Here is a 72,089-nt window from a genome sequence, read left to right on the forward strand (position 1 = left end):
CCAGATGCAGCAATGAATCACAGTGTGCATTATGTGATGACTGGCTGTGAGCTATGTTGCGCTTTGGTATGGTGCATAGCTGAGATCCCTGACTTCCCACTGGAAGTCACATCAGAGAGGTCCCCTATGCTGCTGGAGGTCCTATGCTCTTTTAGGGTGGGTAGATTTGACAGGCCCATGTCAGAGCTTGCAGAGAAGCTGAGGTAGAACTCTGTCTGGCGAAATCCTGTCCCAAAAAGAAGGGTCATTTTGAGCAGATAAAGTGGCTTCTGTAGGGCAAAAAAATATGGCTAGAGACTACTTGTGAATGAACAGAAGTTTGTTTCAGCCACAGCAGCTAGATTGCAATAACAAAAAGGTCCTTAACACTAACTAGTTTGTCAACCAGTGGACAAAATAATTTCTTGCAGAATTCAGAGCAATATGCTAGCTAACTACATATGTAAGGAAAGGGTTTAAAATTGCACAATGTGCTGAGGAATGACACTTTTTGTCTCACAGCTATTGGTAATTAGAAGAAACAAATAGATAACTGAATTTTCTCTGTCCTTTATTCCGTGGAGCATAGAGAGGCCCAACCACAGCAGATACTGCAGGCCAAAAGTATTCAGTTGCATGGTATGTGTCCATGGCAAGGAGAGTCTATGCATAGAGCAGTTCAAAGAACAGTGATTTTCTGCATGTGCTATGGCATTGTGGAAAGCATATTGTAGTAAAGGTGTCACTTGGAGAGTATTTTTTTGGGTTAATTGGATATTAGGAAAAATTCTTCACTGGTGGTCAAGCACTGGAACAAGCTTCCTGGAGAAGTGATCACAGCACCAAATGTCTTGGTAGTCAAGAAGCATTTGGACAATGCTCTTAGACATATGGTTTAACTTTTAGGTTGCTATGTGTGCAGTCAGAAGTTAGAATTGGTGATCCTCATGGGCCCCTTCCAGCTCAGGATATTCTATGATTCTAATTACTCTGAATTCAGTGACTACTTAGGTATTGGTTATTTACTTCCAAACTTTTATAAATTTATGTCATATCTCACATGGGATATGCTGTAAGCTTTGATTCCAACCACTCCTCTTACAAATACTAAGAAAACAGTGTTACTCTGAAAGCTAAAATAACACATAGGTATATTTTCTGTGCCTTTCATAAAGAAAAGCAATGAGCTAATCTAAGAGACAAAGGTATGCCAGGCTTCCTGTATTTAAAAGGTTGAGCTCTTTTGATATAAATGTACTTATCTTAAATTGCTCAAAACAGGAACTTCATTTCTGTGATGTAAACTTTTTTCTTAACAATTTGCTTAGTGAATATAGCAATTACAGAGCTACTCTTAAAAGTGAATATCCACAAGACTTGGAGATCTAGAGCAGCTGGGTTGTGTTATTCACAGTCCACTTATTCAGACTGGTTGGAATGGAGTATAGGTGTTCTTGTGTCCAATTGCTGGTTTAGGATTTTCTAAGACAGAAGTGCTCAGGAGACTTTGGGGAAACTCATTCTTGTTTAGATCTGTAACTGTGAAATGTATCCAGAAAGATCTATGTTCGTCCTCTACAGAAGAACAATTCGGATTCAAGGCTATGTGAAGGAAATACCTATATTGCAACAGAAGAGCAGATTGCTAGTGTAGATGTGGCTCATAATAATAGCTTTTGTTAGTGTAGAAACAAATGGGACAGGACACTCCTTTTTCTTTGAGCTTCCTCCAGCTGATGAGAGACTCATTCTATTCTCCAAAGTGTAGAAGGTGGCTTTTCATTTTGTCATTGGATGTTTCCTTCACCTCAAATTTCTTCTGGATTTTTTGGGTAGCAGTGGTTATACAATCTATATGTCAGGAAAAAACTGGCATGTCCCCCTCTCCTCCTGCTTTCCATGCCCCATAAAAAATAACTTATTGTGTCTCACTCCCCTCTTCCCAGATGTTACATCCATCTGGAGCATAAATAATTGAATAACTTAGTACTTATATACAATGTCATAACTTTGATTTTAGAGCATCAAAATTAGGTTCTGATATAGAGAGTGTCAATATCAAAACTGAAGGGAAATGCTCTGCTCCCATGAATTCAAAGTGAAGTGAGCACTTTGATGTGAATCTCAAGAGAACACAGAGGGAGTGGTCCCCTCTAAAGTAGTTCAGTTGGCACCTGTAACCTCTTAAATGGCAGTCGTATCTCTCATGTGAATCAATATTTGAACCAATATTTACTTAGGACTCAGGCATGACTTACATGGGAGTCTTGGTATTGCAACAACTGCTGTGTTACTCAGATTCCTAGATGACTGGTTAATACATAACAAGCCAGATTTGTATTAATAAATTCAGTTGGCAAAAGTTATCAGAATGGAAAGAAGAAATTGATTATATCATATTATATTTAATTAATAAATCTATAAAATACCCGTAATTGAGTATGTTGTTCTGGTTAAAGAAGCAATGGGTTTAATTCTGTTTTCAGAGAATTTCTAATTTGGATTAACTGCTTGGTGACCATTTTCTAGTTGTCACGAGTGATTGTTATTTCTCTGTGGCAAAGTGGAAACAAAGTAGGATTAAATTAGTTCATTACAAAATGCCAAAGTAAAAAATTCTATTGTGTGCAACACTATTCCAGTAACAATTAACAGTGAGTTTAATTCTGGGGTCAAAAACCAGTGTGCAGCTTTGAAGTTTAGGAATATCACAAAATCACTTTGGCTGTATACAAAGTCACCCTCACCTCCTGGGCATTATCAGTGATGGCTTCTGAACGTGGGCCATTTGTGTGGATGATGTGAAGTGTTTCACAGAAAAGTCCACTCCATCAATTTTATGCCAATATGGCAATAAAAATATTATTGAAAGTCTAAAGACCTGTACAATAACCAGATATTGTTAGCAAAGATACTAGGGCAAAGGACTGACTTTGCAAATGCTATTTGATCTTTTGGAAGAGTTTGTTTTTTGGTTTTTTTTTGTTTTTTTTTTTTTTTAATAAAATAAGTCAGTAAAGGAAATTCAGAGTGATGTGTTTCTTCCTAGAAATGGAAATGCTGAGTTAAAACTTTTCAGACAGGCTGTGTAAAACAGAGTGTCTGTGTAAAACAGAGAAGACCAATTGTTTTCTAGGCTTCAGGCTAGAACACTTGAAAATCATTCTCTGTGTGTGTGTATGTGTATTGTCAGGAAAAAGAACACAGCTTTCTGAAATGCTTTAACTTCTTTGCTCTGATGATCCTCCTGTATTAACCCTGTCTGCCCTTCAGCACGTGCATACTTCAAGTCCAGTGACCACTTCTTTGGCAGGCATTTTCCCATGAATAATCATACTGCTGCATGTTTGGAAACATTTTCTAACTTAATGACCTTTCTTTAACCTCAGGCTGCTAGTTGTTATCACTGGGAAGGAACAAATGCGTCTGAATGAGGTGGATAGCTGAAGCTATTGCTTAGAACATGTGCAGCAGACTCCCATCACTGCCATTTGCTGCAGGCTTGGCTCCCCAAAGATTCAAAGCCTCTCTCTGCCACCTCCTTACTCTGATTGTACCCACAATAGACGTTTAACAGCCCATGAAGAAACAACCAGCTATAAACCATTCTTTGGCTTAAATTATAAACTCTGCCAGGGTGCCATAAAAACCATGCCAGTTACTTAAGTACAATCAGTGCCCACATCAAAACTACAGTGTCTGGAATACATATCCGGAATCCACCCTTTTTCATCCTACCATAGGAAGAAACTGCAGCATGCTCGAATAACCAGCAGTACTGGAGTTGCAAGTTCCATCACAAATCAACTGTTTCAGCTTGGTATTAGTCCATTGCTATGCATACTTAGCATAGCAAATTGTTGCAAAATGAGCAAAAGTGGGGGGAATAAAAAGATATTTTAGAAGTCTAAGTCATTTAAAGATTAGTCTGTGGTCATTATTCAGGTCAATAATATATTTTGAAATATTTTAGAAATGTATGCATGTTTTTTATTTTACTGCTGGTTGTTGTTCAAACAACGTATTGATGTGGGTGTGGTCTTGGATATTTTTATTGTGTTGTATTATTTACTATCATGTTAGTGGCAGCTACAGGAACATAAGAAGGAGTTATTCTAATTGGCTTTGCTCCTGCTCCTTGCAAGCATCCAGTGAATGCTCTTGTGTTCTTCACAGCATACAAGCTCTGAGTATTTAACACAAGCAGTGACAGCGCTTGATGCCTTGTTATAGTGCATTGCCAGCTTTGTCCTACATGACTCTCTGCAGCCTGTTATTAGTGACCATTATTACATCCATGGTAATTAATCCTGTGGCTTTTTTTCCCCCTCCCTAATCACCATGTCATACCCACCTCATGCTAGTCCACTTGCTGTTAGGGGAACATGACCCAGCCTGTGCAGGCGATTGGCCTGTGTTGCACACTTGAAATAGCCAGAGGTGGCTCTGACATTATTTCTTGGAGTAGGTTTCCTTGGCTCCCAGCTATGTACTTCCACAGTGGAATTCATAATGTAGAAAACTATTAGTCCAAGGCCTGGCCACCACAGACATATTGGAAAACAAGCATTTAGCATGTTTAGAACTTTTTGAGTGTTTTCAGTGCTTATTGTGGTTGCTTTTAACCCCTGGAAGAGTTGCAAAAACATGCTATCACAAAAAACAAAAAACAAAAACACAAAACTGGATCCAGTTTCTTTTTCCACTAGCAGGCTGAAATCTATCCCAGTGAGATTGTGAGACTGTAGAGAATGTGCAAGTGAACCTACGGACCAGTGGCATGTCTGCTCTTGGATAAGATAGCAGCAGGGATCTGCCACAAGCTGGGGGCAAGAATGGGAAGCAAACAGCCTGTTCCTCTGTGGCTCTGTCACAAAAAGACAGAAGTGCCAAACGTCACACAGGACATCCTCCAGCAGGTGAAGTGAGCAAGCAAGGACCAGCTGATGGGTGAGGACCCCCCAGTGCCTCCCCACACACTCCTCCAGAACGGAGCACAGCCTGGACCTGACGAGCTGCTTCTCATCCAGAACTAATAAAACCAGAAAATATTAAGGAAGAGAGAGACAAGTCAGTGCAGGTAGAGAACTGGTTACTATAGCAACTGTTTTCTTCTTTGAGCATAGCTTGTGAGTACTACCTTGTGAGGGGATTTCCACATAGTCCCCAGGTTGGGAGGGGAGGTTGCTTCAAGAATCTTGGTTGACAAAGGCTGCGTGGCTGCACTCTTGAACTCTGCTGGGGATCAGGGAGAGCTGGTTTGTAGAAGAGTTTGATGCTCATCCAAAAGTAAAACAGATGTCAATGTGCCTGAACTCAAGGGAGAAATTACTAAACTAGGACTATATTAAAAGTGATACCTCATGGTGTATTTTTCTATGGGTTGCAACTACATCTGAAGGTGTTACTGTACCACAGTACCCCACACAGGAAGGAGTTTGAAAGCTGGAGTTTTTTAAAGAAATAAGAGGATATTTAGATAATTCCTACTGGACTTTTAAATCTCTCTGAGATTCTGAGAAAGCTCCCCAGATGGGTTTCTTCAATGAGATGAAATTGGTACAGAGTAAGAAATTAAGTAACTCGTAATATAATAAAGGTTTGGTCAGTCTGCCTCCAGGAAAAGTCTTTCTCTGGGACTTGAGCCAGGTAATGTTATCTCAACATACTGCTTGGAGTACCTGGCACCGTAGAAACTCTAGGTCTTTGTGGTTATCTTAGACCAACACAGAAAATGAATGAGCACATTATCCTTTCGGTAGGACTGCTTTCTGGTGCAACACTTGCCTTGCATTCAGTCAATACTTATAAATACTAAGTCAGTGCCTAGGGTAAACCCCTCATCTTTAGCCCTTGTTAACCCTGTGTGCTCCGTCTGGTATACCTCCAGGGCCAGTAGTTTTGCTGGAGATATGGATCTAGCAGAATGTTGTCTGCCACAATCCCACTGTCCTTCCTATCACTGAAGAAGAGGTGACAGCTGTGGAGCCTCTCTCTTGCAGTTCTATCTTGCCTAGGTGGCTAACACAACTTCGAACCTTCATAATCCCTGGCTTTCAGAGTAGCATTTCTTTTGGCTGTTGCTGCAGCAAATAAGCAGCAACCTTAATATTATATCTGTTTAACATTAATCAAGAGTCTTATCAGATGTAGAACTGAGGAGTCAAAAAATGAAAACAAGCTCCCTGCTCCAAGTGCAACTTGAACGCAGAACTAGGCTGAGTATTTTGCTATGGCAAAATGCTTCCCTGTGAGCAGCTGAGCCAAGAGGCTGAGGGACTCAAGGACAGCCCTGAACTCTCACCCACACTTGCAATGACTGCATAGTTCCTGTGTGAAAGTCTCCAGCCTCAGCCTAGTTTCAGAAATGAGATTCACAAGCTCAACAGCAACCTGCTACTGGTCCATAAAGAATGTTTATTGGCAACGGCTATTAAGAAGCCTGCAAGCTTTTCAGATGAAAGAAGTATCTGCATCCTTCTACAAAAGTGTCATTCTCTCTGTGCCTGCAGCAGATGTGGCCTTAGCTGGCATTTGCTCTTGCCAGTAAAATCTGCTGCTGCTTGGTATAATAGTGAGAAAGACATGTGGAAGAAAATTAAGCACTTTATGAGTCAGAATTCTAGAGCTAGCTCTTTTTTGAGCAACAAGCAATTTCTACTGCATCAATGCATCTGGGGTGAATAAAATCATGTATCAATTCAACTGCAACTCCTTTTGCTGCAGATATACAAGTACTACAGAAAATTGGGGAAAAATATTCTAATAAGCTTTAATAAATCACACAAATTAATAAATTAACAAATGATTCATGCTATACTGTATCCAGGGGATAAAGGCAGCTAAAGAATTATTCTCTTAATGATTTTCATTTATTCAATGCTACAGTATTATTATATAGTATTAACCTATTAGATAAAATCAGAAATTGAACAGAGATACTGAATTCATTACTGCTATCTATAAAAAAATAAAAAACAACAACCAACTCTGCTAATGCCGCTTGGTTGCTATGGTGTAAAATCTAACATCAGGAATATGAAGACACATTTGCCTTTTTCCATTTCTTAGGATGACAGCTGTTTGATTGACTAAGCCATTGGTTAGGATACTGCATTGTTAACTAACAAGGTGCTTCTAGTGCACAAGAAATGGAAACAGGGGTCAGTTGCTGATCAGAACATAATCAGGTTCCTCAAGTCTGATTCCAGTATTTTAACCATTCAGTCTTGGAGCATTTGAGCCAATAATTCAGTACTTACTTCTATTCTTCGAGTTTTTTTTCTGGTGCCTTTTAGGTTTCAATATATTCTGATGTTAGTAGAAGCCTTAGGTTTGTTGAATTGGACTATATGCAGTTACACAAGTGTAATAATTTCCCCTTTGGAGCAGGAAAAAAAATCACATTTACAACTAGAAAAAAATAGTTTTCTTTTTTTTTCCTGATTGTTTTATTTGAATGTAGACTTAAAACTTATGAAAAGTACCATCTTAGTAGCTCTAGAATGAGAACCTCTCTGTTTATCCATTTAAAATATACTGCACAAAGAAGAGCAGTATAAATTTCTCATGCATTGCTCCTCCTGCATGCTTTGAGCCAAGCCAAGGAAGTTATTGGGTAAGAAAATGATTTATTTTCATGTTTAGTGAAACCAATACTTGTCTTTCCACATAGTCTACTGGGTTTTGCATAATTCACCTTTGGCATTACTGCCTAGGCTTTCAATAAGACCAAGTTCATGCCATTGCTGCCACATGGCTTCCTGCCCATTCAAATCAACCACATTTGAAATTCACAATTGATGATATGGTTGAAAGAACTGTAACACACAATTTAAAGGTGAAAGTCATCCTAACCAATAATGAATTTCGTAACTAACATTTACTTTCTGGGAATAACGAAAGAAAAATAATTTTGGCAAGTAACATATCAGTATGCCTTCATATCAACTAAACCTGCAAGCCTTTACGATTACTCACCTTTATTTCTATTATGAGTTCATTTACTGCTTTGTTCTCACCTTTATTGCACTGTACATGCTTATGGCTCCACAGAAGAAACCATGTTTGTTGTAAAACACTCCAAACAGTTTTCAAGTGAGTTACACACTTTTTCTAAACTCAACAATAAATTACAAGTTTCTAATTACTAATAGGGTGTTAAAACAATAAATGGTGTAATAAGCAGAACAGATGTCTAAAGGATATGTGTATGGGCTTCATATGGATCCAGGATACTTACAAAAATGGAAGTCATGACAGAACTGAAACCCAAACTAGACTGACACCACAAAAGGGTGTATTGTAATCAAAATTATATAAAACAGAGCCATAATTTTCTTATCTCCTCCTAAATTCTCTGAGGCTTTGAAAAATACTATCTGAGGTTTTGAAGCAAAGCTTATGACTTAGTACAAACAAATGTCAGTGAAATGGCCAGTATCAACAAGCTAGTTTTCTTGTCTAGTAAACGTGGATAGAATTCTCTCTACCCAGGAGAAACAAATATTTTATTTCTCTAATTTTTCTGCTTTCTCTTTCCACACTAATAGCAGTCTAGGAAAAAAGTCAACTCCAATTAGAAAAAAAAAGGTCCTGTTACTCATGGTATGACAACGTAGTGTGAAGCTCGAGCACTTGGAAACAGAAGGGCCAGTTTGAAGGGCAATTTTTTCTAGTATTTGCACTACTTCTCCCCACATGTAGAGACATCATCAGCATTTGTTGTAGAACGCACTTTCCATCTGTAGAACTGTTTTTTGGCATTTAGCTATTCAACATCAGTGACGTTGCCAGGTACTTCTGCAGAGACCTGCAAAAGAAAGGGCTTATCCACAGACCTGCATTTCTATCTTCAGCAGCCACTTCATGTCCCTTCTCCAGCACCCTCATCTGTGCTCAGATTATGGGATTTTGTACATGAAGAGCTGAGGCACATAGGAGAGAAAAGAGAATCTGTGTTTCTTCTGTTCCAGTTTGGCATACCTAACCCATACATCACTCTTTCTCTAAACTAGGGTTTGGTATGCCTCAGCAATGATAGTTTCCATTGTGCTGAAGCTGCTTTGCCAGCACAAAGCAGTTCTGAAGCCAGTTTTGGAGCTTTCCAGCCACTTTGCAGAAAATCCCTGGGCTATTTGGGAGCTTTCCAGCACTCGAGTGCCAAAGCGAAGTGCGCACACAAAATGAGAGAGCAGCCCATGTAGTGAAATAGTGTGGGGAGGGATGAGGGAAGCAGCATATCAGGAAGTCCCTTGCAACCCAGCAATACGCAGCTTTAACAATGATTGCCACTATGGCAACTATTATTAAAAGAGCCCACAAGCTTTCATTATATACAGTAAAACACCATGAAGGGAGAACAGACAAAGAAGGAAAAAAAAATCAGGGAAGTGCAAACGTAGTCCAAGGTTTAAAGGTGATTTATTCCTTTACTGCTCATTTATGGCAAGGTGATACAACATATTAGGCTGCGGAGGTGGGGGGGGCAAGAAAGCCGCAGCACCTTTCAGCTGACTGTAACATCACCACTCTGACACTCCTTGTGTGCTATGAAGGACTGGAAGGCAGGTGCTGGTATTTATTGTAACAGAACATCTTTGCACTATCAACACTAACAAAGAAACTGAACTGTAAAGCATTGCATGTAGATTTTTTTTCTTGTAGTTCACCTTTCTGTTCAGGTATGATTTTCTCCTGAGCCAAAAGAGCACAGTTTACCATATAGGCATGAATCAGCCTTCACACATGACTCAGTAACTTTCCCTAAGGAGCAGAGTTTAAATAAGCATATTGTTGATTGGTATAACCCACTTTGTACCGCTCAGAGATTTCACACATGTTTCTGAGGCAAGTCACAGGCGTGACTGACACCGGCACGTTACTAAGCCCTGGCATAGCCAGGCCTGAGGGAGCACCACCGCAACTAACACGGTCCAACCAAAGAAGGGACAAAGGCAGCTCCACCGCACAGCACTGTGTGGTGACCGGCTCTCTGCCCCGGCCTGGTCCCTCCCGCTGTCCTCAGCGCTCACCTTTGACTCAATCCCCCACCCCGATCGAGCTCCCGCTGTGGCCCGAACCTCCCCCGCTAAATCCTCCTCAGATCTGAGCGGCGGCCGCCGGGCCGAAGAGGAGCGCCAGGCACAGAGGGGCGCCCGGAGGCGGCGGGGACAGGGCTGAGCACAGCAGGAAGGGGAAGCGGGGCCCAAAGGTATCTAACGGGCCGGGCCGGGCCGGGAACACGACCCCGGGTCCGGCGGCCGCGGCACCACCGCTGTGGAACCAGCGGGGAGCGATCACCTTGCGCTGCGCCCCCCACCCCGAGCTGCGCGCGACGGTCACCGGGACAACCGGGGAACGGCCAATCGGTGTGCTCCCGCCTCTCGCGCATAGGGGCGGTCGCGACGGCGAATGCTAGCGCCTCGTACTCCCTCGCGCACCAATCACCAGGCGCTCAGGCAGCTTGGGGGAAAGGAGAGCGCGCGCTCCTCCCGCTCGCTCGGAACTTCTCCCCCTCCCCACCCCCGCTCCAGGCTGGAGCCGAAAGCCGGGAGCCAATCAGGACAGAGGGAAAAAGCGTGAGGCAAGCGGGCGCGCGTGCCGAGCTGCCTATAAAAGGGGGGCCGGGAGAGGACGCGCAGTTTCCTCGTCGCGGGTGCTCGAGAGGGAGCGGCGTACGCGAGGTGAGCGAGCTCTTGCCCCCACCCGCTCATTGCCCTAACGGCCTTTTTCCCCTAGCCCGCCCGCCTCGCACTATGAAGACCAAGTTCTGTAACGGCGAGACCGACCCTTCCCCGCTTGGGCTGCTCCTCGGCTGCACCTCTGGCGGGGGCGGTGTCGTCCTTCCCGCCGCCGGGCAGCCACCCTCGCCGCTGGCTCACACTGATCCCGAGGGGAAAGACCCCGTCGTGGCGGGCCTAGGCGGGGACGCCATGACCCTGCCTTCCGCGCTGCTGCTGCCACCGCCTGAGGAGGAGCCGCCGCTCGACCCCCGAACGCGACACAAGGCGTATCTGTGGTGTAAGGAGTTCCTGCCTGGGGCCTGGCGGGAGCTGCGGGAGGAACAGCTGCGCATCAACCCCATCAGGTCCGTGCTAAGGGGGGGCGTGGTGGCTAGCGCCTGCGGAGAGGGGGGCGGGGCCCGTTGGTCGCCGGGAGTCCGAGCCGCTTCCTCAGGAGCGGGAGATCAGGGTTTCCCTGTCTTTTCTTTTCTTTTTTTTTTTTAATTAAAAAAAAATAAAAAGCGCTTCTTAAACTTGAGGGTTTTTTGGTTGGAGGGGAGCAGACTCGCTGCTGCATGGGAAGCGACTGCGCATCCGCCTCCCGTATTCGCTCTTGGGCGACGCGGGTAGCCCCTACTCCGCACACCGGTGTGGGAGATTTGCGGCTGCAACCACCGCCTCGGCTCGGAGAGTCTCACCCGGAGAGCGATGGAGGGCCCTGGGTTCGTTGCGTCAACCACGCCCCCCGCCTAGGAGAGGGTGGCGGCGCGAGGTGGTTGGCGCTGCAAAGCGACGGTAGTGCCTCGACCCTGAGACAGGGGAGGGGCCCCCAACTTTGACGGCAAAAGTCACAGATCTGGTAGAAACGGCTGTACCGGCTACGGAGCTCCCTCCTGGGGCGGGGGGGGGTGGTGGTGGTGAAGTGCCTTTTTCTGGCATGGCCCTGGCCGTTCTGAAATTCAGAAGTTAGTAGGTAAATGCGATATATTGATGCTGTGAATAATCTTTTAGCATATATAGTAACATGGACTTGTGACTCAGCATGTTGGCAGCAGAAATATGTAAGTTGGATATTCTAGTAGCCATGTATAGTGTGTTTAAAATCTTTGCCTTTTTTGCGGAATTAGCCTCTTTTTTGTATCAGTCTCATATGCTAGTTAAACTGTTGTCAATTCAGAGTTTCATTTTTACAGACTGCTTGACCATTCTCTCTGATAAAATGTAGAATCACATACAGTTTTAAAGGTTATGTTTGTTAGCTTCTCCCCTGGAGCCCTGAGTTTGCTTTCCTGGTGTTTCTACTTTTGCTGATATACGAACCATAAACAGTTGACAAAGCTCTGGCATATAAAAGTATAACCCAAATTCATCATGCTAATTTCTAAATGTATTTTAAAAGCTTTATTAAAAATGAGCAACTAATTGAAAGATAGTACTTGTGGTTTTAGATCACTTCTGCTCACTTGATCAGAATAAGTTTATGAAGGGAGAGAATGTTTAGAAGACTGATACTGTTCCTAGACTAGTCTGATAATATGTCTGTAATCTGACTTGCTTAATTCTGTTTTCATCCTTATTAACGTGCACTGCTGAAATAGGTACTTATTTTCTAAAACCTTAGGTTTTAGCACAGTTATTCTTGCATTTGTTGAAAACTTTGCCTCTGAGACACCACTTCAAAATGGCTTAATGATTTCTGGTTTGGGAGGAAGAGGGAATAGGCTGAAACTTAAGAATGTGTAAAACCATGCTAATTGGCCGTTGCATTTATTTTGGCAAAAGTCTTTTCACCATTCCTGTCTATAGAGAAAGCAGCATCATATTGGTGTGCTGATTCAAGTTTTGCAAAAGTCAAGTGCTCTGTGTATGTTCTCCAGTGTCCCTGCCAGTGCTGCCATTTTGATGGCTTTAGTGCACATTGTGTTTGTGAACAGCATGTTAGGTACTTGATGTCATAATATGAAGAGGTCCAGTTCTTATTAAGAGCAAAGAAATAGATTTGCATCTAATCAGAATGCAAGTATATAGGCACATCTAACTGCTCTGGCTGTGATTTGGGGAAAGCAATGGGAAGCTTTGAAAATAGGTGACCATTTTGGAAGGGCTTACCTTTAAGTAATTTGCAGCAGTAGACTAAATGGTAGCTTTGTATAAGGGTGACATATGCCCTTTTGACCCTTAAACAAGCTGCTGAGTCTACTGACCTTCAGGAGAACAATACCTTTTATTAGACTCCTGTATGGATTTACTTGATTAGTGGTAACTTATGAAGTCTTAAGTGCGTAAGACTATAATGAAACTTATGTTTAATGTACTTCAGCCTCAGTAGGACACTCGTATTTTACTGGAGAGATATAAAAAAAGAGTTTCCAGGCTTTCATGCACTGTATGCAGACTGAGCATGTGCTCAAGTAACATAACTGTTCGTACAGGATTTTGAGCTCTAGTATGGTATCTTTTGTAAAGTGGGTTTCAATATGTTTGGTTCTTCTGTTTAAGTGTTGACATTTTCAATGAAGTCAGAGGCTTAGAAAAGGTGGCAAATTATTTTTTAAAAAAACTGTCTAGCATAGTTTAAGTGAAGCCAGATGTATTGCATCTGAATAGTCTGGGTTTGCTCTTTGATATCCTTTCCATCTGTCTGTTTCTACCTGTTCACCTTCATGATTTAAAGTTACTTCATATCTCTTGTCTCTGAGCATCCTTTTTTTCATGCCTGCCAAGCCACCTGGTTCTTTTCTGCCTTCTTACTTGAGTGTATTGTGCAGCTGCTTTTTTACCCTATTTTCTGGAGATTTTTTTTCCTCTCTGTTGACTTTGGATGTGTAGGCCAGCCCTTCTTCTCTGTACACAGGTACTCTGCTTCTTGGCAGCCTTTTTCTCCAGAAAGTCTCTACTTCCCCACTGCATTGTAAGAGAACCTAAAAAAATATTTGAAAAAACGTGGAGAGGAGTGTTAGGTTAGGACTGAGAACTGCATTTTAGCTACTGCATTTTGGTTTTGCCATAGACTCCTAGAATCAAAGCTCACTGCAAAGTTATATTAAATACTCATGTTTTGGGTGTTATGAAAAACTGCATTGCTTTGGGAAGGAAATCACAACATGACAAAGTTTCTACTATTGGAATTCTAGAGTTACTGCAGTATGTTGTGTAGCATGCTATAAGTAAAACTGCTTATTTTTTAAACCTGTGCTACCTCATCCCTTTATTGCTAGCTATTATATTTGGATTGTCTGTTTTTGAAAGTTTTTTCTTTAATGATGAGACAAAAGTTTTTTCAGTAGAGCTGATTTGCATTTCTGTTTTGCAAGCAAACCAACAGTTTCAGTACTATTTTGTCTTGTAGTAAAGGAAGAAGTAATAGGGAAAATCTATTGCAGAAGAGAAATCTAAAAACTTACTAATGAACATATTGACAATGAAGAGGATGCAGAAAGACAATGTAGTAAAGGATATACGGGTTGAGTAGACCAGTGTTCTTAGTGGGCTACTAGGAATTGAGAAACTTAACTCCTCTAGTAATATCTAACTCAATAAACCTGTGGAAAACAAATGCTGTCACTTTTCCTTGTAAGAACACTAGCGTAAAACAGTAACTATATGAAAAAACAGCATGCTTGTATAACCTCCGAAAGACTGAAGCACAGGACTCCCTAATTTGTGTTTTACCTGGTAAGATTTTCAGTGTGACTTTAGTTTTGACAAATACATGAACAATTTATTTGAAGGACTGCTTTAATTGTAAATTTCAAAATTGAAAATTACTGCCTAAGAATGACAGCATAAGTAAGATTTTCACCTGCAATGCTGTAGCTCAGGTATTCAAGTTAAATCTTTGTAGCTGCCAACCCAGTTATACCAGCTCTTAATTCAAACTTAGGTTTTTATACTCACTGCATGGTTTTAAGCTTATTCTACTGTCTTCGTGCTTATTTATGCAACCAAGTACATCTGACAAGGCTTCAGCATCACTTTCTAGAAGTCTTGAAAATAATTAAGTTAACGGAAGTCTACATTGCATTTTAGTTGCCTGTTGCAGTTTGTTCATAGCTTGACCTGTAATTTGGATCAGTATATCTTGGTAGCTTCATGCTTAATGTATTATCACCATCAATTTTTTTAATTGAAGCCTTATATGCTGTGAGTTATTGGTACTGTTGGAAGATTTTTTTCACATTAGAGTAGATCAGTTAATTATACTAAAACTATGATGAGTGTGCATCTCATTTTTAGCAAATTGAATGTATATGCTTATCCAACTTAGCTGATAAATGTACCTTTGTCTTAATAGAGGTGGCCTCAGCAACATGCTGTTTCAGTGCTCACTACCTGATACCATTGAGACAGTTGCAGATGAACCACGGAAAGTTCTCCTGCGCTTATATGGTGCAATCCTGCAGATGGTGAGTATGTAGAGTGCTTTGGGAGTGGGTGGGTTTCTGTAGTTTAATTGTGATATGTTTGGAGATTTTAACTTGTGATATGCTGCAAGTGTGTGCTGCTTTATCATTTTGAGAATGTATTTTAGTGGTAGTAGGGTAGATTGCTAGCTTAAAGCAGTTTTCTTTATAATTTGTTACTGCCTAGAATTTACACTCCTTTCTATAGAGATCCTGACTGGCATGTATCGGCTGAAGGCTCATTTGCTCTGTTTGATCAGTAATGCTTTGTTTATGGTGTTAAGTTTGGGCTGTGGTGTTTTAGAAAAGTTAAAGTTTGCTTCTGTATAATATGTAGGACTTTGGCATAACTAGCAAGATTGCAAGAGACTAAACTGCTTAATTTTATCTTGGAAACACTCAATCTGAGAGATTAAAGTTGAAGGTTTTGTCAAACTAGTACAATGCTCAAGCATTTTATTAAATCTCATGGGTGTTGCTGGAAAGTTTGATCTATAGTGTTGGAATAAAAATAAGGCACAAACATCAATACTGTACAGCCATCTCATTCCAAAACATGCTTTCCTAAATGTGTGATATGCCCCCTAGCTGGCATAGAAACTTAATCAAATGTTTGTCAAACTCTTCAAATATTACTTTTCTTTGGTTAGTAAAATGTAAATAGCCTTGAAATTTGTCAAGCCTTAAGAGAAGCCGTTGGCAAATTTGCTTCAAATTGTAAGGTTTAACATCAAGAGTATTTTGTAAAGGTAATCTCTTGTGAAGCTTACAGGCTGTTGCTGTGGGACTGTAGAGCAGATCTTCTCTTACCCATCTCTGCTAGACAGTTGATATTGTAAATAAAAAATCATAACAAATGTTTAACCTTATAAAAAATGCAGCTTCATAAAATTATATTTGGATGTTGGCAATTGTTTGTTTGACTTAGAGGGCTTGGTTTTATTATCCATTAATTTGATATTTTCCAGTACTCAATCACTTACTTTGACTAACTGATGCAATGTCTGCAGGAGATGACTGTTCCTGAAATTTCAGCCCATACTTCCTGTTTCTGCTGCCTTGACCAAACTTACTATTAAAAATCTTATTGGATACTGTCATTTAACTGGCTTCAACTGGCTTGAAAGTGTTCTTTTGTTATATTATGTGAGGTATTAACTTTCCTGTGGTAGCAAACTTCACCAGAAATATGTAAAATATTTAAGTGGTTTGAAATAGCATGAAATGCTTGGCTACACCACTGTATGTATGTTGGGAAAGTTAAACTGTTAAACAACAAATGTGTAGAAGTTCATCAATTGAAGCTTAAATAATCTCTAAAAAACCTAAAAGCAAAGTGAATAAAATGGTGGTGAGAAACTTTGTTTTCAAAATTATTCCTGGGGTTGATGCTGAGATTTTTTTTTTTTTTCAGAATTATTAATGACTTTAAGGTAATGCTGACTTATTATGTAGAAGGCTTGATTAGGAACGTGGGCTGTAAAACTGCTGTAGTGGTAGAACTTCTGTTGCCTAAGACCTCTGAAGACATGTGGCCTTTTCCTTTATATTTCAAAGGAAAAGTAAAGAAGACTCTAGCATTTGGTCATCCTCCTTTTCCCTCAGGGTTTTTTTTTAACTTGCCTTTTCTGTGCCTCTATCCACTGACAAAATCAAAATAAGATTTTGGGTTCCAAAATCAGAACTAATTTGGTTTGGAAATTGAAAGTGTGGTCATAACTTTCTAACCTTTCTACTCTTAGCATTGAAGGATCTTTTGAGATGTCTAACTTCCTTTATTTCCATAGTGGCAGTGAAAAGACTGCTCTTGTTGGTGCAGTTCACTAAAGGTTAAGTAAGCAGAGAAAGTCCCAAGGTAAAACTTTCAGATTGCATTGAGGTTCACAATTTTTTGTCAACAAACATTTGTCTCTTCCAGCCCCTCTACATTAAATGTAAGTTAAAATATAAGCAAACTGTTTTATTGGGGTATTTTGAAAACCTCACTTAGGATTGTTATAAATTTCTGGGTGACATAAGCAGAATTCTATGACAAGCCTGTTATAGAGGGAGTAATTTGATATTTTTAGTAATGTTGCCCTATAGAAATTAAAGGATACTGTATAAGTAAGTTGACTTTTGAGACCTTATGCTAAAATCACAATTGTCAATGACTTAATTGTAATTGCCACTGGGTATTAGTAATTACTACTTGTTTGTTTGAGCCTTTTTAGCATGTTTTAACTCTTGTCCATTTTATTTTCTGTTGAAATTGGAGAACAAAACAATAATTATATCAGCTGTTATTATTCTACTGTGAATACTGTATATCTATAGCAATATGCACCAAATTGTTCTATGGACAGAAGATAAGTTTATGTTAAAATTTTGAATAGCAGTGAAAAATAGGTACCTGATACTAAAGAATGAATTATAATGGCACCATAGTTCTTTGAGCCACCTTTTTTGCAGTTTGAAAATAGCCCCAGTTTGCTTATTATGAATCTTGGAAGACACAAATGTCAGTACATGAAACTCATCCAATATAAACCATGCCAATTGACTAAAGCTGCCACACAGGGAAGGTTTTGTGCCTTCCTCTGTCATAGCTGATATGTTTAAGCCAATTTTTGTGTGCATGACTGTTTTTGGGGGGAGCTGGGGGGAGTTGAACTGAGCTGGCTCAACCATTGTTATGAATAGTTACACTGGCATGGATGTTTAAAAATCAAGGACTTCTCTTGAGTATATTCTTGAGCAGAACTTTTTTTTTAAGACAAGTATTTGTGCTTGTGACAGGGTAAAGTACTAACCACATTAAAACTCAAATGTTTGAGGCACAATGCAGATATGTTCCACATTGAAAAAAGGGAAATGTCTTTCTTTGCTTCCCTTATTCTTGCTCCAGCTTAGTTGCTAAATTTAAAGGAGAGCATTGAAAGTAAAATTTGCTCATGACAAAATGTCTTCAACTGTTTGGCTATATCAGTGTTAAAACAAATGAAACAAAAGTTTTTTCAACAATGTGCCATTTAATATCCAGACTTTAAGACTGGATTTCATATGCAGATCACTGTAGTGTTTCTACTTAAACTCAGAACAACAAAAACTTCCCACATCTTACAAAAGCTGATAGGATTTCACTGAGATAGCATCAACAACAAGAAGCTCAAATTAAGGTGAATTTCTCTGAAGTTCATCTGTCAAAAGCTAAATTGGGGGCTAATTCCTGTTCCTTTACACGTGTCAAAAGAACCTTGAACTCTGATTTACTGGGGCACTTTGCAACAGCCAAAAAAATAATCTTGTATTTGAATGAGGAAAACCAAACCAATATATCTGATGTTCTTCTCTAGTCTCTCAATTTCTATGTGAGCAGATGCAAAATAAGTATACATGGTTGCCACAGTTCTGTGGTAGATCTTTTTCCATACCTGCCTTGCTGCCTTTTGGTTTTTGTAACTAAATAAAATACAGACTGCTTTGTACCTGTAATTATCAACGTCTTCTGTGGTTGTTGGTGTCCATGTCTGTTTGTAGCATGGAGTTACTACAAATCCCTGGCACTGGCAGACAGCTTGAAAGAAACCAAGCACCTCTTATGGGGATATATTTGTGTTGGGTGGAGTTAAGGGTATTCTGGGGGTAATGTACCACTTTAGTTGTATATGCATGTGTTCTCTGCTGCAGGCTTGCCCATGCGATCGTGCCTAGAGCACTCTGGTTTCCAGGTGACAGACACGATTCACGGTATAGTATGAGATCTCTGAAGTTGGAGCATTCTCTACAGCTTTCATTTTCTTTAGTACTAGATTTCATTGTTTAAAAATAAGACTTAAGTAGCAACAGCTACTGTCTGTGCATCTGAATGTTTACAGCAATAACAAAATATCAAAGTACTGCCCCTTCCTTTCCTCTGCTCCCTCATAAGAGAATGGTAACTTGAAATAAGGAGGATTAGAGATGTTTTTGTGGCTTTTTTTAGGGCTTCATGTCGTGGATTCTAGGACTAGCAAATTAATTCCTTCAGGTCTGGCAAGGATCAGCAATCAATGGCAGATTCTTAGAAGCAGAAATAGCTGTCGCTGAATCTAAAACTATGTTCCCATATCCTGAAGTTCAAATTGATGTCTTTCAACAGCTTCTAGAATTTATAAAAGCTTTCCCTTCATAGGTTGCCTCTAATCTCTCAGGCAGTTCCTTGGTATTTGAATTCCTAGGGTTTTGTCTAAATCAAAGTACTGCAGCATTTTGAAGTCTTGAAAACTACTAAAGCTGAGTAAACTCAGAAAATGAGTTTATAATTTAAGATGTAAATTTGTGGGCAGAGGGTTATTTGGGGGGGAAAAAAAGTTGCAAGTTCCTCCTCTATACAGAATTCTCCTGCCAAGCATCACCTGGGATTTCTGAGTCAGAGCTCGTTGTCCGGCCATGAGACAAATAAATTTGGGGCATTAGGGAGAAAACTAACTTAATTTTCTGTGTTAAACTGCCAGATGTGTAAATACTACCTGGTCATCTTCTCATCACAGATCAGATAATGTGCAATGTCTCCCATTCTAGGACTTTCATCTTGTACCTGAAGCTTCCTGCCTTAAAATCAATTTACATTATCACCAAGTAGACTCTGTAACTTGTTGTCTCTCTGCATACAGCTGTACTCCCTTACTAAAACTGTAGAGAGCTTTCTTAATCTGCTTTCAGAATAAACCTTCCCACAATAAAAGAAGCACTGAACAAATTATTTAAAGTTGTAAAGATGTAGAACACATGTCCATTTCTAGTTAATATTTTCATGTAGAGAAAGAGAGATTAAAAACCTCCAGCAGTTATTCAATTACTGTTATTTGTGTAATTAAAATCTACTCATTGCTGTTGAAGTAAATGGGTCCCAGAACTGGATGTAAGCTGGAGCGAGCTATTAGAGCTTTTGGAAATAACTGACGTTTTGATTGGTTTAGCCAAGAACATATGAGCTAAGTATGTAGATCAAACACCTCATGGTATGAGATGTTTCACTTTGAACCACTGTTCTCATAGGTGATTGTGCAGTCAGAAAACAATCAAATCCTTCTGCTTTAACATCTGTTAAATTCTTAAACTTCTTCTACATAAAATTGTATCCTGCTTACTTAATTTCCTTGACCACATGTACTGGAGACTTTCCTAATCCTAGGCTGAGTACATGGCCACTTGTGAAGACTGATCCTCTTCAAGGTTCCATTAATATTTGCCAGTTATTATTCACAAATTACTTTGTATTAATTCTCCTCTGGACACTATGCTCCATGCTGAGGGAACAGAAAAGAGGAAGGGATGCCACAGAAGTCTCCTTTTCTGATGACTCTGCAGTACACATCACTAACTGTCTCTTTCTAATGGCACAGTAGATGCCATTAGGCTATCTCCAACACTAATTTGAGGTGAACTCTTAGAACCGGATAGCCCTTTATACAGTATGACTTCTAGAAAGTGGATGCCAGTTCAGGTTCTAGGGAAAAGCCTTATCTGCTTACCTTCTGATGAACTGAACCATTCTGAGTGCACCATTAATCAGGAGAGACTCCTGGATGGTGAGTAACTTTCTGACTGTTCAAGAAAAAACTGTAAGATGCAAGAGTGGTATTAATGTAGGACATGCTTGTTCGAAGAAGCCCTCTGTAAATGACTGTAATACTATTGAGTAGTTAATGCATTTAGCTTTAGTGAATATGTTTTGACTTTATTAATTTCCTTGAAAGGAATATAAACTAATAGTAGTTTTCATATTGTCTTGTTTTAAACTTATTAGCATAATGCAATGGGAAGTACTTGCTGAAAGACCATTGATTCATATTAATTGTATTTCTTCTATAGCTTCTGAAATACTATAACTGCATAGCTTGTGTAATTGTTAGCTCGTTGTATTGTACTTAAAACAGCTGGTGTTGCTTAACTGTGTTCCATTAAGTTCATATTTCCACCCTTGTTTTGGACATGTAAGAGCTTTGGAGTAGAAAGGTATGCACACAGTTCTGTGGATCAAATGTTTTTGTTCAGAAGGTGGAGATGCAGGCTACCCTAATGGGCCTCTACAGCTAGTCTGGTTTAAACAGTCAGCAGTGGAATTGCAACATAAATAGCAGCCACAAACTATAACTCTAAGCAAATATTTGCTCTCTCTTCTCCTTACCTTCAAGCCCTTTAAAGGACAAGGTTTCTGTTACATCTTGAATTTTGAATGTGTAGCTCTATTAAAAGCATGTGCCATTGAGGATTTAGTTGCTGAAGGTATAGTCTGATACTCTGAAACTGCTCTGTAATGACTATTAATAATCCTAACAGAATACATTATTAATGGAATTCATTGGAGTTTTGCTAGTATACTGCAGTTCTTACTGAGACATCTTTAGTGTATGTGGGCAGTTCATTTGAAAAATAAGTCTTGGATTTGCACAGCCAAGTGGTACATTGTACATATATTCTAGAAAGCATACTGTGAATAACAAAATTCTAGTGACAAGAAATTTGGAAAACAAGGTAATAGGGGGAAAAAAAGCAAGTGCTTTGCAAGCTTCATAACATAACTCTTCCAATAGTCCTTCTCAGGCTTTTATGTAGTCTCCGTAATGCATCTCTTAAATGCTTTAGTTGCAAGAAGAATATAGTCCCCGATGTCATGCAGAGGGACTTAATTTTCTGTTAATTAAAAATGTTCCTATAAGCTTATGATACCTTGAAATACTGATAAACGATAAAATACCTGAAAATTGGCTCTCAGGCTAATTACAGGAGTGGTCTGATCTCAGTGGCACATCCTTTTGAAAGATTTTTGGAATTGTTGAATTAGTGTGGTGGTCAGAGGTCAGATGGATACTAGTGCTGTAGCTGTCACAGATCAAGACAGTGTTGAAACATCTAGTTAATTGTAGCTGGCACTTCTACTCCTTTTGTTCTGGTGGTTGCAGGTTAATCATGTTAAATTTCATCTTCTTATTGTTTGCTTTTTCTCATTCATAGAGGTCCTTTAATAAAGAAGAGTCTGTACAGTCTCAGAAGGAAAATGACTGGCAGGTGAGTAAGTAAATTTGCTTATTTCACAGAATTTTTTAGATGATAGAGAAATGTGGTGATCCTGTTTGTTCTAAACCAGGAGTTACTCCACCTGGTGTCTGGGCTGTGTTCTTAGAAACTGTAAGCAGTCATGAAGAAAATATTATCTGTTTGCTCATAGAAGTAACGCTATTATGTGAGTGTCTGTACGTAGCTTGTAAAGATTTAAGCATTCCACATTAACAAAAAATACCCCCCAAACTGTGCCCTAAATGGTTTCTTACCATTTCTAACGTTGATATGAGTACTGCTATTTCTAATACTAGGCTCATCTTTCTTTAGTAGGGAAAGATCAGTATTCTGCTTTACCTAATCCCTATTTTATAATACATTGATGAACTCTTTTGAGGAAAGTATATGGAGCTGGAGAGAACTTCCTCTTGAACATCAAGTCTTTCTGATTAGCGTTGTGCTTGTATCATCTGTGTTCTGCAAAAATCAAAGTTCTTGCATTTGAAATAATTTCTGCTTATCCAGCATAATGTTTTGCTGAGTGTAATTTTTCATAAAGTCATCTGAACACAATTTGGTAATTTAGATTTCTACCATGGCAGTGTTTTTTTTCAGTAAGGGATAACATTGCAGCACGTTAGCCAGGTGCTTTGCATGTTATGTACTATCATTTTTCAGCTCTGTGATGGTTTTAGTAGTGACTAGGGAGAAATACATTTTACTTGTTTCGTAAGTGCAGCTTTTCTCTCCTTATGTATTCTGCCATCTGGGAATGCCCTCTCAAACAGTTCAAGCATTTGTTTTTTTTTTTTTTTCTAGAGAGCTGAAACTGGTTTTAAAATTTTTGTTGAATGACTGCTTTTGAAGTTTTGTTGAACTTTCAGTTAAGTTTGCTGGAACAGCTTCAATCAGTTGAACCAAGACTGAACTGAAAGGTACTGGTTTGATTCCTCAGTTTTCTTCAGAGGTGGAAAATGGAGGTGGCTTGATTTTATTTTTTAAATTTTTTTCCCCCTACCTCAATCTAGTTGAAAACAGTTTCTGAAGTGTTAAAACAAAAATCAAAAAAAACCCCACTATCCTAGTGCCAGCAGCTCATAGGAGCTGTGCAGTACAGGAAGGAGGGCTTTGAACTTCAGAATTGTCTTTGTTTGGTGCCTGAAAACAGTAATTCTATGCTGGTAGGTTGTTTTTTCTGCTGTTGGTCTCATGGTGCTGGAACTTCACTGTTGGATCATTTTACTCAAGAATTCCTGTCAGGTTAGGTTTGTTAATTTTCATGAGTAGATAGGTTTGATCAGAGAAGGTAATGGTCATGGTAAAAATACCTCTGAGTAATCCCATAATGTTCTGGATCACTAGCAAAAGCATTGTAGCTGTTCTGAGCTGCCTGATGTTTGACGGCTGTGATGAGACATGAAATGGGGATTTTTTTATCTTGGTTTTACTATAGTTAGGGGTAATTTCCCTCAAAATAGTAGTATTTCGTGCATTTTATAGTGAGCTTTTTTTGTGGAAGCAAAAATAAAGCAGAAGCTTCAGTTCCAACTGAAGTATAGAAAGGCTTTTGATCTTTCCTTGCTTGAATGGGAGTTATGTACTGGAAGAGTCTTGTGAAGAGTGTTTATAATAATTCTTAGATTTTAAAAATGCAACAGTCATCTCTAAGTATTCATTTAATAGTGTGAGTGTTCAAATCTTCTTCAGAAGCTTGTTTTAAACACAAGTGCTCACCATTCATCTGTTGGAAACTGATTAAAATTGAGAGCTTCAGAGCTTAAAAGAACAGATTGTTGTCTTGGCAGTATAATTGTATTGCAAAATATTTGAATGTATAGAGATGCATAATTGACTTAGTTACAGTGCTTGATGCTTTAAAAGAGTGATCAGGTGAACATTTAATTGAAGATTTATTCAGTGGACCTAGATTTGTTCAGTGTCCATATGAAGTGTGCTACAGTATTTTCTAAGGTCCTTTATTAGTTTATTTCCATGCCTATATTTGGCGGTGGTGTATGGAGTGGCGACTTGGTAAAAGGTCCATCAGGTATTATGAGGAAGCCTTTGTGACTGACGTGCATACGTGAAATTATTTGTCTGTTGTTGGACTTATTCTCAAGTGACCATTCTGTTACAGCAGAGGAAGTTATTTGCATGCTCTAAACTTTTTTCTCTTTTGAGAGTCAAGCAGCAGAGCACTGAAACTTGAATATTCTTATACTGCTGTTTTTAAGTAACATTTGCCTGTACTTTAAGACTGAAGCAGGTCTTTCATGGAGAGGTGCAGCCTTCCTTGTTAACACTGCTGACACAGAAGTTTATGAACTGGCAGTTTTGTCACTGTGGATTATGTGAAAGTCCTAAACTTTTAAGCATGTTTTAAAGGACTAGGGGTAGACAGATATGTGGCAGAAGTAACCCAGGAGGGCACTGAGTAATTGGCCATATCACTATTTCTGGTTGTTACTTGTGATGCATGAAGGGGCATCTTCATGAAGAGCAGTTCTTTGGGACTTGCTGTTATCCAAGTATTGTGAGTTGGTTTTTCAGTAAGATGTGAAAACAAGGAACTGACATCCTAATGGGAACAGCCAACAGGATTGATGTAATCAGACTTTTAGATCTATAGATCTTGCCAGGGATACCTAAAAGTTATTCAGCTGTAGCAGGGACTAATAAATGAAGATAAAAGGCCTGTTAGATACCAACAACCTGATGTTGTACAAGGCACAAACAAATTATCAATATAAGCTAATAAAGGAGCAGACATTCAGTAACGTGTATCTGATGTGCTTTTTGATGCTTGGCATTAGGCTTCAGAACTGAACTCAAAAGTTCAGATCTGTGGTGATTAGGGAATGTGAAATTATTAAAAGTATGTATTTTTGGTGCGCTAGCTCTGCTTCAAGGAGTTGAGATAGCAAAACAGTGGAGGACAGTAATACAATACATTAATATGCAATTTGTCTTAAATTCTCAATTAATATTCTTGATGGGTCTCTTTTTATTGAAGCTAATGGCTCTGAACATAGTTACATGAGCCTTTCCTACACTTCAGTATGAAATGCTAGAATTTCCAGAATAATGTGTGGGCCAGTAATAAAAACAATTTGTGAATGGAACTGCCTGGAGCGTAGTCAAGAGTGGAACTTGTATAGGAAAGAGTTATTTACTGTCTGACACTGCGGTGACTATAATAACACAAATGGCTCTGTAGTTTGAAATATCTGAGAGCGGTATTAAAAGCGTAAGAACTAAAAGCACAAAATTAAGTCTTATAGGTCAGACTTTGAGATGAGTTGCTCAAAAGTAGGCAGAGTCTTAGTGAACTTCTAGGATCTGAGTACAGCTGGATTCTTCTTTATACAATTGCTAGAAGTAGTGATTTATACTGTGGCTTCTGTGTTTACTTACAGCTAATCTAACCCATTAATAAACTATACTTCAGTGGTTTTTAGCTATTTTTGAGACATATTTAATATTTCTATTAATTTTTAAACATTCATATTAAGAAGCTGTCTGGTTGTGATTGTTATGGACTGAGTTTATTGATGTAAAGAAAACCTTGAATAAAAGCTAATGAAACTGGAAGCATGTTTGGAGGTAGAAAAGGAAGAATGTTTATTCATTCATGCTTATTAGCAGGAGTTTAAATTACTCTCTCTTAAAAAATATATAAAAAGAGAGGCAAGACTTAATGTGCTTAACAGAAACAAATCCTAAGTCATTATTCTAAATAAGAAACTGGTTAGTTCAGTCATTCATTCATTTACATAGTTAGTGTCCTTTTGTGAGGCAATGTTCCAAAGTGTGTTAAAGTAGCCAAGGCTAATATTGATAATATTTATAGTTCTGTGCTGTGCTTCAGTAGGATAAACCCCTTCAGGGGTCTCCTCCCTATCCCACAGGTTAGGGAGGAGAGACTGGTTTGGTTTTTGCATAGTTTGTCTTTGACCTAGCCCACCAATAGTACATGTTAAGTTACACAGATTTTCCTCCCCTGCTTTAAACTTGAAAGCAAAAAATTTGTATTGCTCCCATGCTAACTACAAGTTGTTATTAGTCAAGAAACTTTTGTTGGTAAAATGTTGAGTCAACTTTTTAAAGCTAACCCTAAGATTTCTAATTTTGCAGCACACCTGAGTTCATTTCTGTGCAAGCACTAACTAATACTGTAATTTTTTCTTTGCAGGGAGCAGAAGCCATGGTTCTGGAAAGTGTTATGTTTGCCATTCTTGCAGAGAGAGCTCTTGGCCCAAAGCTATATGGAATCTTTCCACAAGGGCGACTCGAGGAATTCATTCCTGTAAGTCCTGGTCATGATTATTTAGTGGTCTGCTGGTAGTTGATCATGACAAAGAGGTCTCTGGACTGCCCAGAAAAGCAGGGATGTGGGAAGGGAATACTTGGCAGCCAGCAGTAATTGCCAGCTGTAATTTGATGGAGTTCTAGGGGGTGTTGAAGAGCCCAACTATAGATCTTGCCAGGGATACCTAAAAGTTATTCAGCTGTAGCAGGGACTAATAAATGAAGATAAAAGGCCTGTTAGATACCAAATATAGCATTGGAAGCTATAGACTAACACTTTAACAGCAACAAGAGCAGATGCTCTTGATGTCCTTAAATATTTATACTTAGTATGCTTTGAAGATACTCTTACTGTGAGATGTGGTATTCCTGAGGTTTTGATCTAGAAGAGACTTGACTAAATCATATGTAAGCTAGGCAAGCTAACTTGGCTTTTCCAAATACAGCAATTTTATTTGGGATGAAAAGTGCTTTCCTTGAGTACTGTGCTGGTATTTTATACTAAACTGTATAGAGACTAATGCTAGTGTTCATAATTAGTCACAGTTTCGTAATTAATCAATTAACTGTATTTTAAGAATGCTATCTTTTATTACAGAGCAGGAAACTAAGTACTGAAGAACTAAGCTTACCTGACATATCTGCTGAAATAGCTGAAAAGATGGCTAGATTTCATGGCATGAAAATGCCATTTAATAAAGAACCTAAGTGGCTTTTTGGAACAATGGAAAAGTAAGTTACTTACTTTAAAGTATGCAAAGTACGTGACCTGTTGTAATTTTGATAAGTAGATAATTCTTCATCAATGCCTGAGAGCACAAGCTCTCACTGTACCTAGAAACAGTTTCATAGTTACTTGAGGAACTTAAATTACCTTGGATAATAGCATTTTTCTTCAATAACTCTTTTTTTAAAGTTATTGATTTTGATTTGAATGGTATCTCAGTATGAGAAGACTAATATACTGTCACAAATGCTGTACTATTGTCTCTATTTTTAACAGATATCTAAATCAAGTGCTGAAGATTAGATTTACCAGAGAATCCCAAACTTGTAAACTGAACAAACTCCTCAGTTACAATCTCCCCCAGGAAATGAAAAATCTAAGGTAGGCTTATTTTGTCTACCACCGTCTTCCTATTTGCACAGCTTCAGTGTGAATTTTTTGCTTGTTCAAACAGGTTATACAGTGTAATACCTTACATTCATTTTACTTTAAGCTGGGGCTTGGTTTTGGTTCTGTAACCAATCTGAGTCTCATATGACTACAAATGGATAACGATCAATTGTTAATCTGACTTCCAGATCGGTGAAGTCCAACTTCAGTGTCCTGGTCTTGGGCTTCTAATTGAGAAAATAGTCTTGATAGACATGAATAGCCCTTCAAATTCTTACAGCAAAATCCATTCTTTACTTGTAAGTGGAACTGACCTTAGTGATCTGTTACTTAAAAGATCCTGTATTGTTCTTTTCTAGAGCTATGCTTGAAGCTACTTCATCACCAGTTGTATTTTGCCACAATGACTGTCAAGAAGGTAAGCTGCTAACATTTTGGCCTTGTTGAACAATGGAGTATTAAGCATTTTCTGGTCACTTGTTTGCTTTCTGAGAGGTAGCTCATGTTATCAAGGTACTGCCCTGGCAGTTGACCTGTAACAGCAGCTTGTGTACTCCCAAGTGTGCAGCAGTTGCAAAGCAAAGTACATTGGCTTCAGCAACCCGTCAGGCGGATTAGGGGAACATCTAGTATCATAACTGGATTAAGCCAGGTATGTACACACACTCTGTTAGTACAGGTTAGTTAATGATGGGAGCCTTGGGTGTTTTAAGACTGTACCTTTCTTAGATATCTGCAATATATGTAATCAGGGTCAGATATACTTCAGTCCTGTTAAAAGATTGTGGAAAAAGTACAGTAATTAGTGAAAATGGAGTAGTTTGACTCAGCAGTTCTCAGTTTGTACTGGTAAGAAACACTAGGAAAACCTTATCCACCTTTTTTTTAGTGTGTTCTCTCTGGGAGTCATGGAGGGAATTAAAATTTTTCGTAGCCAGTCCTCTGAAGAGATGAAAAGGAGGCAAGGCAAAAGGTGTCGGGTATGCTGTGGCTTTGGAAAGAAACAATTCAGGGCTGATAAGGCTGACTTTGTCACCTGAGTTAGCTGCAAACTAAACAACGGAGAAGCAGGACCCTTGGGAAAACAGATCTACCTGTGCCTGGACAGAAGAAAAAGTTCTTGCTTTCCACTTTACAAGGTTTATAGAATATATCTCAACTCAGTAAGCTGCTGTACAGCCAGTCCAGCTTGGCTTTTCTGGTCATTCCTCTGTGTAGATGTGAGGCATAACTGGTATTATCTGAAAAAAATGTTTGTGAAGATAAAGTACTATTTTCTGTGGTGTTTTTTTTTTTTTTTTCCTGTGTCTTTATTGAATATTCTGTATTATCTTAATTTTCAGGTAATGTCTTACTTCTGGAAGGCAGAGAGAACTCAGAAAACCAAAAGCTGATGCTCATTGACTTTGAATACAGCAGCTATAATTACCGGTAAATCACTTATTTTCTATTCAGCAGGAAGTTCTATTACTTTCTACATGCTACAGCAAGAGCAAGTGCTGCACTGCCAAATATTTGTCTATTCTAGTGAATTGTGTTCTGCTCTCTTAGTGGTGGACAGCAAATGGAACTTTTCAAAACAGTTATGGTCCCAATGGAGTTGAGTATAGTCATACAGCAGAGTCAGTTATTGGAACTCCTTGATTGTCTAGATTAGGAGGCTTGTTTGTGCACAAATGGCTTCTTGCTTTCATGTCGAAATTGCTTTCTAGTGCGGAGATGGGGAGAATGATAGATTGTGTGTGTATGTATTTGCTTTTGCAATTTTTTTCTTCAGTCCTTTCAAATAGTGTTCTCATCTGTGCAAATGAGAGTACTCCTAGGTTTTTCACTACATGGTTACACAAAATGCTTTTACCTCAGTCATCTAATAACTATGATTAAGGAGAATCTAAGTGTGTGGAGTCATAGGGATCATTAAACATCAGCATAGCTGGAACATAATGGAACCTTGAATTCCAATAATATAAAAGTGGGATATGTTAAATACTTTGAGTATGGCTGCTTTGCCTGCAATAATGCTATCATTAGAGATGTGTTTCACTTCATGCTGAGATGTAATGCATACTCAAGTATTTTAACTGTTTCCATTGGTATAAAACTTGGTAGCAAAGTCTAGTATTTTCATGGAGCTGGTAGCTTTCATTCTTAACTGCCCATCTTTACTAATTGATTTTTAATAATTTGCAAACAAGTTGTTTTGTGGTCATCAATTCTCTACCTCATTTAGCAAAACTGCAGTAACTTTATGCTTTAAAATCTGATTTTTAGGCTTGGTTAAGCAAAAACAGATTGCTAGTATGCGTATGTTGAGGCACTTAGTCTTTATTTCTCTTTCAGAGGATTTGACATTGGGAATCACTTCTGTGAATGGATGTATGATTACACATACAAAAAGTATCCGTTCTTCAAAGCTAGCATTCTTAAATATCCTTCAAAGAAGCAACAGGTAGGCATGTAAGACATAACTAATGAATTGCCAGTGTTGAGAGTCTTCAAGTCTTAACTCTTTTTCCAATGCTGTTTGGTCTTATTCTGTCTCAAGACCTTTCCTCCATTACTTCCTTAAATATAATATTTTCTGTAATCCTATACTACCTTTGCTTTAAAAATCATAGAAACTTCATAATATCTATGCAGGATAGGGTATTTACTATGTGCCATGTAGCTGTCTACCACAAAAAGTCCAGTAGTTGTGGACTGCAGCTGTGAAATTAGTTAGCAGTAGCAAAATGTCATCTGTTGTCCTAATATTATGGTTTTCTTAAACTAGACTTCCAAGCAGTTAGTGGAACCACCATAATCCTAAAGGTAATGTCAGCACTGTTGATGTTTGGAAAAAATAAATAACAACTTATTAGAAGGTATGCCTAGGTCTGAAAGAAGCAAATATGTCTTGTAACTGTCTTTATTTGCCTTCCAGCTTCATTTTATCTCCACTTACCTGTCTGCATTCCATGATGGCTTTGAAAATCTGAGCAATGAAGAGAAGTCCAAACTAGAAGAAGATGTGTTCATAGAAGTTAACAGGTACCTTGTCTTTCACAACTGTATCTTGAAACTTCCCCTGTGATGCCTATGCTTGTATACATTACTGGGTGGAGAAACTTCAACCAAGAGAGATTCTAAGCTATTTACATGTGGTAAAGAAAAATCTGTCCATTCTAACCTATAGATACATGGTATATGCTATTAGTGGAGTAAACAAAACACTACTTCATGGGGAAGCAAATGGAATTATTTTTATATTGTCATTCTTGAAGAAAAGGTGGACATCCCCAAACTGGGGAATACTAATCTAACAAGATATTGAAATAAGGTGTTGTGATTGCATGGGTATTTCAATAAGCATAGCCTTGTAATTTCAGGTTTGCCCTTGCATCACACTTCTTCTGGGGTCTGTGGTCTATTATCCAAGCAAAGATCTCATCCATTGAGTTTGGTTACCTGGTAAGTTGTTTAATTGTAGCTTCATGTAACTAAGAATGTATAATTCAAAGTACATGAAATGGCATCTCCCAGCAACTATTATCTCCTAAGTGGAGTAAAAGTTTTTAAAATCAGTTTGTTACTGGTTTGTGCTTTTTCCTTAAGAATATAAAGAACATTTAAGATCATAAAAACTCCAGAAATTCTTCCCGTTGTTACATAGACTATAGCCTTATGTATCAAGCCTTGCAGTGAAGTATTGTTCTGCAATAAGAGATCCCATGCAAGAGGGAAACTGGCATGCAGTAAGTGAATTTGGAATTTGAGTAGTCAAAATGCATGTGTAATGACTGTTAATATTCAGTGTACAACAGTATCAATGATAGGTAGCTTGTTGTATGTACTGGAGAAGTGGATCGGTCTATCTCTTGACACATGTTCAGTGCATATAACTTTCAGGTACACTGAATATCCTGCAGGAAGTGCTGCAGAAGCCATCCTTTTTAGTGAAATCCTGATGACTTTAGTTCCTGTTTTATTTCTGGCATGCTGGGAGCAGCTAATAGTGTTAGAGCTGGAGGGAACTTGAAGAGTTCAGAACACCTCTGGAAAGATTATCCTTCCCAAATAGAGCTAATTAATGCATTGAGATGATGGATTAGGAAGGTAACAAAATTAATACCTTCCTTAGGCTTCCCCATCCCAAGTAAGAAAACTCAACTGTGTTTACTGTATTGAGTACTGAACATCCCTTATTTCTCCAGGAATATGCGTTATCCAGATTTGATGCATACTTTGATCAGAAGAGGAAGCTGAAGGTGTGATTGTGGGAGGAGTGGCCTGTTGGTTACTGTACGAAGAGGGCAGCTGGACAGAATTTACACTGTGCTTAGGCTACTGTATTTCTAACGAAGGTGTCACTGAATTCCAGTTCCTTGGAACACAGGTGTACAGTACTGAAAACTGTCTAAAAATAACTTGTTTACAGTTTTGTAAATACTTGGAGTGAGATTGGGAGGCAAAAGTAAAATACAACAGTGCAATATCTTTTAAATCTTTTTGATCTAGAAGGTATTTTATATTATGGGAGAAGCTTACAATCAAGTGTCAATACCACATGCATCAGAGCAGTGTTACTGTGAGTACATTTTCTAGGGGGGGTGTTGGCATTATGGTTTGTATTGTAAGCAGGACAGTTGTAAAAGATGATCTGCTGTAGAGACCGCCTCTTAATGAGAAGGAAAACTGAAGGAGGCAACTGTTAAACTGTGAAGTAGGCTTAAAATCTTACTGTGAGATTAGTTTCAACATGCCCCGTGAACACTCTTCAAAGCTGCTGATATGTTACACCACTTTAACCATAAAGCAAATGAACACATTAAAGCAGTATGCTTTGAAGTGTTATCTTACATATACATGAATGTTTCTCTTAAGCTGGTGTGCCTGTGAAGTGTGAATGAACTTCGAACTGGACATTCTGAAGGAGTTTGTCTTGAACTGTTTATTCCATGTACTTCAAGATCACGCTTTAGCCCCAGCATGATTGTTTCTTAAAATGCTGTGTCCTGCACAGTGGGTTCTGTGGGCTGGTAGTACTGGGAAGAATGCCTTGAACTGCTCCAGAAACTCCCCAGATAACTGAATTGGCCTTGACAATACTTGTAGGTGGAGCCCACCTCTTGTGTTGCCACAGTATATGGCTGTAAGAAATAGTCAAAGACTGCAGAAGACACTTCAGGAAACTGCTGTTATGCCCATCCAATGCTTACATGGCTTGAGTGGTGCTTTTCTTGCACCTTCAATTTTCATCATGTTCCAGCAATCCAGTAAAGTGGAGCATCTTGTGGGGAACAATAATGTGTATATTGAAACTATAGTATAAACTATGAACATGTCATCTAAACATTTCTTCAGATTTTTGGGAGCTTGTTTATTTTGAATGATATTTGTTTGTGCTTTCTAACACACTGTTACAAATAATAAACATTTAAGTCTACCCTTTTTCACTTGTACAGCAAATACTGTTTGAAGCAGCTGAAACAATGTGGATTTCCTGTACTGCATGGTATAAATTGTAAAAGCTGTCATTTTATTCTCTAGTATAGAGAATAATTTTCCATCTAGTCAATTATTAATACTTTAAAATAAATATAAAGCACTTAAAAACATCATAGTTCATATTCTTAAGTCTTTGTTACATCTGCAGGATAAATTAGGTACTGTTTCTGGCCTTAATTTGTTATGGTAGTACTTTCTTGCTGACCTTCAAAGGCAGACTAAGCTTTAGGCTCAATGCTGTGGGATGAACCTTCTACTTAAACGTGCCTATTAACATTCACTTATACAATAAATGCTAAAGAAAGTATGGAGAAGAAAGGTAGTTAAGTAAATGATTAAAGCCCAAGCAGGATTTCTCAGGAAGCCATATTTTGTTAATGATTTAGGTAGAACACCTGTTCTTGCAAAAGGTAGGCACACAGAACAGGGCAAAAAGCCCCTGTTTATATTCCCCCCTCCTGCCCCCCAAATTCTGGCTGCAAATTCCCTCCCACCTTCCCCATTGGTTGGGTACTTCAGGGTTTACAGACTATCCCATGCCTGCCTCAGTTTACCTATTTCATTCATTTAATTCTATCAACCCCCTTCCCCTTATTGATTTATTTAAAATATGGATTCCTGGCTCTTTGGCCACCCTTCCCCCTAGATTAAGTTTTTAAAATACAGGAATCAGTTTGCATTCTGGGATTAGTTCGAAGAGACTGTTTTACATGAAGGATTCGTAGGCTGATGTGTCTCAGTCCTTCCCTGCCCCCCCCCTGCCCGGGGTCAGGTGCCAGATCAGTTGTAAAAACAACATTCCTCCTTCAATGGTTCCTTACACAAGCAAGTGATAAAAAGTAGGCTGAAGATCAGTTTATATAGTCTATAGTTTTACAGTTGGGAAAAGGTTTTGGTTTAAGCAATTTACTGTATCTTTCCTGTTAACTAACCTAAAAACAAAGATAAAAGTTACCACTATATGTTGAGTTTTACTGGCACACCAGATGCAGAATTTGTAGAATGAATAGCCAGGTAATCTCTCTAGGCTACTGAAGGCTTTGCTTAACAGGTGCTATTGCACATAGTAAACACAGGGGAAACAGACAGTGGTAATAAGAGGGATGGAAACAAAGCATTCAGAATGATGCTTTGCAGCTAGCTGGAAAGGACTGATATGCATTAGATATTTTGATCTTGTAGGAAGCCTTGTTTTGTATTACAAGATTGAGTTCTCAAGAAGCCTGTGGAGACTGTGTTCTGATTCATTCATTGAACTTCATGCTCCTTGGAAACAAAAAGAGGACTTGGTCACAGTAGTGGTAAGTGTAATAAAAGGTTGCATCAGAGGTGAAGCTCTTTAAGAGTTGAGGTGGCTCTCATTAAAAATATTTTCAGAGGAAACTGAGCTATGAAGTTTCTTGGCAAGACTGCTTTAGGTAAGTCCCAGAACTACAGTTGCACTCCATCCATTTCTGAGGTGAGGGCAAGAAAAGACCCTGAGGGAAAGCAAAGCATGCTTCATATTGTGCCTTTTTTGATGTAAATTTGTTTTGAAGATGGTGGGACTCCCACAGGGGGTAAGTCATAGGCCTAGTTGGGCACACAGGTAAGTCAAAACTAGTGAGCAGAGAGCAACACTTAGTCTTTTCTTGGTATGTTTGTGATTTTTTTTGTTTGGTTTGTTTGGGTTTTTTTGGTGGTTGTTTTGGTTTTTTGTGTGTGGTCTTTTATTTGGGGTTTTTTGTTTGGTTTTGTAGATTTGCCTATATAGAGGAAGTTCTTTAATTTTGCTTTGAGAACTTGCAGTAGACAAACAGAAATTGGAGCACTGTCTTCTTGCAGTCACTGAATGTTAAAGCTGACTTAAAAGCTGACCAAGTAGCTATTTAAATGTATTGGTGCTTTTGTAATGGGATGTTGTCTTGTGAAGCTGTGTTCATGTGACTTAGTATAAACATAATCAACTAAGATATGTTTGACTAACTTCAAAATAGTTATGGGCAGTCTGATTTGTTTTTCATAAAGGCAGTTTAAAACTACTGATTAATATTCATTCAGTTAGTTTGTAAATACAAGTTGTGCTTGAGCTTTTTCTTGAAACTGCTGGGTTTTATTTCCACTTTGTGAATTCTTGTCTTGGAGTCCATGCTGCCTTACAAGTCACTGCTGAAAGTTAACTGGTGAAAATGTGACTTCTGGTGTGAGTGTGACCTCTCCCCCCTGCAAAAAAAAAAGAACAACCCACACAACCGAAAAACCATGAAAAACAAAAACCAGGCTTTTACTTTTAAATGAAACATCACTATCTAGCCAGACAGCTAGTCTCAGTGGCCACTTGGGGGTGATTCAGTAGGTAATTTGCATAGTCTAGGGTGTTTCCCCATCACTCCTAACACCTATTTATGTAAAACAAAAATCCCTGCAAAATTCAGCCCGTGCAGTCTTAGACCCAGATCAGAGGTATTGCCTCCTCTCTTTAACTGGAAAAAAAAAAAAAAAAGTATTTCTGATCTCAACTGGATTCATAAATATCATTCATAGTGGTGATGCCACTAACTAGAATGATATTATTACATTTTTGGAGTTGCTGTTCTCTTGATAATTCATCAGGGAGACAAGTTTATTTCCAGCCCTACCCTCAAGCAACACACTCTGCAGGTGTAAGGAGCTATTTGAGGGAGGAATGTTATTTTTGCAATTGGGGATCTGAGGCCAGAGCCTAGACGGTAGGGACTGAGGGACATCTGACTATCAGAACTTGAATGTAAAGCTAAGTTTCTGCACTAATTGTGGAATGCAAACTGATTCCTGTGGTTAAAACTTAAGCTGGGGGCAAACGTTAGCCAGACAACCAAGAAACTGTACCTTAAATGAAAAGTAGTAAGGGGAGGGGATTGTTAGAGTTGAAGTAGTGAGAGAAGTAAACTGAAGCAGGTTATCTGGGTAACGTCGGGTTGTCTGTGAACCCTGCAAAATCCAGCCAATGAGGAATGGGAGGAAATGTGCAGCTGGGATTCAGGGGATATAAGCAGTGGTAAGGCACCCAGTTTTGCAAAACTGTTAGTAAAATATGCTTTGAGAGATACTGTCTGAGCCTATTACATTGGCAAGACAATTTCTTACACAGGGAGCTACAATGGTGAAAAGCAAGAGCAGCCTTTACTCTCAGTGTAATGTGTCTCTTGGTCTTTCCATGTACAGAGTTATTTGCCATAGTGGGAAGAAGCTGAGATTATCTATATTTTGACCAGTTACTTTTTGAGAACTATGTTGGTTTCCTGCTGCTGAGCTTCTTCACTATAAGGGTCAGAAGCTACCTTGGAAAAATCTCTGTCCCACAGCATTGAAGATTGGGTTTCACAGCTTCAGATGGATATAATTAATTATTCAGGGATCTGGCCTGGCTCAATCAGTGGGCCATGGCCAGTTGTATGAGGTTTAACAAGGCCAAGTGCCAGGTCCTACACTTGGGTCACAACAACCCTGGGCAGGGCTACAGGCTAGGAGAAGAGTGGCTGGAAAGCTGCCTGGAAGAAAAGGATCTGGGGATGTTGATTGACAGCCAGCTGAATATGAGCCAGCAGTGTGCCCAGGTAGCCAAAAAGGCCAACAGCATTCTGGCTTGTATCAGGAACAGTGTGGCCAGCAGGACCAGAGAAGTGATTGTGCCACTGTACTCGGTGCTGGTGAGGCCTCACGTTGAATACTGTGTTCAGTTTTGCACCCCTCACTACAAGAAAGACATTGAGGTGCTGGAATGAGTTCAGAGAAGGGTAATGAAGGTGGTGAACTACTTGGAGAACAAGTCTTACGAAGAGTGGCTGAGGAACTGGGCTTGTTTAGCCTCGAGAAAAGGAGGCTGAGGGGAGACCTTGTAGCTTTCTACAACTACCTGAAAGGAGGTTGTAGCATGGAGGGTGCTGGTCTCTTCTCCTAAGTAGCAAGTGATAGGATGAGAGGGAGGTTTAGATTGGATTTTACGGAAAATTTCATCATGGAAAGGGTTGTCAAGCACTGTAACAGGCTGCCCAGGGAAGTGGTGGAGTCATCATCCTTGGAGGTGTTTAAAAGATGTATAGATGAGTTTCTTAGGGACATGGTTTAGTGACAGTGTTAGGCTAACAGTTGGACTCAATGATCTTGAGGGCCTTTTCCAACCAAAACGATATGATTCTATGATCCTAGCTGATTATGGCTGTGGAAAGCCCTGAAGGGCATGAGGGCTTGCAGCCATGTTGTCCAGGGACCTAATAAGTCCTGCAGTTTGTTTACTAGACAGGATGATGGTAAGGAAAGAACTGAGCTTAATTCTGCAAGAGTCTGTAGAACTGGGAGCTAAAGAATGCATCCTCTGACTTGGAAATAAAGAAGGAGAAGACAAATAATTCCCAGAATGAATTGACTGTCCTTAGCCCAAGTGTCAGCACCTTTGACCTTATGTATTCTGCTTTACAACTCCAGTGCTGTGAGTTCTTGAGGTTCAGCTGATAACCGATGCTCTGTTAACTCAGTGGCTAAATCTGCTGATGCCTCAAGATACCAGCTTGTCTTCTCTGCAGATTACATCTTCAAGTCATGGCAGCTTTTCAGCGTTAGTAAAATCACAAGTCCAGCAAAAAGAATTCAACAAATCTGCTGCTGTTTCTCCACCACACTTCTGCTATCCAGTGAGATACAGCCAGTTCAGGGAGCTGTCAGCAGCTGCCAGGCAGCACACCCCAGCCTTGCCTTGGTTTAGTGGCTTACAGAAAAGCAGGTAGGTGGAAGAAGCACTGTTTGCTGTGCCTTACAAAGACAAAAAAGCTTTTAAGAATTCAGATCTCATCTGGAAAGATCCTTGAGGCAGCCTTGGGCAAACTCCCTCAACATGCAGGCAGGATTGATTCTGATGCTGGCCTTGGTTCCTGCAAAGCAGACAATGGAGCATTTCACTGGAGATGAGTAAGAAGCCATGACGGTCGTAGACTGAAATAAAATACAGCATGCACTACAGGGCCCTGGCAGGGAGCAGAAAGGAGCTACTGTACTTAGTACCCAGGCAACAAAGCTGATCACCAGTGAACAGGCTACTTGTTTTTTCCTAATGTGAAATTCATTTTGTATGGCTTTCATTTTTGAAGTATGTAGACCTCCTGCTGACTCAGCTTTAAGTGCAATTGTATTATAGTGTGCAAAAAAAGCTTTGTGTATGTATATATATATGGTTTGTCCTTACCAATCTCATTAAACAGGGATCCTTCTGTAAAGTCTGAATGCAGTCCAATCTGTCTGTCATTAATACATTGAACCCTGCCTTAAGAGAAAGCATCCTGACCAGGAGTTAGAGTCTTGGAGTAGTGTAGCACTGAAGTGCTTGTCTGAGGAATGGTGCTAGAAAAGGCAGGAGGATAAGTGGAGGTGATGGAATTTGTTACAGGTCACAGGGGAGCTTTGGCAGAGCCAGGAACAGCATACAGCAGTTGAGTTCCAGCCCCGCGTGTTGTGTGCTGGACTAAATACGTTCTTAGAAGGCCTTGCAAATGCTGCCTCTGCTGCCAGTCCTAGGGAATGTAACTTTTATTAATTGTTCCCTCTTATGGAAATTAACTATGCTTCAGGAACCAGCCATCCTTCCTAATTTTCAAAGCCTGCAACTTTTGAGGTGCTCTAAAGCCAGGGCTGGCAACTGCTTGTCTAAAGTGGCCCAGTGGCAGAGTTCAAGTGACACACAGCAGAACTTAGGAGCTCTGACATCCATTAGAAGTTCTTGTTTCCCACCAAGTTGGGAAAACAGCAGACCCAAAAGGTACATCCTTGAGGGTAAAAATATTACCAGTTGTTTGTATTCTGCCTTGGAGACAGAGATATTCCCACCTAACAGGGCAGAGCAAAAGCCCTGCCTGCAGTCATCTCAAACATTTGCTGACCGCTACTTCGGTGTTTGCCATCTGGAAATTCTTGAGAGTTTCCTCTACGTGTGAGTGTTTCTCCCTGCCATTGCACTTCCTCCTGCAACCTGTGAGGAAGCTACCATGCTGTATTTGTCTTGACTATGTATACTGAAAGGGCATTGCCGTTTCTGTGTTAAAACCCCATATCTTCCATGCTAAATAATTCAACTGAGCCCATGTTGTTCTTCTTGCTGCATCTCAGTGAATAATGATAAATTGGAAGTCAGCAGAGGCTGTGGCTCTATGAGCTTATTGCAGAAGTAAATGAAGAGAACAAGGAATGGAAAGGAGGAAGCCTGCTGTAATTACTCAACACAAAGGCTATTAAATAATACAATAATTTCCTCAGGAAGAGATTATGGAGGACTGTGTGTAATGTCTCAGGTCTGAAGGGCCTAAAAATTCATCTTAGAATGGAAGTCTAGTTGGAAGGCTACAGCTGTAAAGAAAAATGGTTATTTCATAAATCCCTCAGCAGAGCTGTTTGGAAAAATACTGGTTTCTCTTTAAGGAATAAAATTAATCAAACCATTCATTCACATTGAATTATGTTTTGGATGAAGACTCAAAGACTCAAACTTCAGGTTTTTTTTTAAATTCACTTTGAGGTCTCTTCATTCCAGTTTGAAAGTGTGAACAACCTAAAGTAAAATGAAAATTTTCCATACATCTTCATTTGTTTTTCTTACTGATCTCTCCCAAATAGTATTGACTTTTACACATTTTTGCTAGGTTTATTTATAAATATGCAAGCTTTTATAAAATACTCATATAAATAGGTATTTGTACACCTGTAAAAATACTGAGCAACTGACAGACAGTTATGTATTCTAAGGAGCAGGTGGATCTCATGGTCCCTTCTGCCATTCAGTTTAATCAAAAGGAGACAAAATAAGAAATATTAAGTCACACTTAAGCAGCAGTTTCCATGGCTGCATGCTCCAAATGTGTTTGTGTCACAACTTGTGTTCTCATTTCCCAATAAAGAAGACCCAAAAAGAGGAAGGGATGGAAAAGAAAGACAAAACTGGAGCCACTGTAAGTAGCAGTTTTACAAATGCCCCTGTTGCACAAGTCACTGATTCTTATTGGGCATCTTTAGGGCCTTTTTCTGCCACATCCCCTTCAGGCCACCTTAGATTGATGCTCAGTGCTGGAGCGAGGTGACGACATGGAAGTGTGGACCTTCCAGGGAAGGGGCTTCCCCCATCTTCAGCTCATGTTTCTTCTGCCTTTGCCTGACTGCTTCATGGCTTGCAGCCTCTCAGCCTTTGAGCTTTCACTGTGCAAGAGCTGGTAACGAAAGAGAGTGGTTTCACATGAACCTGTGATACTGGAATGGGGATCTTGAACAAAGATCCTCTAGGCAGTAAGGATATGCCAACATCTTCACTGTCTTCAGGCACCCAAACTAGGCTTCTTGGTTTCACTTGCTGCTAGATGTGGTAATACAGAGGAACTAACAAAAAATAGTCTCCCGCTGATATTTTTAACAGTTGCAAAGGGTCTATATCTCAGATCTCAGCCTTCCTGGTAATGTTTCCTTTTTATGTTTGCTTTATGTTTGAGCTTTCAGAGTTCAACTGTTAGTTGAAGTCTCTGGATATAGCTTTTTCAGTTGGACTCGTCTCTACTTCCAGTACAGGTTTGCATTGGACAGTGCACACATTTTAGCACCCCTGCCTTCAGCACAACCAGCATGTTCACCCTGCCTTGAGGACCCTATGCTCTTCTCATGTCAAGTCTATATCAGCTTTGAACTGTGCAATGTGCCAGAAATCTTGGCATGGATTTGACCTAATCTGTAAGGTAATTACTTTCTGTTCTCATTTAATATTTTGCTCCAGGAATAACCTTAGGTCCAGTGTACTTGTGTGTCACAGATTCCTTCAGTGGTAGAACAGCATGACCTTGGGAACACGTACACATTGAACTATCTTTATTTTGGAAAGCTGCTAGTATTGCATCACCGTTATAGTCTCTGAGAAAACTGAATGCTCTGAGAGTACAAGCTTGCTGACCTCTCAGAAGTATAATGTGTTGATGTGCTGGGCTCAAGATCAATGTGTAAAGTTGCAAAGGCACTGGGCATGAGATGTAGGAAGCATGAGCTTTAAAAGCCTATCTCCAGTGAATCAGCAGAGCCTAGAGATGATCCTATGGAGCTTAGTATGCTTCCAGCTGAAGCAGCAGTGGATGATGATGCTTAAACAAGCTATTTCAATAGCTATAACCGGTGCTCGCCAGAACGTGACCTGAGGGATCAGGACTCAGGATCTAGTGTAGCTCAGTGATCCTACTTGGTTTATCCTGTTGTTGTAGCAGGAGTTCGTTGGGTCATTTACACTTTGTCCCAGAAATTGCAACATAGCTTTGCCTATTCTGACTCTGCTCCTTCCCCAGGGGAACCTTTGGGCTTAAACTCTGCCTAAAGTCCCCAGCTGCTTTTGGGTCACTGGGAATTAATTCAGTGGTTTTCAATGCATCCTCCCTGAAGAATGAAGGGCCAAGCCATAGGAGCAGGCAGTTCACATGACACCACCACAGAAGATGATGATGTCACTTAGAAGGGGAAAGGTTATTTTTATAGTGCCCTTTCCTCAAACCTTAGCTAAGTTACAGATTTCTTGGGTTAACCTTTACCTCCCACCAATACAAGACAGAAGACTATATGCTGATCACTGCCCTTTTGATTAATGCATACATATTTTTGTTACATTTCATCACATCTATGAAGACTGCAGGCACTGACTAGTTACTGAGATGCTGTTCAGCCCTGCCTCCTCTTTCTAGGAGAAAGTTATGTGGATTCTGCATTAAAGTGTAGGAAAGGATTGCACAAGCTCTGCAAACAGATGAGAAAAGACAACATTTTTTGGTCCAGTAACCTGAATCGAGTCTTCATGCAGCTCCTGGTGATGGCTGTAGACCTTGCTTTTGTTCAGTGCCAGTTTTCCTCTCCTGCTGCTGGAAACCTTGGGAACTTTCAGTTGATGGCACCAGTTTGTTTGCAGAACTGGCTCGATGTGTCCTGTGTATACAGATACATACACATTAAAAAAAAACCCTATCTTTCCAGGCCACTTGGGTCCTGGATGGCCTTTTCAGCAACTGATTTTGGCGTCAGTATTTGAAAGCAAATATCGTGTGTGTGCAGCCGGAACAACCAAGAGGAGGGCAAGCTGTTTGTGGGGCAGCTGATAAAGCTGCTGGACTGACAATGGGAAACAATTAGCCCCTGGGGCAGTGTCCTTGCAAAGCATCATGACTTCTGTGTTTCCAGCTCTCACTGGCTCCCTTGTCCTCAGCCTTAAGAAAATCAAAGCACGTTCTGCCTTCCAGGGTCACATCTAGGTTTCATCCAATAAAATGTAGCTACCTGGCACTTGCACAAGGCCATCTGAAAGTCTGAATACATAAAAATTAGAAACGAATTAACTTGTGGTTGCCTTCATCAAAAGCTTAATGAATTTTCATAAGTAAACTTGCCCATTTTGGGGATGATCTGAACCCTCCTTGTGTGTAAAATCATGGTGAGGGCAGATCTGAAAACCACCTGAACTTGAGGCCTGCTCAGCAGTCTCTGGATGCTTTCAGTTAAAATGGAATGGGAAGAGGAATCCATGTGAGAAACCTTTTTTTGGGTAGTAAGGAGGCCAAACCAAAGTCCTCATGAGATGTATCCAGTCCTGTCCTGCAGACCAGTAGTAGTGGGGAGAAAACCATCTTCAGGCAATGAAAGCAATACACTGATGGGCTGTGACTGGTCCCTGCTCACCGCTCTCCCAGGCATGCTGGGACTGTGCTCATATCCTGATGGCCTTTAACGTTATCTCCTTCTAAACCTCTGCTTTCTAAACCACAGGGAAATCACATATTTACTGGTTAATGATAAAAATGTTCATCTGGGACTTTTCTTGGAGCCATTGGCTTGTTTGTTGAAATTGAAGAGAAACTGCCAAATTAATGTATACTGTGATTGAGTTATAAAAGACGTACCCATCATTAAGCAATTTACATGAGATAAATGCTTTCTGACAACCTGCAAAACAAGGGGATATTTTTCATGTTTTAGATCCTTCTACATGACAAGAGGGAGACAGAAGATTAAGTAATACATTGTTTAGAAGTAGAGTGCTTACTTTATATTTAACTAATAATTAATAGGTGTATTGTAAGTAAGAAACTAAACAATTATAACTAACGTCATCAATTATTTCTTAGTATAGATGTATGTCAAAATTTTCAAAAATTGTAATGCATATGTAATAATTATGTGAATATAAGCAATGCAAGAGCATGCAGTCATTGGAACACTTATGGAGGATGATTCCAAGTGTTCCCCAGCGCTCATAAAATAAAGAATGCCACTTAACAGTATAATTGACTCTGCTGTTAAGTTTATTTCTCTGTTTCAAGATGGCAAAGATATTCTCTGGAAGGCACCCATTTAGTGTGATTTTTGACCCAAAACTATAAGTCTCTTTTTCTCTTAGGGAAGGAATGGGTTAACTTCCTGTGAGTGAGAATAGCAAGTTTGCAGACTGTGTGCTGAGGGTATTTTCTCAAAATCCCACAAGCTTTTGCATCATGTAGGAAAATGGCTGCACTAGCGGCAGGTCGGTACAACACAGGGCTCTGGAAGCCACTGGGATGGTGAGAGGGCCCATCTCCAAAACATCAGCCTTGAGCATCCCTGAGTCCCCACACAGAAATATATATATAAAAAAAAAAAGGCACAAAAAGGTACCGTTTCCCCTTTAAATGACCTGGAGACTGGGATGAAAGAGCCTAATCTTAAGTAAACAAAGTGAAGCTGTTACCTGAATTGGGCAAAAAGCAATCTGGGGCACCAGCAGTGCAGTTATTTCTAAAAACACAAGTAAAGATGTTTATACAGCTGGAAGCATGATGCTGGCTCAGTTGCCTCTGTGGCTTGCATTTCCACTGTAAACTAGTTTAACCTATGTCCTGTCACCAAGCCTCTTGAGCAGCAGGGGAGTGTGAAGCATGTAGCCAATCAGCTGAATCTCAGAGCAGGTCTAAAACAGTTCTTGTGCAAAGACTTTCAGCTATGTGCTGCTGAGCATCAAGTGTTTCTACAGAGTAGAATGTATTTTACAAAAGGGTATTTTACAATCAGTGGTGATTTGGACAGGCGACTAGATAATCTGAATTTGGCATCTGGTCAGCTGGATTTTATTTGTTTTGTGTTTTAGAAACTCCTTATGCATGGAAGGGCTTTTGAAACATTTATCTAATGTCCAAATGCTCCAGGAAAACCACCTTTCTTTGTTTTGATGATGTCTTTTGGGGACTGTGTTTTCCCATTTCATTCCTGGTTAGGGGAACAGGTGAAGCCTTTCTCCTAGTTTTTAAAAATTGGGAGCTGTGGTGATAGGAAAGCTGACCTGATTTTATAAATATTGTAAGGAGAGCTAGATCTGAGACTTGGCCCTTCTGAAAATAAGTCTGAACCTGACCAGAAGAGAGCCAAAGCCATCACCTAATGGGTTTCCTTGGCATCCTGTGTGAAATTGAAGGGTGAATTTAGCACTTATCTTGGAGCAACATTGTCAAAATGGATGCTGGGAAGGTCAGAATAGACTTAGAGACCAAGATCTCCCTTTCTCAGGAGGAGTTTCTTAAGGAGGATTTGTTGGAAAGGGAAATCCAGAAGAAATTTCATTGCTCTGTCTTCTTGAAGGCATTCTACTGCCCAGGCTCTTGACAGTTGCCATAGTGCTAAACAGCAGTACAAGCACGTGACCATTGTGTGGTTTTTTTTAATTTACAAGCAAATATTTATTCTAGTTAAAATCTCATGGTACTATTAAACAAATGCACTGGCTAGTTGGTCTTTGAGCCACAGGGGTTGGGGTTTTGGACTAGCTATGTCTCAAAGTATTTCACACTCTGGGGCTGGAAGGGTTTGCTTCCTATCCACAGCTCCTCATATAGCATGAACCCTGTGAATATGCAGGGCAAGCTGCAGTCTGCACCAGCTGAATTCATTCCAGGACTCTTCTTGACAATACCTTTTAATGCTCACTAAAATGTATTTTTCCAGCTGTCTGTCTTGCTTAACTAAAACCAAACAAACGACAGTGTTATATTGCTGCCTTTCAAGAAGAGACTGAGAAAGCTTTGCAGGCTTCTTTTGAGTGGGAATAAGAGAAAGTCAACATGCATTAGGATTGCTGAGCTGCTGGAGCAGCAGTGGGGGAGAGTGAATCCAGTGGGAGCCCTACGCCCAGCAGTGTACACTGTGTGCAGAAAAGGTGCAAGCTACCCCATGGAGCTCTGCCCATGCTCAAATCTGTCCCACGAGTAACTTAGTTGTCATTCAGTTCACAAAATGGGCTAAATTGGGTGCTTTTCCACACCCTATCTCTCTGTCCATATGGTTGCTGTGGTGAGGGCAGAGCTGTTATTTTTGGCTAGTAGTGCTGTAATTTTCTAGAGACCACAAGAGGCTGTCCTCAAGCCAACACTTTGCTTTGAAGCTAGACTCTGGGTTATCTTCCCAGTGTTTGGGCTGGAGCCCCAGATAGCTCTATGATGTCTCTCTAGGCCTCACTTTATGGACTAGGAAATCTCTATGCCACTAAAAAGACATTACAAAAATAGGCTGCCTGGACAACAGGTGCCTTTTCTGTCTGTGCTGGGTGCTCAAAAATGAGTTGTGGGGTCTGGATGTCCAAACTTGCTCTTCCAGTGAGGCTTGAGTTTTCCAGGGTTAATCAGGCTTTGGGGGAAATTAGGTCCCTTGAAGATGTCAGATTGGGTCTTCAACTGCCAGGGCACCAAAAAGCACACAGTGGGTTTATTTTTTTGGTCTTATTCTTGCCTAGCTCTGTTTGGATGGCAAAACCATTCCTGAAGGACCACGGCTGGCTCCAGGAGAGGGCAACAGAAGGGTTCCCTCCCAAGGCTCTTTGGACCATGAGCTGAGCGAACCAGTGTCTTTATTTCTCTTCAAAGAATGAATTGAATTCTCTGCTTGACCAAATCACTGGTACCCGAAGGAGAGCTCTCCCTGGAGTCTCATTTAGCTTACCAAAACTTTTTCTCCTTTTGCTTTACATTGTCTGTTTCTCTCCCTGCCTCATCTCCTCCACACACACTTCGTTTCCAATGAAGTTTTTCCTGACGTTGTTATCTCTATTGTGACCACAGTGAGATATTGCTTGAGCAAGAGACTGGATGGTGCATACATTTAGATGAGGAATTTCTGCCCTCTGTCCAGATAATACGTTGTATTTGTGCTCCCTGCAGCCAGAAAGCATCAAGCAGAGGCAGCTGGAGGGGTGCCAGCATCACAGGGCACTGGGCTTCTGCTGCATCAGCAGGACAAGGAAGCTGCTGGAAGCGAGTGTGAGATCCTTGCACCTGCTGGAACCAAAAGCCAGGCTCAGTGCACAGATGGATGCTTGTGAAGAGCCAGCAGATTCTCAGCAAGGAAAAGCTGAGCCTCAGCTCACATCAGCTTTCACACTGGTGTGTATGCAGGGAGACAGGGCTACAGACAAAGCAAGGTGGATCAAATACATTGCCTTTGGCCCCTGTGCAAAATCCCAGAGGCACAGAATCGTAGAATCATTTCTGTTGGAAGAGACCTTCAGGATCATTGAGTCCAACTATAACCTAACCTAACTCTAGCACTAAACCATGTCCCTAAGAACGCCATCTAAACACCTTTTAAACACCTCCAGGGATGGTGACTCCACCACATGCCTGGGCATCCTTTTCCAGTGCCTGACAACCCTTTCCATGAAGAATTTTTTCCTAATATCTAATCTAAACCTCCCCGGCTCAACTTGAGGCCATTTCCTCTAGTCTTAACACTTGCTACTTGGGAGAAGAGACCAGCACCCTCCATGCTACAAGCCATCCAGGCCATGAGCTGCCAGCTTCTCCAGGAGAATGCCGTGGTATATGGTGTCAAAGGCTTTACTGAAGTCTAAGTACACAACATTCACAGCCTTTCCCTCATCTACTAGACAGGCCACCTTGTCATAGAAGGAGATCAGGTTGGTCAAACAGGACCAGCCTTTCATAAACCCATGTTGAGTGGGCCTGATCATATAGTTCTCTTGTATGTGCCGTGTGATGTTACTCAAGATCATCTGCTCCATGATCTTCCCTGGCACAGAGGTCAGACTGACAGGTCTGTAGTTCCCTGAATCCTCCTTCCAGCCCTTCTTGCAGGTGGGCATCCTGTTAGCCAACTTCCAGTCAACTGGGACCTCCCCAGTTGGCCAGGATTGCTGATAGATAATGGAAAGTGGCTTAGTGAACACCTTCACCAGCTCCCTCAGCACTCTTGTGTGTATCCTATCTGGCCCCATAGACTTGTGGGTGCCCAAGAGGTGTAGCAGGTCGCTAACCATTTCCCCTTGGATTATTGGGGCTTCATACTGCTCCCCATCTCTGTCTTCTGGCTCAGGGGGCTGGGTACCTGAAGCACAGCTGTTCTGGCTATTAAAGACTGAGGTGAAGAAGACATTTAACATCTCAGCCTTTCCATCATCCTCTATCACTATGTTTCCTCTCACATCCATCAGGGGATGGAGATTCTCCTTAGCCCTCCTCTTATTGCTAATATATTTATAAAAACTATATTGCTAATATATTTATAGAAAAATATATATAATATATAGTTAATATATTTATAGAAACGCAGAGTTCTGTTTCTCCAAAGGATGCAGTTGCCTTTTATCGCCCCTCCTCTCTCACGATCTCCTGTTTTTCCTTAAAAACATCTGATTTTAACCCAGGATTGCAAAAATTTGGCTACTACCAGCTAGCAACTTTGATCTCCTCATTTATGCCACAGCCAAAGAGTGGTTATAAAAGACCATCTCCTAACAGGCTCCTAGGTGAGAAATGGCTCGTATGGGGTTCAGCTGCACTCCCATGTGGAGTAAAGCCTCTGTGGACTAATGTCCACAGATTTAAATTCTTCTCTTTTAGAACAGGTTTGTTGTTTGTGGAGTTTTTTTAGTCAAAGTGCCCTTATCTCTTGTGTGAGATAACGCTTGCCTCCTAGCTAGTTTGTTGGAAAAGTTTAATCACTCATGGAGCCACTTAGATTCGGTTATAAGAGCCTTGGAAAATGAGATGAGTGGTATGTGGGAAACAGATGCTTATCTAGAGCTAAGCAGGCCAGGCTGATGCTGCTGTTCTGCTCTCTCAGGGGACTGACTACTCCTTCTTCAGATGGCTGTCATCTTGGTGATGCTGCCGAGGGCACCGTGAGAGCTGACACTGACACAGAGATGCCACCTGGTCCCCTGCTAGGTCCTTGCAGTTTATTTTTTTAAGCAGATATTTGAATTTTGTTTATGTAGAGTAAATACAGGGGGAAGGAAGCACAGTTTTGCTCTGCTGGCTGTTGGTACCACCCCCTGCTTTTCTTACCTAGGCAGGGACCATGGACTGCCACTTGCCTAATGGAGCTGGGCAAGGACCATAGGGCAGTGAGGTGATATCAGATGGGGAAGCAGTCCTGGAGCTGGCCTGAGTGCATGCTACTTCTGTCCTTGTAAGCACAGAAAAAATCCTAAAATACATGGAGCATCTCCAAGAGGGATTATATCTCAATGTGCAGCATGTGAGTGATCTATAGGGTAATGTGGCTGGATGTGGGCAGGCACAACCAGAGGCACTTTCTGACTCCCTACTTTTGACCTCCTAGTAGATGTGATGATTTAATCTTGCTCTGGGACTCCAGTTTGGCTGAGAGATTGTGCCAAGCATCAGGTCCTACATGCTGGAGGCAAGATTTGGGCAAGATCCTTGGGATTTTTGAAGGGGTGGGGCTCCATTGATACTGCTGGGGTGGGTTGACAGGGACAGCAGCTTCTGTCCCAGGTCTTCACGAACATTCCTGACAAGGGATTGTTCTTATCAGGACTGCTTTGGCTGTTCCAGATTAGGAACAATCACATGCTTGTTTTTTCCAGAGAAGCCATGGTGACTGGTTTTACTAGTAGGAGCTACTAGCATGCAGGGAAGGCAAGGAAAGAGGTACAGGTAGGGACAAGTAGGTGGGCTGTTTAGCCTCACCAGCAAACACATCTGCACCAGAGCATCATCACAATGATGCTCAGTCACTAGGATTAGCATCATCCTAGATTTGATTTTTCCAATCAGTAGTGAGGGAGAGGCACCATCCAGATCTAGCTCAGCCCTCAGGAGGTTTGATCTGCTTCTGAAGATGTCCTCCACTGCCAGAGGCATAGCTGGGAGTCTGGAGGCAGGTGAGCAGGGTGAATCTCAGCATTTTTAGCTCCTTCCTGTGGCAGCGCATCACAAATTGGCACTTTGCAAGATCCCAGCTGCCCCCACCAGCAGCTGCCACTGTCTCCAGGGCCTGTTTGAGGAGCACAGGCAGGGAATGCTGCTGCCAGGCTGGCGGCTTGCAGTCAGGGGAGGAAAGACTCACATTTGGGTGAGATTTTGCGTGGCTTTTGCTCACCCAAAGGGCTCATGTGGGGTGTGAGGAGCACAGTCAGGAATGACTTTGGGGTCTTGGTGGGACAGCATGAGAGGACTCGCAAAGGTCCAGCAGTGCGGGGAGTGTGGGAATGGCAGGGAGATGCCCAGGCTTGATGCATGGCACGTGGCACATGGCACAGTCTCTTGCTTTCAACTAGGGAAACACATCTGGGGAGTGGGCCTTGCCCTGTGTGAAGATTTGGCCAATAAGGAAGGGGAGAGGCAGGTGTCCCTCCCTTGCTGCAGAATGCAGGTGCTTAGAGAGGAGGAGGGAGAGAAGAGTAGACATGGGAGGTTTTTCCAGGCACCAAAGCAGCTGGGAGCTCCTGGAGAGGAGACTCATGGCATGTGTGGGCAGATTAACAAGCTGAGCTGGCCATAGACCAGTCAGCCCTGCACACATGTGCCTGAGGCTGGCTGCCAGCACCTCTGAAATTATTTTTGCCTGTCTAGCAGCTGAAAAAAGGTGCTTTTCAATGGGAGCAAACTCATGACTATCTGAATTTTTGCTCTCACCAGCCAAGCCTTGGTTGCAGGCTCTCCTGACTGAAACCAAGACTTGAATGCCAGAGCTCTCAAAGTGTTCAGTGGCACAGCCTAACTGCCTTTAGAGTCATTCCCACCAGATGAACGGCAGCATAACACTGGAAACTGTGGATCAGGGAACCTTAAACTAAATGCTGAGTTGTTTGGGCCCCAAAATTTGCCTCTAGAGCTGAATCTGAGATCTGCCCTAGTCTGGGGAGGTCTAAAATGTCTGGCTCTGAGTGTAGACCAAATGGGACCCAAGTACTCTGGTGTCCAGATGTGTTTGAACTGGATGTATTGCTTCAAGTCCATTTACATGGTGTTTTGCTAGGGCAACCAAACTTTAATTAAAGGGCGTGCCTCCAGGCCTTTTTATAACTCAAAAGCAAAGTGCTTTACGCTGTTGTCCCACATGCACTACAGGAGTTATGCATGGCAGGAAGGACTACATCCTCATTCCTCATCTGCCCCCTCTCACTCCACTGTGCAACGTGAGCAAGCTGCAGCTCTGTGCCTGCAACCATGTGCCTGACCTGGCTGTCCTCAAGTGCAAACTCCTCTGGGCTCAAGGTGAGAAATTCCCCTTCCTCAGTCTTTCCATTCCAGCCATGTGTAGGGGAGAAGCTTGTCTTTGTTGCAATGCATGAGGCCCATGGGGAGAAACCCCAGTGATGATGGGGGCTGCTGCTTGTCCGTGGCTGAACTTGCACACCCGTCTAGGGTGAACAAACCTCTGGGCTGGATCCTGTGCTTCACTAAACCTGCCTGGCTCCTGCAAAGCAGCCATGCATTGATTCAGTGCAAATCTGCTGGTATCTGCATGAAAGCCTGGCCCTATAAAGATGGAAGAGGAGCTTGGAAGAGGAAGCACAAACCTTGGAAAAAAAACAAGGAGTAATTCCAGGTACTTAAGACCTCTCACTGAAGCCACACAGATCAAATGTAAGAGCCTTCACATTTCTGTTCTGTGTCAGTGCTGCCTCCAGGTTGTTCCCAGTCTCTGTGTGCTTCCTGGGACTCTCCAGTGGGTCACCATAACTTTTTATGCTACTTCAGTAGGGCATTCTGCTTTACAGTCCCAAGAACACCATCACCGATAGTTACTACAGGCAGGCAGGAGAAGTTGTGTAGGGACTTAAGCCTGCAGTTAACTTTCAGAGCTCTCCCAGGCACACTCAAACCAATTCAACATGGCCAAAAACTAGAAAAAGCAATTGCACGGAAATGAATCTCCAATTCCTGTTAATAGCTCCAAACCTAAAGTTACTGGAGGCTAATTAGAGAAGCTTTGAGAGTTTGAGGAGTAAAATGATCTTAATAGTTTAACTGTATTGGTACACTGACTCATTATATTGAGGGTGTAATCACTATCCCCTGAGCAGTGTGTTCACCTGTAAGCCAGAGGCTGGCTTTTTCTCCCCATGTTTGCCTTGAGATGGGGAAATCTGCATGAAAAGAAAATGAAAGTTATGGCTCTGTGGTTTGGTAGCACTTTTCTCCAGTGATATTTTTCTGGTAGGATTTGCAGAGCTATTTGCCCATCTGTCTGTACTCTTGTACATATTTATGTACTTAAATATTTGTACTTTTTTTTTCTTAATAGATATTGTAATACATATTTATATAAAATTATTATGTATTTATTTATTTATAAGCCACCTTTTTCTTCCTCAACTCAGCATTACTTGTCTTTATCTGGAGTCAGACCAGTTGTCCATGGGCTTTCATGCGAAGGCAGCACAGTGAAGGGCCTGAATGACTTCAAGTGAAATTCAATACATGGTATTTGGGAGGTGAAAATTATCCATGGTAGAAGGCATAAGTAAGCGGCATGTCCCCAATAAGGCCACCACTTTCCCCAGGTGCAGTAGCAGGCAGGACGACAGGCATCCTATGTCAGGAAGGGGCTGCTGCTGCTGCTGTGTCTGAACAACGTCAGAGATCAAAGCCTGGAAGGGCTGCAGGTGATCATGGATGAAAAGAAGGAGATCCCCAAAGCAAACAAAAACGTGCTTGGCCTCTGCAGGGAGGGGAGGACAGAGGATAACAAAAACAGTGACTCCATTCTGTCTGTTCTGCAATGCTTTTCGCCTGGAGATCTTCCACCACCCAGGAGCCACCATCCTGTCGACCTCCTTCAAGCACAACTGGGTCATCATCCACTCCCACCACCCTGCTTGAGCTTTGCACCTTGGATAGTTGAATACTGGCCTCTCTGGGACACCTCATTCCAACTCCAACCTTGCCACCAGCCTGCAGTGCATCATAGCCTGCCTCCAGCCTCCCTCCTCCAAGCTTCATCCTTCCTGTCTTCACAGGACCAAGGAGTCAGATCTGTGTTGCAACCCAAGATATTTTGTAGGGCAAGCAAATGCTAGAGGAGCTGTGCAGAGGTAGGGACGGCAGCATGAACACCCATTTCAAAATCAGCACTTCCTCCTCCCTCCCCTTTTCTACTGGCCTTTCAGTTGCTTCCTACACCAACATAAACCTTTGCAACCTAAACAATTTTTTTTTTTTATTATACCCTAAACAAAACCCATCCACACATTTAACAGATTTCTGAGAAGGTGGAACCTTATATGCCATGTTACTGTGGCAGGATTTTAAAGCAGTGTCGCTAAGAAAAAATGTAAAACAAAGGAAAACTGGAGTTCCAACCCACGCATGCCTGAAGGCGAGGCAGAGAATGGCTCTTATGTGAGGGAATTTGCCACTTTGAAAGCCTGGGAGATCAGTCAGAAGACATGCTGGGAGTATAGGACATGTTAAATGGATCTCTTTTATCAGATCAGGACAGGGAGACATGTGAAACATAATTTCAAGCTGTGAAAAACCTTTTTGTCTTCAATTTTTTTCCCCTACAACATGCAATGATCACACCCCACAAATTCCCAAAGGCCAAAATGCATCAAGATTCAGAAAAAGACTAAATGGATATGGACAGCAAGAATATCCAGTTTCATTAGAATTATTGGCAGTTAAAAAGTCAGCGGGTGTATTAAACTCCCTGCTTCAGGGTGCAGGAAACACTTCAGTTGTTAGACCCAGCTGGAGTGGGGAGAAGGAGGGTGGAGAGCCATCTCCACCTCTGACCTCTCTCCAGTCCCCATCAGAGGTTCATGCAGCAGAAGGATGACATAAGGTGGGCAGATGGCTGATGTGTCTCACTTTGGTGTTCCCTGTGTTTGGACACAGAGCCAGCGCTGAGCCCTGCAGCTGTGCTCACCTTGTCAGCGCTGCTGGGTGCTTGCCCTTCCAGTGCAGGAGCCATCCTCCCATGTGCAGGGAGGATGGAAGGAGATGCCTCTTCCCAAGCTGCATGAGAACTTGCCTCTGCGTGGAGGTCGAAGATGACACATCACCCTCATGCCCACAGTGTGGTGAGAGATGTCTGTGTTCAGTTTTGGGATGGCTGTACTGCTAATGAAGCCTCTGGTTGGTGTCTCAAAGTAGAGATGGGTAGTACTTTCCCATCAGCAACCCATCCTGTGCAAGCAGAGTGGTGCTCACACCAAGACAGTTTCACTCCAATAGCCCCAGGGCCTCTGTTTTCACTCTTTCTGTAACAAACCTGGAAGTCCTAATAAGCCTGGGAAGCTACTAGGAAAAAAATGGTGACAGCTTTCTGAGGTGCTAGAGAGGACCTGAATACAAATTAAAGCTCCCAGCTACAATTCTAATTTGAGCTTAGACAAATCAGTTAGCCTTCTAGTGCTTTTCTATCTTATAAATAGGATCATTGACTCCTCTTTTCCATTCCTTTTTCCTCTTCTCTATTTGCAGTGAGCACTTCAGGGCAGCCTCTATTTCCTTCCATAGGTACAAACGTTCTCCAGCTCAAGGTGCTGCTGAAACCCTGCTGCATATAAATGACATGGAAACCGCAAAGATGAAGAACCCTTTCCCTACCTGGAGCAGCAGCAAGGAGATGGAAAAAGCCAAAAGACTGTTACCTCTGTTCATTTCTTAGGGAGCAAGTAAGATACCTGGGGTCTGAGTCCACTCATAAATGGAAACCAGAACTGTGCAGTCCCAAGCTGGAGGCTCAGGTATGTGCAGGAAGAAAGTCTTGCTGAAGAAGATGAGTGGTGTGTGGGCCTGTGGCCTGGGCTTCTGGTGCATTTTTCTGTGACATCTACAGGAAACATCTATCCTCACATATACATCTGGGATGAGGAAGAGGAAGGAGAAATGAAACATTGGTGCATCCATCTCTGTCCCAGAGCTGGGCATTTCAAATATGGAAACAGTATTGCATAAGGTAGTCATGCTAGAAAAGGGCTGTGTGTTGTTTAGAGCTGAATATTGCAACTATTCAGGCTTGATCCCACATTTCTCAGAGCTAGTAACAAAGCTTGTGCTGGCTTCAGTACTGCTGGAAATCAGACCACTTGGCCAAGGCAGTCGCACCTTGATAGGTACATAGCTAATAAGAACTGGTAGGACCTCACCATCCCATAACAGTTGAGCATGATTTAACAAGGATTACCTCAGGGTAGTCTCTGTAGTTGCGGAACAAGCTCTCAAGTTAGTAGAAACAGGGTGATGGAGGAAAGGATTTAATTATATTTGCCTTCTGAGTGCTTATGCTACATCCAATACCTGCAGCAAAGCTCAAAAAAAGAAACTGTTAACAGAGATCAGTCTTTGCAATTGCTTTGCATGTATCTAATTATGGAAATGGAAACCCATGGCTTTAGAGGTACAGACAAGAAGATCTTTTGAGCATTTAAGGCTGTTGGAAGCCTTAAGAAGAGCCAAGGAAAGACCAGTTCAAGCACTCAAAGTCTGCTGTGCTTCTCTCAGTCCCAAGAGTAGAACTTCGGCATAAGAGGGAGAGCAGGACATAAAGCAAAATAAGTAAAAGGGCTGCTTACCTTCTCACTGTTTATGTTCTGAGCACTACAGAAGGAAAACAGCTGGATCTTCCCCTCCCTGCATTCCTCCATCTAGCTGGGTGGTGCAGGGGAGAAATCTACATAAGACAAGAACCTGAAATTTGAAGTGTTGTTGTGTTGTTCATCAAATGTGTCACAGTAGAAAAAGGTCGCTCTACCTCAGCCTTCTCAGGGTAGGCACCTGTCTACAGCTTATCTGCAATGAGAGCTTAAGCTGCTCTCAAGCGTCCATGGCCTCAGAGGGCCATCTCATCAATGGAGACCTGAAGCATGACAGTTATGCTGTGGTTTCGTCCCCAAGGAACACAGTAGCATCTCTGCACTTCCCTCACCCCCGGGCACCCTCAAGAGAAAAAACAAGTTTGGTTTTCAGGTCTCTGCAGAGCAGAGAAATGGGATTCCAAGTCCCGTGACAGAGGGAAGGCAAGTGGAAGGCACTGACTGGGAGAAGTACCTGGGTGTTTCATTAGTGTGATGAGCCAACAAAAGCAGCTCCCATGTGAAAAATCTAACATCAGGTGACCACCTTGTAGAAATGAGATGAGGGCTGTGCACCAGCTCATGGCAGCACAGCAGCCTTCTTGTGAGCTGCAGATGGACGTAGAAAGGTCAACACTACCTAGGGAAGGTGGATGTGTAGTTTGGTTCGAAATCCCTGTCACAGGGCACTGTGGATGCTACATCAAAGAATCATAGAAAGTCCTGAGTTGGAAGGGACCCACAAGGATCATCGAGTCCAACTGCTGTCCCTGCACAGGACAACCCCACAGTTCACACCATGTGTCTGAGGGCATTGTCCAGTCTCTTTTGAATACTATCAGGCTTGGGGCTGTGACACCTCCCTGGGGAGCCTCTTCCAGTGCTCCACCACCCTCTGGGTAAAGAACCTTTTCCTAATGTCCAGCCTAAACCTCTCCTGGCACATCTTCCTGCCATTCCCTTGGGTTCTGTCATTGGTTGCCAGAGAGAAGAGATTGGCACCTACCCTTCCTCCTCCCCTTGTGAGGAAGCTGTAGATTGTGATCAGGTCTCTTCTTCTCCAGGCTGAACAAACCAATTGATTTAGCTGCTCCTCATATGGCTTCCTCTCCAAACTCTTCACCAACTTCGTGGCCCGCTTCTATACACTCTTCAGTACCTTAATATATTTTTTATACTGTGATGCTCAGAACCTCACACAGTGCTCCAGGTGAGGCCGAACCACTGCAGAGCAGAGCGGGACAAACACCTCCCTCGCCCGGCTGACAATGCTGTGCTTGATGCACCCAGGGCACGGTTGCCCTCTCAGCTGCCAGGGCACACTGTTGGCTCATGTTTAACTTGCTATTGACCACAACCCGCAGATCTCTCTCTGCAGAGCTGCTTTCCAGCATCTTCTCCCCTCGTCTGTAGGTACAGCCAGGGTTGTGTGTCCCAGGTTCAAAATCCTGCACTTCCATTGTTGAGCTTCAGGCAGTTGATGATTGCCCAGTTCTCCAATTTGTCTGGATCCCTCTGCAGGTCCTCTCTGCCCTCAAGAGTGTCAAAAGCTCCTCCCAATTTTGTGTCATCAGTGAACTTACTAAGTATTCCCTCAGGTCCTGAGTCTAAGTCATTTATGCAGACATTGAAGAGTGCTGGCCCTAAGATGGATCCCTGTGGAAACCCACTAGTGACTGGTCACCAGCCCAACATAACCTCATTTACTAGAACCCTTTGAGCCTGGCCCGTCTCCCTCTGTGTGCTGGACATCTTGTTCAGGAGAATACTGTGAGAGACAGTATCAAAGGCTTTACTGAAATCTGAAAAGATCACTTTGACAGGCTTCGCTTTGGTCAACTAGGTGGGTAACCTTGTTGTAGAATGAAATTAAATTCGTTAAGCAGCACTTTCACCTCATGAACCCATGATGGCTGGGACCAATGACTGCACTGTTGTTCAGATGTTTTTCCTTAACTCCCAGAACGATCTTCTCCATGATTTTGCCAGGAACAAAAGTGAGGCTGACAGGCCTGTATTTGCCAGGGTCATCTCCATTGCCCTTCTTGTAGATTGGGACATTTGCCAGCTTTCAGTCATCTGGAACTTCTCCAGGATTCCCAGGAGTGTTGAAACATCATGGAGAGAGGTCTTGCTATCACATCAGCCAGCTCTTTAAGCACCCTTGGATGGATCTCATCAGGTCCCATCAGCTTGTAGGGATCTGGAGTAGCAATTCCCATACAAGTTCTAGATTGATTGGGAGTATATCGTTCTCACAGCCATGGTTTTCTAAGCCAAGGTTATGGGGGCCACCAAGTCCATCATCAGTGTTGAAGACCATCCCAAAGAAAGCATTAAACATCTCAGCTTTGTCTATGTCCCTGTTAATAAAGTGACCATGCTAATCAAGTAACGGGCCAATGTTATTTCTAGTTTGCCTTTTGCCATTAATATATTTTAAAAGGCCCTTTTTATTGTCCTTCACAGTACCAGCCAGCTTCAATTTTAACTGAGCTTTGGTAGCACAAATTTCCTCCCTACAGTGGTGAGCAGCATCTCTCTAGTCCTCCCACATCGCCTGACCTTTCTTCCACTGACCATGTAATTTCTTTTTTTTTTTTCTGTATTTCAAGAAGAAGATCCCTGCTCATCCAGGCTGGCTTTTTGCCTTACCTGCTAGATTTTTGGCATTTTGGAATGCCTGTTCCTGTGCTTTTAGTAGGTGGTACTTGAAAAATGACCAGCACTGGTGGACCTAAACACCGTCAAAAGCTTCTTGCCAGGGAAACTTACTGTCATATCTAGTGTTAAGGACTTGCTGGCAGTTTTCGTCCCATTAGCAAAGAATTTGAACCTCACTGCTTTGTGGTCACTGTGGCCAAGGGAGCCACCAGTCACCACTTCTCCCATGAGACCCTCTCTGTTAGTGAGAATCAAATCTGGGAGGGCACCTTTCCTGGTTGGTTCCCTTAGTACCTGCACCAAGAAGATATCATCCAGATGCTTTAGGAATCTTCTGGACCTGTTGGTGCCAGCTGTGTGATATTCCTAGTTGACATCTGGCAAGCTGAAGTCCACCATAAGGACAAGGGCAGATGACTTGGAGGATTCACTTAGTTCCTTAAAGAATAACTCATCAGTGTTGTCATCCTGGCTGGGTGGCTTACCGTAGACACCCATGACAACATCAGTTTTATTTGTCTGACCCTTAATCCTTACACAGAGGCTCTCAACTTTGCTATCACCAATGGCCAGCTCCATGCAATCCAGCCCCTCTGCTACATACAGTGCCTCCTACCCTGCCTGTCCCTTCTGAATAGCCTGTAGCCGTTCATCATGTTAGCATGGGCTCAAGGGGATACTGAAGAAGTGCAGAGAGGAGAAATCCACTGAGGATTTCTAAATGCACAGAAGCCAATCCCAGCTCAAGAAAACTCTAAGCCATTAATTGGAAGAAGCATGTTGAGAAGAGAGGGGGAGTATCACATATGCCTGTCTTCCTCCCATACTACTTTGTCTTCTATCAGAGACACTCACTAGGCTAGACAGACCTGTGGTCTGATTCAGCAGCGCTTTCTGGGGTGTGATGGGCATGCAAGGGACCTTGCTCTCCAACACCTCCCCATCCTTCTGGAGCAGCAACAACAGCAAAAGAACCCTTGTTCTTATCTGCTGTGCTTCGAGGGGATGTAGTTCTTACCTAGAGCAGCCTGACCTCTATACTCTGAGAGTCTAGAAGGCACTTTAGTGACACAAACATACTTCCCACAATGTCCTGTGAAAGGCATATGGGCATGTGGTGAGCAAGTGCAACAACCTCGGTAGCCACCAAGGTCACATGTCAACCTTCCTGCAGCTCGTAAGTGTGCACTTGGTGCTTCAGCAACAGAGACTGCAGTGCCACCACAGCATGCTGGTCATAGCCTGCTTTTCAGTGTTTTTCTTTAAACAAATAAAGAGTGGATGCTGGCAATTGTTAATGTGGCAATTTCCCTTTCTCCTAGGAAGGAATAGAAGAGCCCTGTTGTCCTGTGTCTGGATAACCTGGATGTGTGTCCAATCAAACGTGACTGCATGACGTAGTATGGTACAGACTACATTCATGTGCATCTCTGCTAATTTTCTGGTACTAATGCGGCGATTAGGAACGACGCATACCAGGACACAGACAAAAATTCATGCAGAGGCAGAGATCTTGTTCAGGAAGGAGCACAGAGCCTAGCCAAGCAGAGAGCTGACCTAGGCCTAGGCTTAGACTGCCTTCTTTATTCACCATTGACAATTTATAGGATTTACAGGTGCAGGCCTGGACTAAGATGTTTACAAAAAGGTGTTTTTCCACTAATTGTTATTAAGAACACACTAAACTCATGTGATATTTGTCTCACTTGTTTTTCCACTCATTCACAGGCCAGGGGCAAGGACATTCACACATCCCATGCACTTGGGGGCGGTTATCCGGCCCAAGATACCATTCTCATGAGTCTGGGCTATAACTTTTACAATTACGAGAAACGTACTTCAAAGTAAACTGTCCAAGCCCTTTATATATTATTATGTTAGTATTATGTCTTTGACCACCCAGATGGTCATGTTAGTATTGATCTTCCTTTATCATCCAGGTGGCTGGAATCACACATCTTGCTTTCCCCAACTAAAGTACTAATTCTTATGGCACCGTGGTATTTTTTCCGGAGGGCCACAGGAAGTCCCATAGACTTTGCTATGTTAGAGTACTATGACCATTAGGCCTGGAATTGAATTCATTTCACTCAGATTTTACATCAACTTCACATGGAAAAGGAATGAATATTTGTTTCTTACAAACAGTTAATTGTTCAGAGTGCTGGACTTGAGATGCCACTTGTTCTCTGTTATAAAATACACTACTGTTATTAGCAACCACTTAAAATAAACATCCAACATTTTAAAATTGCTATTAATTCCTTATTGGAACACATCACATCTTCATTTTGGGTCATCAGTCTATTTAAACAAACCAAATAGCCACCTATGTAACACACAGTTGTGCTGGGTCAGCCAAGATAGGGTTAATGTCCACAGGTAGCTGGGGGATGACACAACCAGGACAGCTGACCCAAAACTATTCAAAGGGGTATTCCATACCATAGAAGGTCATGCTCAGTTATAAAAGAGGGGTTGTCTGGGGGGAGGCCTCTTCCTTTCTCACTGCTCAGAGTGGGGCTGTCTGGAACGCTCTCGGTTCTCTCTGCAAGGTGGGCATTTTTCATTAATGAAATGAAGGGATGGCGGTGTTGACATGCAGCTCCCTGGCCACTGTGTGGGCACACAGGCCAAGGTCATGTGGTAAAGTCATCACCTTTGCAGTCTTCTAGAGCTCTTCACATAAAACCAAGCCTTGGGAGGCCTTTAGCTTGCTCAGGGTCATCCTGACTTGCCCCAGCACAGCATTTCTGGAGTATTTGTCAAACCGTTGAACCTGTGGGAGTGAGGGAAACAGTGTGTCCATGGGGTGAGGTGGAGGATGGAGCTGTGCTACAAATGCATCCACATAGACCACAGCTGAACCTCATTCAAGGGAATCTACCTGCCTTTATGGCCTGTTTTCATGTGTTTCCATTCTCACCCATGGGCTTTTGGGAGACTCAGGATTGGGCTGTCATGATAGCAAAGAAAGCCTGTTCCGAGGACTAAAAATCAGATGCTTTCTTTCAGTTACATCACCTGAAAAAAACTCTTCTGATATGCTTCCATCTCTGATAATGCCCTACTGCTCTTGGATGTCTGCCTACTGGAACATTAAGGAGCATTACCTCACCCTGTCCCCTTTCTCAGACCAGCTTGAACAGGATGTGTGAAGTCCATGGCCCCTCTGATCTTGTTGGGTCCTACCCTTCCTCTTCACAAGGTTTGCTTCTTTCCAGGCTGGCTGGAGGAGCAGGTGGGAGCTGTAATCCCTTTGCAGAAGGGCATGTCCTCTGCCAGCTGCCCACTCTTGCTTCATGGCAGCCTAGGGCTGTCACTGCATGTACTCACACATGGCTTCAGTCCCCTCTTTGTGTGTCTCCCTCCACAGCTGTTTCTTCAGCATGTGACTTTCCAGCATGCAGCCATTTCCCATGTCTGGTCTAATCTCGCTGTTTTTACAGCTTGCTACCACAGGAAAACTTACTGGCCAAACCAAAGGAGCTTTCAAGTAATGTGCACCTAGACACTTGTCAAGGAACATAAGATCTTTAGCAACATGTGTGAATCACCATTCAGGTTCAGATCTACAAGTCCACTGATGTCTATTGAAATAGCAATTGCTGGCTGCTCCTGGGAGGGAAGAAAACCTGCCAGAGACCATTGAAGGATTACATGCCCCCAAGAAAGTAATCTGTCTCTGATGGGCTACATCTCTAGCTAACACAGCAAGACCTGTGAGTTTGTACCAACTCCACAATACTGGTTTGTCTTTATACTGCTGTTAGTGCAACTCCAGACTTCTGGGTGATCCACTTCCCTCTGCCTACAGCAGAGCTCTGGGGCACTATGGTATAATGTGGCAAGGGGTTGAAAGTACAAAGATTTCAGTTTCATGCCCTTTCTTACTGCTTGTTGGTGGTGTCTGGAGACCATTCACAGGGTTGGAAAATGACCTGTCTGTTGTGGATTCCACCAGTAATGTCCTCACCTCTGTGTCCTCAGCACACATTTCAAATCCATCTCAGTCTAGAGGATATCTCACAGCTATCTGTTGCCAAGGCATGGTGTACATTTAAAATCCCTGGGCATTCACAGGTACATCTGCAGAGTTACATCTGCAGCTATACCCAAACTAGCTCTAAATGAGGCAAGTCAGAAGCAACCAAGAGAGAGTAACAAAGAGATAGGAAAAAGATGCTAACAGGAGTTGGAGACTGCTGCTGCTTCTCCATTAGAGCTAGCTCTTCTCTCCCTGCACTGTATGATATCCCTCAGCTCACTCACTGCATTTACCCCAGGCCTCTGTTTCTGTGACGCATCCTGCTGCAGGACCATGCATCCAAGCACATTTCCACAGGGAATGCTTGTGGCAAAGGATGGGAGAACACAGAGCACCAGGAAATACAGATTTCGGGGAAATAAAATCTCCCCCTACATCAATACTGCAGAACCCAAAAATAAAATGCCCCCAAAACTAGTAGGTCAACCCTCTGAAAGCTAAAGTGTCCTAGGGGTTTTAGGCTTTCTGACCCTTCTGGCTGCTGCTGATAGTAATTAGCAATTTCAATCTTATTTGTATAGCCAAAGGGCCAGCCTCCCACCTGGCTATACCTGGAGAGGACCTGGTGACTAACCCTCTGTATGGTCCTCAGACTAGTAAGAGAAGGACATCACATCCAGAAGACATCACACATTCCTTCTCTGGTCAAGGCACCCTTCTTTATGTCTACAGAGCTAGCAACCCATCTCACACCCAGCTTCAGGGTGCTCTTCTCCACCTTAGTATCCTCCAGGGAGCAGACAAAGTGGTCCCCAAAGGCTGGCCTGCTGCAGTTCTTCACCACCCGGCTTTGCCACTGAAGTCTGGGGATGTGGGATGGGACCTGTCTCAGCAGCTGGACCTGGGCAGTGGACTCAGCGTATCCACAGCTAGGCAGCCCTCAAGCCCAGTCAAAAGCAGCTTACATTGCTCTCTGCAGTAGAGAAGGGAGAACTTCAGTGTTCCCCAGGAGTAGGGCAGGAGACCCAAATCACTGCTCATGCCACTGAGGTACTTGGTCCTGCTGAAAGAGGAGATGAGGCAGGAGCACAGCTTGTGCAGCTCAGTTTGTAATATCTCCACCTAAGAAAGATGAGGACAAGAAGAAAAGAAATATATGGGTCTTTTTATAATCTGGCAGTGTTGAACTTCCCTCCTGTTTGTACAATGGTAGGAAGAGAAGGAGGTGTGATTAAACCTGGTGCTTTTGCAGTAGAGCCAGAAGACCCATGTGGTCTTGTGTGGAACCTGCAGCATCCCGCATACTTACCTCTCCTGGCAGGTAATCTGAATGGGATAGTGCAAGCATCTAGTCCCAGTTCGGATAGTGGGGAAGAAAGAGTTGGAAAGAGCCTGGTCTCTCTCAGGAGCTGCATGTAAGCTCAGGCTAGACAGTGAGTGAAATGCACAGCAGAGCCCAACAGCTGTGCTGCAACAGGAAGAGCAAGTACACCAAAGCAGCTGCTTTCCTTGCCCTCCATCATGCAGGATAGGCTCTCTTTCAGCCTTTTTTCCCCTTCTCACAGCGCTTTTCTTTCTGGTGTTGGATCTTCTCTTAATTAAAGAGAAGCAGCTGCAACCCTCTAATAGCCATTCTGTACTTAGCAGCTGCCAGGAGTATTTTGGTGCTGGCTCCTCTCTCCTGTTGCTGAGCCAGCTCTTCCTGCACCGTGGCACTGCACAGCAGAGCTGCCTTCTTGGGCTTCTTCCTCTCGCAGTGGGCCCTGGCCCCCAGGAACTTCTTTTACTGGAAACCATGTCCAGTAGCAGAGACGCACACTGGAGGTGTAGAAGAAACTGGGTCTTCAGTCATGGGCAGGGCAGGAGATGTGGAAGGTTTACAGTTGCTTTTTTTTTCAGTGAAAATGTAAGAGATGGATAAAGGAGAAGCAAGTAGAAGTCAAACTTTCAATCAAGTGAGAGGAGAGTTTTTGCAACAGTCTCCCCAGAAATTGCTCTGCCAGTGTTTTCACTTTCATCAGCAACAGACTTTATAAGCTCTGTAACTCTCCTTAATGAACCTGGAAACAGGAGCAAAAGTCCTTGCCACACACCCTGATGCTGTGTTTTGCTTGCAACCTGAAGAGCTGAAGCATCCCAGCAGTCCTATTTACAAGGGGTCAAAATCTGAATTTGCCATCCAGAACTTATCCAAGTTACTTATAGTACCCTCCAGAAGATAGAAGGACAATGGAGGATGGGAACTGAGTGCACATGTGCTGTTGGTGGGCTGCAATACCTGTAAAATCACGGCAGTGGGGCTGGCTGCTGACCTGATCCGTCAGTGCTTTGCTCTCTGCTTTGCTGTTGAGTATCTCTGGGACTGCGCAGTCCTGCCAGGGAAACAGAGACAAGTGCATGTGTGTCCCTGGTGCACAGATGACCCTGTTACCACACGTGAAGAGTGTGCATAGCCCTGTCCTGGAGGGAAGGTTTAGTTCAGCTAGGAAAGATCCCAGTTCAGTAGGATTCAGTTTCTTCCCCCAAAACTTTACCCATGGATAGGAGAACAGTGGAACTTGTGGCCTCATTCAACCTCTCTTCCTGCAGGGACAGTGTTGTCACCAGCAAGACCTTGTTAGTGGGACTTGCTGAATGTTCCATTGTTAACATTGCCATCATGCAGGTGCTGGCACTGATCACTTAGTGTGAATACCGTATGGTTTAGACTTTCTGGAATAGCCTTGTAACTTGCTTACTATAAAAATACATCTTGGAGCAGTCTAGCAAGCTGTGCTCAGATGGCACTTGGGCCTGATGCTTCTAGACAAGAGAAGTGGGGTGAGCCATGGTTACAGTTTGTGACCTTGCAGAGCTGGGAAGGTAAGGGGAGGAAGAAGCAGGTGGGAGAAATAGGGTGAGGATTTTGTTGTTGTTGGTTTGTTGGTTTGGCTTTATCTATCATCTATCTATCTATCTATCATCTATCTATCTATCTATCTATCTATCTATCTATCTATCTATCTATCTATCATCTATCTATCTGTCTGTCTGTCTGTCTGTCTATCTATTTTTTCTTTTGTAAAAGCCACCTGAGCAGAGTGGGGTTGCTGAGGCTGGGTAACAGGAGGCTAAGAAGAACTGCAGATAGCAAGGAAGAGTTGATCAGCCTGACATGACCTGGGACATGAGATAACAGCTGGACTGGAGAGGACAGAGGAAGCCATGCTTATGTGTCTGGCCTAGTGAAGAAGCAACTGGCTTGTAGCAAGGCTACAATGACTATATGGGTGGTATGTGCTTGTGGGATCCTGTAATGTGTGCTTTGTTTCTTTCCCTTGGAGGTAACAACCAGGAGAGGTGACCTACCCTAGTTTCCCACTTCTTGTCTACTTGCGCACAGAGACAACTTCATTTTAACAAAAGGAGCCTGCTCCCTTAACTGTCTTGAATCAAGTAATGGAGATCTTGGACATGAAGCTTGCCACAGAGTGACTATGACAGAAATGGTGGCAGCTGGAAATATAAAAGCTGAGGACATTGCTCATCTGTTTTTGGTCCAGGGTGGAAGATGCTTGTTGAGATGAAAGGATAGGAGAAACACAGGCTGCCAGTGGCTGCTGAGCAATGTTGCCTAATACCTACTTATTGCAGTCCTGTTGTATTTTTGTTGCTGATGCATCTGGAAAGTTACTATAGTCAGGGCCAGCAGGAGTAAGAAGATGGCTAATGCCAAGATTCCTTACTTCCAGGTACTGGAAAAGGGCATCTGTAAACTGTGCAAGTTGAGTACAAAAGAATTCTTTTGCATCATGTTTTGTTCATCTGAGAGAGAGAGAAGGGCTCAGCATTGCTCATACTGCCTCTCCATGCTGTACAAGACAAGCAGGAAAAGGTCTATATACATACAGGAACTGCAGCTTACACCCATACATACAGAATTAGTCTCATTGCCTGTACTCACAGGATCAGTCCCACATTGTCACAGATCTGTTCTCTTCATTGCCACACAGACAGACGTCTGCTGGATTGCCTTGCTTTTGTCCAGAGCAATTCACAAAGCAGCTTATGGTCTTCCCAGATGAAAGGCCGCTAGAAATTTGATGTATCTGTGATTTTCCCGCAAATATTTTTTTCAGCCTGCTTCGTTGCCCTCCATATATCACTGCTTCACAATTGCTGGTTGCCTCCTTGTTACTTGCCCTTCTGCTTATTGCCGTCTGACAGCAGATGCTTGGGGACAGTATAAGGCTGGCGTAAGCACTCACTGATACTTTCCCCCATAACGTTCCTTCAGCCTCCTGCACTATGCAGCTAAGGCCTTCCTTACTTCTGGTAATCCTCACTCAGGGGATTTTTTAATTTCCATTTATTAATCAAATTGATTTTTAAAGCTGTGTCAGATCACAGAATCACAGAATGTCAGGGATTGGAAGGGACCTCAAAGATCATCTAGTCCAATCCCCCTGCCAGAGCAGAAACACTTAGATGAGGTTACACAGGAAGGTGTCCAGGTGGGTTTTGAATGGCTACAGAGTAGGAGACTCCACAACCCCCATGGGCAGCCTGTTCCAGTGTTCTGTTACCCTCACTGAGAAGAAGTGCATTTAAGTGGATTTAAGTGGAACCTCTTGTGTTCCAGTTTGAACCTATTACCCCTTGTCCTACCACTGGTTGCCACCGAGAAGAGCCTCAGTCTCCTCTTCTCCAGGCTAAAGACACAGCTTCCTCAGCCTTTCTTCATAAGGGAGATGCTCCACTACCTTAATCATCTTCGTTGTCCTGCGCTGGACTCTCTCAGACAGTTCCCTGTCCTTCTTGAAATGAGAGGCCCAGAACTGGACACAATATTCCAGATGTGGCCTCACCAGGGCAGAGTAGAGGGGAAGGAGAACCTCTCTCAACCTACTAACCACACCCCTTCTAATACACCCCAGGATGCTGTTGGCCTTCTTGGCCACTAGGACACAGTGCTGGCTCATGGTCATCTTGCTGTCCACCAGGACCCCCAAGTCCCTTTCCCCTACACTTCTCTCTAACAGGTCATTCCCCAACCTATACTGGAACCTGGGGTTGTTCCTGCCCAGATGTAAAACTCTACACTTTCCCTTGTTATATTTCATGAATTTTTTCCCCACCCAACTCTCCAGCCTGTCCAGGTCTTGCTGGAATGCTAGCTTCCACAGTATCCTCTACCAAGAAGGTCTCCCACTCAACACAAGAACTAGCCCCTTTAGTTATCTGACTTCTCACATGATGGTTTGTCATTGCCTAGATCCTGAACCTGAAAGAGAAAAGCAGAGTCATCCTCTGTTCACTGTCTCCAGCCAATCCTGATGTCAGACTTCTGTTCCTCAGCTACCCTTTCCCAGGCTGGGTAGTCCTAGCTCAGCCAGTCATTCCTCCTACAGAAGTTGCTCCAGATCTGTTCCCAACTTTGTTCCCTTTCCCTGAGCCTTATTCTGCTCTTCCCTGCAACAATGACATTTTACTACCAAGGGCCAAGTCTGCGTGGCTCACTGGATCTGCTTTGTTGAGTTTGATCCAAAGGACACTCTTTGTGGGGTTATGGGATCAGCACCTGACTGGCTGGGTTGCTGTGATGACACTGGCATCTGAGAGGTCACTAGCTTGCCTTGCTTACTGTGCTGATGAGATATGTGCTGGCCAGTAGCCATGAAAGGATTGACTTAGCAGGCAGCTTCATCAGATAAGAAAATGTTGGTGCCTTGCTTTCAGCTGTGGCTGCAATAAATAACCACTTGTTTGCAGACCTGTTCAGGCAGCAAGAAATGTGGGGAGCTTTAGCTTGTAGGGCAACTCTGAGAGGTCTAAGGTAGGCAAATGAGACACTGGGAAAAGGAGAGACAGGGAGAAGCAGAACTGGGGTGACCACTTATTGATCTGTTGGGCAAGAGTGAGAGCCTGATGGGTCTCTGTAATGGTAGACTAGGGGTGGTCTCCAGAAATCTGGAGAAAGGGATCTGAAGAGTTTGTAATTTGCCCCTGGAAAGTACCTGGCAGTCCTAGGAGGAAGCAACAGCTTAGTTTAGGTTTCTGTCTGTGTTGCTTTTTCCCAAGATGGTGGTTTGTTGGACTATAGCTCAGCCTAGCCTTTCATCCTTGCTTAGCCTGAGTAATCAAAATAAGGACTGGAGGAAGGGATTCACCTAGTGTCCTCAGGATAAGAATTCCTTAAGAGCTCTATCACCTTTATCAGGCGAGGACTGAATACAACTGGAAAGGAGAAAAGATAGGGAGCTCATATATGAGCAGACCTCCCCATTCACACCTTTACACATGTTCTCAATAAAGCTGTGGTAGGGAATAACACTTGCTGACTTTCCTTTTTGATTGTTTAAGGTGAGATGAAAATGCTAATCTTGTCAGGGGGGCAAATATTTTACCCACCTCTAGCAAACAAGAACAGCCAAGAAACAGTGCCCAGCTTCAGGGAAGAGCTGTTCCAAGAAGTTGGTGCTGGCTTATGCATCCCAAAACAGGGTTTAAAGGAGAGAGCAGTTTAGTCATACTTCCTGCACAGAAATCCTGAATATTCATGTTTTGTTCACCTCAGAACAAGCTGATGTTCATACAAGGTATTTCCTTCTATTATTTCTCATCATTTGTAACATTGGTGCAGAAGTCCATACAAGTGCTAGGGTACTGCAAAACATACCATCAGCAGTCATTGCTGGAGATGAAGCAATAGCAAATAATAGGAGGTGACTGCCAGAAATAGCCTTCTGTGGGTGAGACATAAATCCCACTCTAAATAAATACTTTCTGATAATTTGCTTCCTGGAAAAAAATGAGACTAAGAGAAGCCTTTAAAACTGCCCAAGAAAATTAACTCACTACTAACCTGCAGTAAGATACTGTCTTTAGACCAGCAGAGCTTCTCCCTGGGACCGGACCTTATAACACCACCTGCTGTTGTGTTGACCAGTCCTTACACCTGTACTTATGAAACTGACCCTCCTTTCATAAGCATGCTTAGCAGACCTCCAAAAACTCCAGGCAGAGGATACAAGTGCCCATCATGACTCTGTGCGTACCCAACATGTACAAAGCCACTGGTCCAGATGGCTGCCCAAAGCCTCAGACATCTGTGATCCTTGGGTGCGTTCTCAGCTCACACAATATCAGGAAGGCTGAAGTACTGGATGTCTGTCTTGGGGAAGGGAAATACCAAGTGAGCCCAGGGTACCATTGCATCAGTGAGGGGAACAGCACATTTCTGCTGGTGTGGAGCAGGGTCTCATCAGGATAGGGAGACTTTGGAGCACCTGTGAGCCAAGAGCACCTTGGCATTACCATCTAGACCCTGACATCCTTCTGTGATGTCCTGAAGGCAGAGGAGTCCTGCCTGCTCCCTTGTAAGGGCATGAGTGAGCAATAGATGAACAGCAAACCCATGCACTGACTGGCTTGTCCTAGAAAACCCTCTTAACCATCACTGCATTCTCTGAGCAGGCAGTAGACACTCACATTTTCAAACAAACTCGTTAACTGGCTGTCATGAACCTGAGAAAGGTTACTGTTAAGAACCTGCATCTGAATTACATAGCAGATATTTAAATAAGAGCACACAGTGCAGTTGAATGCTTCTGTAACCATCATGCCTAGTCTAGCACTCACAGACCTTTGTTAAAGTCATCTTCCCTTGCAATAGGTTTGGTATAGAAACAAACACTGCCCTAGCCTTGCTAAGCAAGCAGAACCACACTAATATGAGCAACTTCTCTATTGTGAAACAACAGAGCCAGGACAGGCTTGACACTACACATGCACTACCTGTCCTCCCCATGGTCCCATCATGTAAACCGGGCTGTCACTCATTCCCCATCCTGTAAATGACAGCCTACAGCAGAACAGGTGCTTTTGCATGTATACATTTGCAACTCTGCCAATAACAGAAAAAATCTCACCCTTCTTTTTTCCCAAATCCCCTCTAAAAGCTCTGCAGCTCATGAAAGAAAACTCCAGAAGGAGCTCAGCTGCCCTACTAGAACACCAACAGCCCTGCCAGGGTCTCACAGGCTGGAGACATCACTGTATTTCCCTGTAAAACCAAGAGGACCCCCTTCCCAGTTCTTCCCAGGTGCCTAATTCAACACTGCACAAGTTAAACAAAAATCATACATTCAGAAACACTGTAAAAGCAGGTCCATCAGAGCTCTCTGAGAGCATTATGCCATATACACATGCCACACTGCCAACACTGTGGTAAGAGATTGGTTTGCTGTACTAGAGAAACAAGTTAACCCCCTGCTTAGCAAGACAGGAGCCAATACTGATAAAGCCAGCTCAAAACAGGGCATATGTGGGGAACAATGTGGTAGAGAGGCTGCTGCTTTATTAACTCCAGCAAAACTGCAGAGGGCTGGTGTTTTGGGTGCCCACTTGGAAAATCCAGCCATCAGGGTCACAGTGAGGCCTGTGCCACACTGAGCTCCCTTGCAGCTCCCAAGAGAGTCCCAGCAGGCACTGGGCAGGACATGAAAGAGAAAGGCTGAACTTCCAGATGCTTGTAGGAGAGCATTTATAACCCCTCACTGCTCTTGGTTAAACCAATCCATATTGGTATGTCAAGTCCTCCCAGGTCTGCAAGCCCATTAAAAGCACAGGATGAGTGGGCTTTTCATCTGCTTTTGCCATGCAGTTGTTTTAACTCTTTCTTCTGTATTCAAAGCAATAGGATCTCCTTTTTTTCACAAGTATGTCCCGTGGATGTTGGAGCTGGGGCTGTTGCAGCTGGATGCCAGCAGTAAATGGGAGTACTTTGCACACACTACTGGAGCTAGATCCCTAGTCTCAGCTGTGCCAATGCCATCCCATACCCTTCCATGGCTTCCAGAGATAAAATCCAGGAGCCTAAAGATGCTTTAAACACTTAGAGGCAATGAGCCATCTGAAAAGCAGGAGTGGTTCTCTCTTTCACAAGATAGTGCTAAGTTACATGGAGATTACAGGGCTTTCCTTCCTCCCTCATCTGTTTTGCACTCCTTACTCCACCTGAGCTTCGATGGTTTTCCCTGAGAAGCCTTAGATTAGTCCCATTTTGTCTCTCCAGCCTTGGGACCTCTACTTGCTCTCTATCAAGCCATTCAAATCTAGACAGATTTATTTCCCAGAGCATTCATTAGCTGACTCTAACCCACCTCGTTGGGATTATAGCTGTCTTTGAGCCTACTGTAGTTGGGAGACATGGCTGTGGCATGTCAAATTTAGATTTGCTTTGCATGCTTTGGCATGGAAGAAGGAATGGATCCCCTGGAAGCCTGCCGTGAAGAAAGCAGCAGCTCCCTACTGCAATCAGGGATGAACAAAACAAGATTTTCTTCCCTCTTTCTGGGAAGTTCCACAGAGAAAACTCTTTGGTGCTTTATATTCTAATTATCTCCACGTGCAGCCTCACTACTTGATTTGCAGTTACTGCACATAAGAGATGAGCCGATGCATCTAACTTAGCTACCAGGAGCTCAATTAGCTAAGCTACACCTAGAAGTCATGGCAGGCAGGCAGTTTTTCTAGACAATTACAGTATGGCCTGGAGACTGTTTCTGTACTCAGAAGCAGGAAACAGGGAGCAGCACTGGAGGATTTGCATGAGTTGCTTGTAGGATGTATGTGCAAACAATGGCTGTTCCGGTGGTTTATTTCCTTCTGTGGATATTATGGGCTGCTGTGTGCCAGCCTGACTGCAAGGCAGCCTGTCGTAGGACTTTTTTGAGTGTTTGCTCTGGAACATCTTCAAGGGCTTGAGGAATTGCCAACAATTCAACTCTCCCACTGTGTACCTGACTTCAATTGCAAAGTAGATAGGCCATGACCTAATACTGGCCAGTTAAAGTTTCCACCCCCCAGCTACACGGTCCTGCATCCCATGTGCCACCAATTTGCCCCCTAGCTTGGAAAGGCATATCATCCATGCAGGCATCTGACATAGCACGTGTCTTTCTCCTACTGGAAGCTGCATTTCTTCCCTTGGTAGATGCAGTGGGCTTTAGATGAGAGGCAAGGTTAACCTCACATACTCATGAGGCTGTCAGTTTGTAAGTCCTTGTCAACCTGGGAATGCATTTGACTGGCCAGCACTTACAGTGTGAGCATTTATGGCGTGAGTACTACCCACACTGTGCTGCAGCAGAGGTTCTGTCCATCCTTGCTTGTTGGACCATCTCACTTACAGGCAGTCTCCTGGACTTTTACCATGGTCTCCTCCAGACAGAGACCTTGTCCCGAAAAGACATGGTGTCCTAGACAGTGGGCCTGCCCTGAACTGTGGCTGTTCAGGTCTCTGGCTGCAGGGAGTGCCAAGCCTGCTGCTGCAGGGGGAAGACAGCCAGCATTCCACCTGCGTGAGGTGTGAGCAGGTGGAAGATCTGCTCAGCATGGTGGTGAAACTTAAGGAGGAGGTCGAGAGACTGAGGACCATCAGGGACTGTGAGGAGATTGACTGGTGGAGTAACTCCCTGGCGTGCCACGCCCCAAAAGGTGATGGACCTCCCACCCTGTTGGGCAGAGGGGGGAGACCGGGGACAGCCCCTGCTTGGTCGCTGTTAGGCAGAGGTGGGGGACCAAAAAGATG

The 72,089-nt window shown here is 42.5% G+C and overlaps 1 protein-coding gene across 1 annotated transcript; it reads left to right on the plus strand.

Annotated features, from left to right (window-relative positions):
• Positions 1-10,534: 10,534 nt before the first annotated feature.
• On the plus strand, positions 10,535-33,212 carry CHKA (choline kinase alpha). The gene is made up of 12 exons (XM_082057551.1): positions 10,535-11,068; positions 14,998-15,109; positions 22,085-22,138; positions 26,322-26,435; positions 27,036-27,169; positions 27,441-27,545; positions 27,914-27,972; positions 28,898-28,985; positions 29,895-30,003; positions 30,478-30,584; positions 30,923-31,004; positions 31,748-33,212. The coding sequence occupies exons 1-12, from the start codon at positions 10,737-10,739 to the stop codon at positions 31,805-31,807; spliced, it is 1,356 nt and encodes a 451-aa protein (XP_081913677.1). The 5' UTR covers positions 10,535-10,736; the 3' UTR covers positions 31,808-33,212.
• The last annotated feature ends 38,877 nt before the right edge of the window (positions 33,213-72,089 follow it).

This window comes from Streptopelia decaocto, assembly GCF_964273445.1.
Source record: "Streptopelia decaocto genome assembly, chromosome: 7".
Classification (NCBI taxonomy): Eukaryota; Metazoa; Chordata; class Aves; order Columbiformes; family Columbidae; genus Streptopelia; species Streptopelia decaocto.

What these genes read in the sequence shown, in the direction of transcription:
- CHKA (XM_082057551.1), top strand. Translation starts at nt 10,737, where the DNA reads ATGAAGACCAAGTTCTGTAACGGCGAGACCGACCCTTCCCCGCTTGGG. An exon ending in CTGCGCATCAACCCCATCAG is followed by an intron (nt 11,069 to 14,997) that starts GTCCGTGCTAAG and finishes TTGTCTTAATAG; the next exon opens with AGGTGGCCTCAGCAACATGC. An exon ending in GTGTTCATAGAAGTTAACAG is followed by an intron (nt 30,585 to 30,922) that starts GTACCTTGTCTT and finishes TTGTAATTTCAG; the next exon opens with GTTTGCCCTTGCATCACACT.